Source organism: Bubalus bubalis, chromosome 12, assembly GCF_019923935.1.
Source record: "Bubalus bubalis isolate 160015118507 breed Murrah chromosome 12, NDDB_SH_1, whole genome shotgun sequence".
In the NCBI taxonomy this organism is placed as follows: Eukaryota; Metazoa; Chordata; class Mammalia; order Artiodactyla; family Bovidae; genus Bubalus; species Bubalus bubalis.
In genome coordinates this window covers 50627552-50693595 of record NC_059168.1, presented here as the reverse complement: position 1 = coordinate 50693595, position 66044 = coordinate 50627552, and the positions used below count along the sequence as shown (strand labels likewise).

At 38.8% G+C, this 66044-nt stretch overlaps 1 pseudogene; it reads right to left on the bottom strand.

The window, feature by feature from the left end:
* Positions 1-25919: 25919 nt before the first annotated feature.
* On the bottom strand, positions 25920-26721 carry LOC102397498 (annotated as a pseudogene).
* Between the last annotated feature and the right edge of the window lie 39323 nt (positions 26722-66044).

Sequence of the window (66044 nt, the reverse complement as noted above, 5' to 3'; positions counted from 1 at the left end):
ATTAAAAGACACTTACTCCTTGGAAGAAAAGCTATGACAAACCTAGACAGTGTATTAAAAAGCAGCCACATTACTTTGCTAACAAAGGCCTGTATAGTCAAAGCTATGTCTTTTCCAGTAATCATGTATGGATATGAGAGTTGGACCATAAGGAAGGCTGAGCACTGAAGAAATAATGCTTTTGAATTGTGGTGTTGGAGAAAACTCTTGAGAGTTCCATGGACTGCAAGGAGATCAAACCAGTTAATCCTAAAGGAAATCATTCCTGAATATTCACCGGAGGGACCAGTGCTGAAACTGAAGCTCCAATACTTTTGCTACCTGTTGCAAAGAGCCAACCCATTTGAAAAGACCCTGATGCTGGAAAAGATTGAAGGCGTGAAAAGAAGAGGATGACAGAGGACAAGATGGTTGGATGGCATCACCAACTCAATTGACATGAGTTTGAGCAAGCTCCAGGAGATGGTGAAGAACAGGGAGGCCTAGCATGCTTCAGTCCATGGGGTCACAAGGAGTCAGACACAACTGAGGGACTGAACAGCAAATTCTAGAATTTGGGGTTTGGTTGGATGATTTGGTGAAGGGTCTAAGGAAATAGGGTACCTCAGTAGTTTAGAAGCTGTCAGAATACAAGGGTTATCCTATGATTGGATAATTTTTAAAAATCCTGTCTACTACAAAGACAAAACTGTTGCGGTAAAGAAACACAAGTCACATTTTGGTATTGGATGTTTTGAGTGTCACAGTAACCTTGTATTTTGAGTTTACGCAAAATAAGGAAGTGGCCTTGTTTTCACTCATTTTATCATGGTTTCTAAGTAAACTTCTCTGGGGTAGAGGCTATTTCCCAAGATTATGTTAACAGATAAATTATTTAGATGTGAAAATGGTTTTCAAATGGACTATATGATGTGCTATCCTGATGTATAATAAGAAATTTCTATTTGGTATTTGCCCCTATTTCTGGTACAGAGATCCTAAAACCCTTGGAAGTTCCTAAGTAAGAGAGTAATAAGGCATCTTTTGTTATGTTAATGAGATGGCATTTGAACCTCACCTAATGTGGTTTCAGGGAGAAACAATCAGTTGATTAAAATTTTAGTTCCGGTTTCCCCAACTCCCACTTCCAACCTCCTGGACAAGTAAGAGGATCTGGATATTGAGTTCAATACAGAGTTCTAGGAGCTTCCAGGTTCCTGAACATGTGGAGATGTTGGTGTTTCAGGGAAAAGCCAATTCTGACTCCATGTTGGAGCTGTTTCTTTGACTTGCGTTCCATTGTTTTTGTTATTATGGTGCATCTGTGCCCTGTCATGTCTGACTCTTTCTGATTCCATGGACTGCAGGCTCCTCTATCCATGGAATTTTCCAGGCAAGAAAACTGGAGTGGGTTGCTATTTTCTACTCCAGGGTGTCGTTCCAACTGAGGGATCGAACTAGCGTCTCTTGTGTCTCCAGCAGACAGACTCTTTAACACTGAGCCACCTAGGAAGCCCTTTTATTTTTATAATCGTAAATAATGGCCTGCCTCAGGAAATCTTGCCCCTCTGCCTGATTTTTAAACTAAATTGCCTTTGTTCAGAACCCTGTCCACCTATAGATGGCAGGAAGTAATTAATATACTGAGGCTTACCATTCTAGAAGTAATTTGCAAGATTAATGGTCTTACTTTGTTTCTTTACACTCCCCCTATCTCTGATGTATCATAAAAGCTGGCATCCAGACCCCCAAAAGATGGTTATTTTGAGACATTAGTCCGCCATTTCTTGGTCAGCTGGCTCTCCAAATAAAGTTCTTGCCTTAGCACTTTGTAACCCATTCATTGGCCTCTTTTGCTACAGGAAGAGTGAGCTTGGACTAGGTAACACTGAGAGAGTGTTGAACTTCAAGAGGACATGGACATGTTCCACACCCCTTTCCCTTTCCATTTTACAATAAAATGGTAATCTAATAAATAAAATATCTCTCTGAGTTCTGTGTACCTCCTATAACAAATTAATCAGATCCAAGGAGGAGGTTATGGGAACCTCTGATTTACAGCCAGTGAGTCAGAAGCACATGTAACAACCTGGGCTTGACTGGCATCTGAAGTTTGGGTAGTTATCACATTGTTATGTGGTGTAGTTATCACATTGTTATGCGGTGCTAACTGAAATGAAACATACTATGGTTAAAGTGCATGCTAAGCCACTTTAGTCGTGTCCAACTCTTTGAGACCCCATGGACTGTAGCCTGCCAGGCTCCTCTGTCCATGGGATTTTCCAGGCAAGAATACTAGAGTAGGTTGCCTGCCCTAATCCAGAAGATCTTCCTGACCCAGAGATCAAACCCATATCTCCTGTGGTTCCAGCAATGTAGGCAGATTCTTGACCACTGAGCTATCGGGAAAGCACTATGGCTAAAATATTAGAACAACAACAAAAAAGTCTTTCCTCTCAGAATCTTGATTATTTCATAAAGATAAAATTCTATAAGTAAAATTATTAAAATTATATATATATATATATATGTCTTTGATATATACTGCCAATTGCTCTTTGGGAAAATGTATATACACTAATGACCCCATAAGCAACAGCATCTTACTATAAAATTATTAGTATTCAATATGGATACTTAATATACAACCATTTCTAAGACAATTAGTAAAAAGATTATACATTCTTGCTTCAGCAATGTAAACATATGATATTTTATTCATATTTTTTAATTAGAAAGTTTTGTCATTGATTTTTTTAGATCACTTCATAAGAATATCAACTTTACATCATCCTTGTTTGCTACAAACTCTAAATGTTGTGATGTTTGCATGAAGACATTTTGTGTTTTTTACTGTCAAATCTATCAATCTTTCATTTACTAATAGCTTATCAAATCCTTTATTTTTTTGTTAAATTAAATATAATATCCATTTTATTTTATATCATACATAGCAAATAATATATTAATTCAAAATCTTGACACTTTAATATACCTGAATTTTTTTCCAGTTAATTATGTGCAATAATTTGCTGACTATTCTTTCATTTCCATAGTTTGTGAGGTTTCTGAAACCCTGTTAGATCCTTATGTAAACTGTGTCTCCCCATTATTCATCACCAAATTTCCCTGTGCATATCACCCATATGCTGACATATCTCTTTATCTTAAAATATTCTTAGGTAATCCACAGGGTATTCCCCATGTCTTTCCCCACCCCCACCCTGGCAGTATTTTTCCCTCAAACAGATTCTATACATTTACTGGTTAAGGTCTTTCTTTCTGGGCACTTTATGATATTTTTTGTTTGTTAATGAATTACCTTCTTTCATAAACTTCTAAGAGAAAGTTATTTTTTTATTACATATGTAGTAATTTTACTGATAATCCTTTGGTAAGTTTAGTGGTTTTCAATTTATTTTCTTGGGATTTCTAGGTATGTAATAATATTTGTGAGTGTTCTTACCACAATAGGATAAAAACAAAAAGCAATACTTTTTTCTAAAGATTATAGCTCTTATTTTTTGTCATATATTATTATGTTGATCAAAAATATAGAATAAGCTTCCTTTGTGCTTGCTCAGTCTCAACTCTGTGACTACTTAGTCTGTAGTCTACCAGGCTCCTCTGTCCTTGGATTCCAGGCAAGAATACTGGGCTGGGTTGCCATTTCCTACCCCAGGGGATTTTTCCAACCCAGAGATCTAAACTTCATCTCTTGCATTTTTTAAATTTATTTATTTTAATTAGAGGCTAATTACTTTACAATATTGTATTGGTTTTGCCATACATCAACATGAATCTGTCACGGGAGTACACGTGTTCCCAATCCTGAACCCTCCTCCCACCTCCCTCCTCATACCATCCCTCTGGGTCATCCCAATGCACCAGCCCCAATGCCTTTTTTATATTGACAAGAGGATTCTTGACCAACTACACCACCTGGGAAGCCCTGAGTAAACTTAAAAGTATCAAAATTAATAAGGAACATACTTTATTTTAAATTAAATGTGACTACCTCTAATCTTCACTATTTCAATTGAGGTTTTAAAAGTTTGGTGTGAAAAATAAAACAGAGCAAATCCTAAAGGAAAGGAGAAATATTTCAACATGCTTCATATTCTCTGCTCCAGTCACTGGTATACAATTGACTGGTTTCCAAAAGGAGGACATGTTTGATAACAGACACTCTGCATGAAGACTCTGCTTTTGTTCCATTAATCTGCCTTCCTGATTTCCATGCTTAAGTATGTCTAAGAATTACTGTTCTGGCCATAGTCAAATGTACAGTAAACCTTACACGAACAATTTAAGAACTATTCAGAATTAATGATGACTGATGATTTGCACTTTTTATACTTTTATAACATAGCACAGCTCTTTTAAAATATAAATGAATGTCTCTAAACTTATACTCTTTCATACTGCTTCATACTGCTTTGCATTGATATTTACTGTTATTAAATGATTATTTACCATACTACCAGGTTCTAAATTCTATTAAGACAGGATTCATGCTTTTATTTATCCACTGCCATACCTATACTAGTGTTCTATTGCTGGTATAACACATTAACACACAGGTACTGGCACAAAATGACACAAATAGGTTATATTACAAGTCTTTAGGTCAGATGTCTGATATTGGCCACATGGTACTAAAATTAAGATGTCAGTAAGAACTGTGTTCCCTGGGGGCTCAAACAGTAAAGATTCTGCCTGTAATGCAGGAGGCCCAGTTTCAATCCTTGGGTCAAGATGATCCCCTGGAGAAGGGCATGGCAACCCACTCCAGGATTCTTTGTTGGAGAATCCCATGAACAGAGTCGCCTGGTGGGCTACAGTCCCTAGGGTTGCAAAGAGACTGACACGAGGAAGCGAATAACACTTTCACTTTCAGTGAAAAACTGATTTCCTTATCTTTTCAACCTTCAAAAGAACTTGTAGGTCAAGAAGCAACAGATAGAACCGGACATGGGACAATGGACTGGTTCCAAATTGGGAAAGGAGTACATGAAGGCTATATATTGTCATCCTGCTTGTTTATCTTATATAGAGTCTGGATGAGGCACAAGCTCAAATTAGGATTGCTGGGAGAAGCATCAATAACCTCAGATATGCAGATGACACCACCCTTATGGCAGAAAATAAAGAACTAAGGAGCATCTTCATGAAAGTGAAAAAGGAGAGTGAAAAAGTTGGCTTAAAATTCAACATTCAGATAACTAACTTCATGGCATCCGGTCCCATCACTTCATGGCAAATAGAAGGGGAAACAGTGGAAAGAGTGGCAGACTTTATTTTTGGGTGCTCCAAAGTAACTGCAGATGGTGACTGCAGCCATGAAATAAGAGAGATGCTTACTCCTTGGAAGGAAACTTATGACCAACTTAGATAGCATATTTAAAAGCAGAGACATTACTTTGCCAACAAAGGTCCGTCTAGTCAAGGCCGTGGTTTTCCAGTGGTCATATATGGATGTAAGAGTTGTGCTGTGAAGAAAGCTGAGTGCTGAAGAATTGATGCTTTTGAACTGTGGTGTTGGAGAAGACTCTTAAGAGTCCCTTGGACTGTAAGGAGATCCAACCAGTCCATCGTAAAGGAAATCAGTCCTGGGTGTTCATTGGAAGGACTGATGTTGAAGCTGAAACTCCAATACTTTGGCAACCTCATGTGAAGAGTTGACTAATTGGAAAAAACCCTGATGCTGGGAAGGATTGGGGGCAGGAGAAGAAGGGGATGACAGAGGATGAGATGGTTGGATGGTATCACCGACTCGATGGACATGAGTTTGAGTGAACTTCAGGAGTTGGTGATGGACAAGGAGTCCTGGCGTGCTGCAATTCACGGGGTCGCAAAGAGTTGGACACAACTGAGCTACTGAACTGAACTGAAATATCTGTTGTATAAATGAATGAATGAAAGCTACAGAGCAGATATGTTCTTTAAATAATCAGAAAGTTTTCCAGTATTTCTAATTCTTTAAAACTTTTAAACAACAATGGCATTTTTTGTAATGTCCATATGTTTATTACATGGTATTAAACATTTTGTTCAGGAAAAAACACTGATATATACATAATCCCAAAACTTCAATCTCTGTCTAAACTAAACATCAAGAACTAGTAATACAGTGGCTTCCCTGGTGGCTCAGCGGAAAAGAATCTGTGTTCAATGCGGGAGACCTGGGTTAAATCCCTGGGTGGGGGAGATCCTCTGAAGAAGAGAATGGCAATCGGTTTCAGTATTCTTGCCTGGAGAATTTCATGGACAGCGGAGCTTGAAGAGCTGGAGTCCATGGGATCACAAAGAGTCAGACAAGACTGAGGGACTAACACTTTCAGTTACACAGTAATCAAACCAAAAAAAAAATATATATATATATATATATATATGGTCAGAAATTTACAAACAAATTCACTATTAATAACTCCAAAAATCTGGTAAGCAATATACTTAGGTATACAACATTTTTAATTCAGTGACATATTATCTTTTCTGTCCTTAGAATATTTAGACTTCAATGGAAAACAAAGCCTTATCCAATTGTACCCTTTTATAGGTGGGGAATATATTCCAAGACCCCCATGGATGCCTGAAATCCCGGATACTACCAAACTTTATATATACTAAATAACAATGGTTTTTGAAAGCCATTTCGAAAGTTATTGTTATATTAAAGAAAAATACATTTTAAGTATCTAACCATATTATATATATAGATATAGATATAGATATGTATTTTCCTTATGGAGTCTAATAATGATCTAATAGATTGACTACAAAGCCATGCACAACCTTGCTTACTCACAGTCTGATAAGTCTGGTTGGTCATTTCTTAACTATATTGTGCATTGATGAGACAAGTTATGTAGAATTTTAGTGTCAGAGTCCATTCACTTAACATAAAAATGATATGTGATAAATTTCTATTACCTGCCTCATACTGGGATAAATTATAAGTATTTACTGACGCTGTGCTGGGGCTTCCCAGGTAGCTCAGTGGTAAAGAATCTGCCTGAAGTGCAGGAGATGCAGGTTTGATTCCTGGGTTTGAAAAATCCCCTGGAGGAAGGCATGGCAACCCATTCTAATATTCTTGTCTGGAGAATCACATGGACAGAGGAGCCTGGCAAACTGTGGTCCATGCTGTCTCAAAGAGTCAGACATGTAAGCATGCACTTTCCCAAAATGTTCAATTTATGTAAAATCTGTTAATCAATCCTCAAAACAATTTTATTTAGTATAAATTTTGTGTGTTCATTTTATAAATAAGTTAAATTAATTATAGAGAGGGTATTTGCATATTTACCTCTCATAATTGTAGATGCAAACTACCAGCTTTGGTTTTTTTGTTTCAGTTCAGTTCACTTCAGTCACTTAGTCATGCCCAACTCTTTGCAGCCCCACGGACTACAGCACACCAGGCCTCCCTGCCCATCACCAACTCATGGAGTTTACCCAAACTCATGTCCATCAAGTCAGTGATGCCATCCAACCAACTCATCCTCTGTCATCCTCTTCTCCTCCTGCCTTCAATCTTTCCCAGCATCAGGGATTTTTCCCATGAGTCAGTTCTTCGCATCAGGTGGCCAAGTATTGGAGTTTCAGCTTTAGCATCAGTCCTTCCAATGAATATTCAGGACTGATTTCCTTTAGGATGGACTGGTTGAATCTCCTTGCAGTCCAAGGGACTCTCAAGAGTCTTCTCCAACACCACAGTTCAAATGCCTGAATTCTTCAGTGCTCAGCTTTCTTTATAGTCCAATCCTCACATCCATGCAAGACTACTAGAAAAACCATAGTTTGACTAGACAGATCTTTGTTGGCCAAGTAATGTCTCTGCTTTTTAATATGCTGTCTAGGTTTGTCGTAACTTTTCTTCCAAGGAGCAAGCATCTTTTAATTTCATGGCTGCAGTTACCATCTGAAGTAATTTTGGAGCCCAAGAAAATAAAGTCTGCCACTACTTCCATTGTTTCCCCCTCTATTTGCCATGAAGTGAAGGGACCAAATGCCATGATCTTAGTTTTCTGAATGTTGAGTTTTAGCCAACATTTTCACTCTCTTCTTTCACTTTCATCAAGAAGCTCTTTAGTTCCTCTTCACTTTCTGCCATAAGGGTGGTATCATCTGCATATCTGAGGTTATTGTTATTTTTCCCGGCAATCTTGATTCCAGCTTGTGCTTCTTCCAGACCAGCATTGCTCATGATGTAGTACTCTGCATATAAGTTAAATAACCTGTGTGACAATATACAGCCTTGACGTATTCCTTTCCTGATTTGGAACCAGTCTGTTGTTCCATGTCCGGTTATAACTGTTGCTTCCTGACCTGCATACAGATTTCTCAAGAGGCAGGTCAGGTGGTCTGGTATTCCCATCTCTTAAAGAATTTTCCACAGTTAGTTATGATCCACACTATCATGATCCAAACTAATAACCACAAAATTCCATCAACTGGTTCATTTTCCATGACGCTCTTTGTTCTGGAATAGGCTAGATAACAACATTTCTAGAAAATTTGAAAATGTGTATCTTTAAAGCCTGGATTTATAGGTCTTTCTGAGACCAAATTCTATTATAACTTTTTCATTGACTTTTGTTTTTTTCCTTAGTCAACTTGGACTCCTCTCATAGCCTCCTGTTTATTGGTTCATTATATCATTCAACAAATTTTAGCAGTTACTTTTTGCCAACAAATCAGTTATATGGTATACTGTAACACTCTTTCTGGATCTATGTCCTACTGTGTAAGTATATGGGGCTTTCCAAGTAGTGCAGTGGTAAACAATTTGCCTGCCAATGCAGAAGACTCAAGAGTTGTGAGTTTAATCCTTGGGTCAAGAAGATCCCCTGGCCTAGGAAATGGCAACACATTCAAGTATTCTTGCCTGGAAAATTCCATGTATAGAGGAGCCTGGCAGGCCACAGTCCATGGGGTCACAAAGAGTCAGACATGACTGCCTATGTAGACAAAGAAAAAGAATACGGAAAAAAGCCCATTTTTTCTATCCTCTAGAGACTGTCAGTGGTTTTCTGATATTTTCTTTTAGTTGAGGAAATAAATTAAGTATATTATCTTGCTCTCCATCTTAGTCATCTATGGATAAAAAACTCCATTCACCTCTTTTGCAATTGTTTTTCCTTGTTGGAATTCCTATTTGTTCATTTTCAAATGAGCAAAAACTTATCTAAATTCTATTTTTACCAGGAGATGAGAAGTGTACATTTTTCTTAGTCTTACTCTCTGCCAATTCAGGATTAGGTCATAATATACCCTCACTAGTAATGTAAATGTGGCCTGTGAAAATAACCAACTTCAGTAAACCTTCCACCAGTTTAGATATTAAAAGATCTTTTCATAGAACTCATCTTTACATACACGGTTTCAAACATACATGTCACAATTTTTTCTCTAATATCAGACTTTAAGAAGGTGTTTTACAGAATTATGTTGTCCTCTTCGTAGAGAGAGAAGTAAAGAATAACACTATTTAACTTTGCTCTTATCAGAGTTTGGATAATAGAGCTGAGCCTTGCCTCTCATCAGTTTTTCTTTTCCTTTTAATTCTCACTGAGTGACTAATAAAGCCAGCCACAGTGAAGTGCTTGGCTGTTAGTCTTAGATGGCAGCTATTGATATAGCCAGTTCAGTCAATCCAGGATGTGTATTGGAAAGGTGAACATCATTAAACACAGTTCCTAATGGATTTGGTTCATCTTAAACTATCAATATTGGTATAGTATTGAAGAACCACAAGTCAGAGTAATAAAGCAGCATTGTAATAAACATCATGCAACATATTTCTCTCAGAAATAAATCACATGTCAGAATATAAATACAATATATAAGAATGTCTAAGTTGCTTTGGCCAAATGATGGGAGTGTCTATTTCTATAAGTAAATGTGCTATCATGCTGCCTTTGAATGCCCATCCCAAATTTTAGAAATGCAAATAGTCAAAGGGACTAGAAGTTCATTATGGTAACTCTGAAATCCAACAGCAGGGAAATCATTTTAAAAAAATTATAAGAAAGGCACAAGCACCAAGAAAAGTAATTACATACCACTCAAACCATCATATCCTGGATCATTATAAGCAAACTGGAGCAATTGGAAGGGAAATCTAATTGATTTTATATGGAACGCTCATTTGTGACTGAAATGAACAGTGACTGAATTATTTTTCAGAAGTAGAAGGTTCTAACTACTTAGTCACTTCTGAAATCCTAAAATATCCACCTGCCATAAATATACCACTTCAGTTCAGTTCAGTCCTTCAGTTGTGTCTGACTCTTTGCGACCCCATGAATCGCAGCACGCCAGGCCTCCCTGTGCATCACCAACTCCCAGAGTTCACTCAAACTCATGTCCATCAAGTCGGTAATGCCATCCAGCCATCTCATCCTCTGTCGTCCCCTTCTCCTCCTGCTCCCAATCCCTCCCAGCATCAGAGTCTTTTCCAATGAGTCAACTCTTCGCATGAGGTGGCCAAAGTATTGGAGCTTCAGCTTCAGCATCAGTCTGTCCAATGAACACCCAGGACTGATCTCCTCTAGGATGGACTGGTTGGATCTCCTTGAAGTCCAAGGGACTCTCAAGAGTCTTCTCCAACACCACAGTTCAAAAGCATCAATTCTTCGGCGCTCAGCTTTCTTTACAGTCCAACTCTCACATCCATACATGACCACTGGAAAAACCATAGCCTTGACTAGAGGGACCTTTGTTGGCAAATTAATATCTCTGCTTTTCAATATGCTATCTAAGTTGGTCATAACTTTCCTTCCAAGGAGTAAGTGTCTTTTAATTTCATGGCTGCAATCACCATCTGCCGTGATTTTAGAGCTCAAAAAAATAAAGTCTGCCACTGTTTCCACCGTTTCCCCATCTATTTCCCATGAAGTTACCAACATCCCTTCAAGTAAATTATGGCAAAATACTATTACATAATTGATTTTGCACAGTAATAGTACAGGACAAAGAATAATACAACATATGCACATACCTTACTGGATATCTAGAGCATCAGTTCCCTCCTTTGTAAAAGGAGAATAAATGCATGTGTGCTCAGTCATGTCCCACTCTTTGCAATCCCATGGACTGTAATCTGCCAGGCTCCTCTATCCACGGGGTTTCCCAAGAAAGAATATTGGACTTGGTTGCCATTTACTTCCTCAGGGGATCTTCCCAACCCAGGGATCAAACCCTTGCCTCCTGTGTCTCCTGGACTGGCAGGCAGATTCTTTACCACCGAGCCACCTGGAAAGAGCTTGTAAAAGGAGGAGTGATGCCCATTCAACAAAAATGTTATTCAGCTAAAATGAAATGATGCAGGTAAAAGCTAAGCATAAATTCGAGCCCATTGGAGATGCTCAGGAAATGTTAATCTAGTAGTAAGTTATCTGAAAAAAGAAACTCTTAAGAGAGTAAAACACAAGCCACAGACTGGTAAAAAAAATATTTGCAAAACAAATACTGAACTAGAAGATAACTGAGAAACGCAGCCAAAGAAACCATTAGATACATGATGAGTAAGGCTTAACCAGGCATGGCATTACTGGGGATAGATGTCAGACTGTAGATATAAATCCTTTAAGTCCAAGGGCTCAATACATCTTTGCTTCTCCCACTGTGACCAATAAAGTGTTATGACATTGTTAGTATGTGTTTAATATGGACTGATTGATTTCATAAAATAAAACTATGCATCCTAGTAAATAAAGCCACCTTTATTGATGACTACCGTGAACCACTATTTTTTTCTTAAAAAGGCGAATATATTTAAGATACATTACAACACTTAAGTGGAATTCCCAGGTGGCCCTAGTGGTAAAGAACCTAGCTGCCAATGCAGGAGACGTAAAAGAGGTGGTTTCAATCACTGGGTCAAGAAGATCCTCTGATGGAGGGTATGGCTACCCACTCCAGTATTCTTGCCTGGAGAATCCCATGGACAGAAAAGTCTGCTGGGCTACAGTCCATAAGGTTACAAAGAGTTGGACATGACTGAAGTGACTTAGTACACACCTATGGAACTAAATTTTTTTTTTTTGGTATGTTACAGATCACATACTAAACAGCTGAAAAGTAATGTATTTTGTAACCAGGAACCAGTGTTCCACTCTACAATACTTGCATTTCAAAAATTATCCAGAAAACAGTGTTGTTGTATGAGAAAGAAAAATATCCCTGTGAAAATTCTCAAGTCTGTTGCTCACTAAAGTCTGAAGTGTTAAAATGAGGCTCTACTCTCACAGGAAATAAATAAAGCAGTGTTCCTGTCCCTGGTCTATATTACTACTGTGAGTTTGAGAAACAAATCATCTACAAACAAATGGCTTTCTTAAAGTTAAAGGACAGTTTATAAGGGAGATAGGGCCAGAGAAAATGCAAAGTCTTTAAGGGCAACTTTCTCTCTCTCTTTCTCTCTCATCCTGCCACTGCTTTTCTAAAGGTCTGAGAAATAAGTCTGGAGGTTTGGAGATTAAAGCATACTGCGTTTGACATACCTTGTTAATTTTTTTTTTTTAAAGCATCTTATAGCCATTTTTATGTTCTGAGAAATCCAAATATCTGGTCCCAGTTCTTACTTGTATGTACATTTTTAAAACTTATGTTGTTATTTAGAACTAAGAAAATATTTCCCAAAGTTTTAAGCTATATAAGATATTCTTAAACAACAGAAGATCATGGTGGGTAAATACATGGCTTTGAAGTCAAAAAAGTGGTCTCATTTTTGTGTTCATGGGTGCTCAGTCGCTTCTCCAGGACATCTTCACAACCCAAGGATAACCCACGTCTCCTGCATTGCAGGCACATTCTTTACCGCTAAGCTACCAGGGAGGCCCCAGACTCACTATTAGAGAGTCTGGGGCAGAATAACGGTCTCTTAAAGAAATCCAGACAATTATCCCTGAAATCTGTGATAAATATGTTACTCTGCATGGCTAAAGGGACACCAAGACATGATCTAAAGCAAGGATCTTGAAATTAATGAAATTAAAAGATGCCTGCTCCTTGGAAGGAAAGCTATGACAAACCTATAGCATATTCAAAAAAAGAGACATCACTTAGTCAGCAAAAGTCTGTACAGTCAAAGTTATGGTTTTTCCAGTAGTCATGTAAGGATGTGAGAGTTGGGCCATAAAGAAGGCTGAGCACTGAAGAACCAATGCTTTTGAACTGTAGTGTTGGAGAAGATTCTTGAGAGTGACTTGGGCAGCAAGGAGATAAAACCAGTCACTCCTATATGAAACGAGCCACCAGTCCAGGTTCGATGCACGATACTGGATGCTTGGGGCTGGTGCACTGGGGTGACCCAGAGGGATGGTACGGGGAGGGAGGAGGGAGGAGAGTTCAGTATGGGGAACACATGTATAGCTGTGGCGGATTCATGTTGATATATGGCAAAACCAATACAATATTGTAAAGTTAAAAAATAAAATTAAAAATTAAAAAAAAAACTCTGAATATTCATTGGAAGGACTGATGTCCCAAGTAAAGCTCCAATACTTTAGCTACCTGATAGCAAAAAGAGAAGAGGATGGTACCACCCTTATGGCAGAAAGTGAAGAGGAACTGAAAAGCCTCTTGATGAAAATGAAAGGACAGTGAAAAAGTTGGCTTAAAAATCAACATTCAGAAAACTAAGATCATGGTACCTTGTCCCACCACTTCATGGCAAATAGATGGGGAAACAATGGAAACAGTGACAGACTTTATTTTGGGGGGGGGGCTCCAAAAATCACTGCAGATAGTGACTGCAGCCATGAAATTAAAAGACACTTGCTCCTTGGAAGAAAAGCTATGACCAACCTAGATAGCATATTAAAAAGCAGAGACATTATTTTGCCAATAAAGTCCATCTAGTCAAAGCTACTGGTTTTTCCAGTAGTCATGTATGGATGATGAGATTTGGACAATAAAGAAAGCTGAGTGCTATAGAATTGATGCTTCTGAACTGTGGTGTTGGAAAAGTCTCTTGAGAATCAGTCCCTTGGACTGTGAGGAGATAAAACCAGTAAATCCTAAAGGAAATCAGTCATGAATATTCATTGGAAGGACTGATGCTGAAGCTTAAACTCCAATACTTTGGCCACTTGATGAGAAGAACTGACTCATTTGAAAAGACCCTGATGCTAGGAAAGATTGAAGGCGGGAGGAGAAGGGGATGACAAAGGATGAGATGGTTGGATGGCATCACCAACTCAATGGGCATGAGTTTGAACAAGCTCCAGGAGTTGGTAATGGACAGGGAAGCCTGATGTGCTGCAGTCCATGGGATCACAAAGAGTTGGACACGACTGAGCAACGGAACTGAACTGAACTGAACTGAACTGAACTGATGTCAAGAGCCAACTCATTGGAAAAGATCCTGATTCTGGGAAAGATTGAAAGCAGGAGGAGAAGGGAATGATGGAGGATGAGATGATTGGATGGCATCACTGACTCAATGGGCATGAGTTTGAGCAAACTCCAAGAGACAGTGAAAGACAGAGAAGCCTGGTGTGCTGCAGTCTATGGTGTTGAAAAGAGTCAGACTTAGGCAACTTAGACAACTTAGTGACTGAACAACAACAACAGTAACAGGGCAGATCTCAGATAGTTATGCAAGTGAAATTACAAAGTATATAAAACACTTCATATAATGTTCAACATATAGTAAAACCTTAATTAATATTCATATAAATGTTACTTCATGGAATCATCATTAAAAAGCATAGTTAAAACATCCTCAGTAGTCAATAAAGTCTGAGAATTACTGATAAGTTCATTATTGCAGGACTTTTCAGAGCACTTAATACATACACATGAATTTTGAATCTCCAAGAGGACATATGCTCTGCAGTGTTGCCCAAAAGTTTTGAGTAGAAAATCTAGATATTCAAAGAATAATTTTGTATCCTTTGTAGCATGCTTCAGGAAAATAATGGACTAAATTTTGAGAAAATATAAAAAAGACAAACATATTCTGGAAGGGACAATATATTGAGGTGCTATTTATTATTAATGTTGTTAGTATAAGAATATAAAACTTTAATAAATTATAAGTAGTAAAACTATATAAGTTATATTTATAATCTACATTGATAGAAGAGCTTTTCTGGAATTTCCTTTAACGGGCTGATAGTGGTGATTATTAAAACATTAATCATTAAACTAAGTGAAAAAAGTCTTTCTGGCAAGACATCATGAGTCAGGGGAGTCTAGAGATTACCGTGTGTTCAATTCAGAAATGAATATATAAAGAAAATTTTATCTCCAAGATTATCTAAGACTCAAGGAATCAGATGATAGCCCACTGTCCAAAATGTTCTCTCTCAAAGTACATTGATGATATAACGTATACACAGGTTTGGAAGAAGCCAAAAAAAGATTTTGGGTGCTTCATTAGCAAAAGGCAGTTATTTTAGATCCATACACTAAACATTCTTTTCAATTTTCAGACTTTTTCTCTTCTTGTTTTTTTTGTTTGTTTGTTTTGTTTCCCAGTAAATGCTTTAGATAATGGGCTATTGTTAGCTTTGGGGATCATGTCAATGAAGATGGCCAACATTTTAACTAGCAACAAAATGCACACGGTCCTTGCGATGATTCGTTTTATGTGTAAACTTGACTGAACTCAGGTGTATTCAGACGTTTGGTCTAACATTAGTCCAGCTGTATTTTGCAGGGGGTGGAGTCGGGGGGGGGCATGGGGGGAGGGTTGTTTCTGAAAGACATTAGCATTTGAATGAGTAGACTGAGTAAAGCACATTATCCTCCCTAATGTGGGTGGGCCTCATTCAATCAACTGATCTAAAATGTGTATAGAACTATTGTGGATACAAGAAGAACATCTTTTTAATCTTCTATGTCTTACATGGTAAAGAATTTGCTGGCAGTGTGGGAGACCTGGGTTCAATCCTTGGGTTGGAAAGATCCCCTGAAGACACAAATACTATAGAACAAATTCTGAATTAAAAGGAATTCCTCCACCTCATTATTTGAGCTGGGACATCAGTATTCTGTTGTTTTCAGACTCAAGGTGAAACGAGCTCCTCTTGAGTCATAAGCCTGCCAACCTTCAGATTAGATCTATTTTAGATAGATAGATGTGTATACATGTATGCTAAATAGTATCTGACTCTTTGGGACCCCATGGACTGTAGCCCACCAGGCTCCTCTGTCCATGGGATTCTCCAGACAAGAATACCGGAGCGGGTAACCTTTCCCTTCTCCAGAAGATGTTTCCCATCCAGGAATCAATCACAGGTCTGCAGCAATGCAGGCAGATTCTTTACTGTCTAAGCCACCAGGTGGCGCAAGTAGTAGTGAACCTGCTTGCCAATACAGGAGACAACAGACGCAGGTTAGAAGCCTCGGTAGGGAAGATCGCCTTGAGAAGGGAATGGCAACCCTCTCCAGTATTCTTGCCTGGAGAATCCCATGGAAAGAAGAGCCTGGTGGGTTGCAGTCCATAGGGTGGCAAAGAGTTGGACACGACTGAAGCGACTTAGCATAGTTAGAAAGATAAATAGACAGGCAGATAAATAACTTCTGAAGAGATAATGTCCGTGAACTTTCCAGAATAGATGCATTGGCAGTGGGGATTAAATGAATGAAGAAAGTTTATGGTGGTCCCTCAGCTATTAAGTAGCAATATTCTAAAGAGAATAACAGAAATGCATCAACTATGTAAATGGAATTGCTGAAGATGATTTAGAGATTCAGTCTGAGTCATTTGAAAAATGAGGACTGCAATAATGAAACATTGAAATCAGGAGAGGAAACAGGGTTAAGCTCAGATTGATTTCTTTTTTAATTTTTCAATGGGATACAAGGAGAGGAGGAGAGGAAAGGACAAACAACTCTTTCAACTTTGTGCATAGTGAGTCTGAGTTATATCAAACAGTTAACATTTGCCAATAATAACAGGGGGCATGAGGCAAAAAAAAACAAATTTAGGCCAGGTAAAAATGTATTAAAGCATTCTTGACAGGTAATATATGTAATATTTACATATTTTTTATGAAAGTGAAAGTGTTAATCTCTCAGTCGTGTCCGACTCTTTGTGACCCCATGGACAGCAGGCCACCAGAATCCTCTGTCCATGGAATTCTCCAGGCAAGAATACTGGAGTGGGTTTCCATTCCCTTCTCCAGGGGATCTTCCCAACCCAGGGATCAAACCTGGGTCTCCTGCATTGCAGGCAGATTCTTTATGGTCTGAGCCACCAGGGTTGCTGCTAAGTCACTTCAGTCGTGTCCGAGTCTGTGCGACCCCATAGACAGAAGCCCACCAGGCTTCTCCATTCCTGGGATTCTCCAGGCAAGAACACTGGAGTGGGTTGCCATTTCCTTCTCCAATGCATGAAAGTGAAAAGTGAAAGGGAAGTCGCTCAGTGGTATCAGACTCTTAGCAACCCCATGGACTGCAGCCTGCCAGGCTCCTCCATCCATGGGATTTTCCAGGCAAGAGTACTGGAGTGGGGTGCCATTGCCTTCTCCAGGCCCGTGTATTTTTATACGCACACATAAATACAGCCAAGGACAGACATCAGGGGTAATCTGTTGTTATCCTTTGTGTACTCCCACAGCCTGGAACATTCTGTCTTGGACATAGACTTCTCTTAGTAAGTGATATTTTACTGATCTAAAATGTGTATAGAACTATTGTGGATACAAGAATACCTTCTATACTTGTCTCACATGGTAAAGAATCTGCCTGCAGTGTGGGAGACTGGGTTCAACCCTTGGGTTGGGAAGATCCCCTGGAGAAGGGAATGGCAACCCACTCTAGTATTCTTGCTTGGAGAATTCCATGGACAGAGGAGCCTGACAGGAGCCCTACAGTCCATAGGGTTGCAAAGAGTGGAAAACACACATACTTGTCTCAGAATCATTCCACTGAATTATTTTCTCTCTTCTTTTCTCTTATCTCTTTGTCAGACTGTATTTTTTTAAATATTATATTCTCAGATAAAGCCATTATTTAAGACACAAGATCACATATCATATTATTACATTAAAGTGCATCTCATAATTAGGTGCTAAGATGTGATTTAGTATCTCCATATGGACTTTTATTAAGAAAATTAAATTTAATGCTTGGACAATATGACTTTTAACTGAATTGAAAATTGGCACATCAAAGGAAACTATTAGCAAGGTGAAAAGACAGCCTTCAGAATGGGAGAAGATAATAGCAAATGAAGCAACTGACAAACAACTAATCTCGAGAATATACAAGCAACTCCTACAGCTCAACTCCAGAAAAATAAATGACCCAGTCAAAAAATGGGCCAAAGAACTAAATAGACATTTCACCAAAGAAGACATACAGATGGCTAACAAACACATGAAAAGATGTTCAACATCACTCATTATCAGAGAAATGCAAATCAAAACCACTATGAGGTACCATTTCACACCAGTCAGAATGGCTGCGATCCAAAAGTCTACAAGTAATAAATGCTGGAGAGGATGTGGAGAAAAGGGAACCCTCTTGCACTGTTGGTGGGAATGCAAACTAGTACAGCCACGATGGAGAACAGTGTGGAGATTCCTTAAAAAACTGGAAATAGACATGCCTTATGATCCAGCAATCCCACTGCTGGGCATACACACTGAGGAAACCAGAAGGGAAAGAGACACGTGTACCCCAATGTTCATCGCAGCACTGTTTATAATAGCCAGGACATGGAAGCAGCCTAGATGTCCATCAGCAGATGAATGGATAAGAAAGCAGTGGTACATATACACAATGGAGTATTACTCAGCCATTAAAAAGAATACATTTGAATCAGTTCTAATGAGGTGGATGAAACTGGAGCCTATTATTCAAAGTGAAGTAAGCCAGAAAGAAAAACACCAATACAGTATACTAATGCATATATATGGTATTTAGAAAGATGATAACAATAACCCTGTGTACGAGACAGCAAAAGAGACACTGATGTATAGAACAGTCTTATGGACTCTGTGGGAGAGGGAGAGGGTGGGAAGATTTGGGAGAATGGCATTGAAACATATAAAATATCATGTATGAAATGAGTTGCCAGTCCAGGTTCGATGCACAAGACTGGATGCTTGGGGCTGGTGCACTGGGACGACCCAGAGGGATGGTATGGGGAGGGAGGAGGGAGGAGGGTTCAGGATGGGGAACACATGTATACCTGTGGCGGATTCATTTTGATATTTGGCAAAACTAATACAATTATGTAAAATTTAAAAATAAAATAAAATTTAAAAAAAGAAAATTGGCTGCTAAATTTTCAGCAGAGAAATAAAAACCTTTATAAAAGCTGTTACCACAGGTCTACTGGATCTCAGAAAAATGACATGGTACAAGCTATGATTACAGAGACATTCCAAACACAACAGTTAGTTATCCAGAAAGGAAATAGACTAAGATTTGGTGCAAATTTAGCTGCAATATTAAAACATAGTGAAAAAATCAATCAAACCAATGAAGATAAAATGTTAGCTAATGTTCAACTTACCCAGATAAGAAAACTATGAGCAAGCCTATAGACTTTTAATTGATTCCTACATCCTTTTCTTTTTCCTAATTTTAAGTAAAAGTACTTAAGTAATCCTGATGCCATGTGATGTCCATTTTTGTGAACACCATTTATTAGCTTGAAGGAATATCTTTCTAGTCCTGGTATGTTGTGTGTGCTTATCTTGATAATGTTCGATGCTTTTCAAAATTTTTTTTGCTATACTTATTGAAATGATCATGTTTTTTCCTTTACTCTTTTAATACAGTGTATCACTTCCCTAGTGTTATTACAGTAAATATTTACAAACATGGAATTGGCTTTAGATTTGGGTAATGGGAGAAAGCTAGAAGAATTTTGAGAAATATGATAGAAAAAAGCTACATTGACAATAGAAATATGGATGTGAAAGACTTTGCCCATGAGAGCTCAGAAAGAAGTCAAGGGCTCAGCAGATATAATGTGTATCATCTTACAGCAGGGGTTGCCAAGTGGGCTACTCAGGAGGAGGTAAGTGGTGGGTGAGCAAGCGAAACCTCATCTGTATTTACAGCCACTCCCTATTACTCACATAACCACCTGAGCTCCACATCCTATGAGATCAGTGATTGCATTAGGTACTCATAGGAGCATGAACCCTGCTATGCTTGAATCACCCTGAAACCATTACCCGCTCTGGTCTGCAGAAAAATTGTTTTCCATGAAACCAGGCTCTTCTGTGAAAAGGTTGGGGACCACCACTCTCTTAAAGTATATTTAATGTGTTAGTCACTCAGTCCTGATGATTCTTTGTGAGGTCATGGACTGTAGTCCACTAGGCTCCTTTTTCTAGGGAATTATTCAGGCAAGAATCCTGGATCCATTTTTCCAGGGAATCTTCCCAACCTAGGGATCAAACCCAAGTCCCCCACACTGCAGGCAGATTCTTTACCATCTGCACCACCAGGGAATTCCAAGAGTATATTTAAATTATCATAAACTGTTGGTAAAAATATGGACGTTAAACAAGTTGCTGGTAAGGACTCAGAAGGAAATGAGCAATATATTATTGGAAACTAGAGGAAAGAAGATCTTTATTATATAGAGGAAGAAAATCTAGCTGAATTGTGTTGTATAACATAATAAATAAATTTGGATTATAGCTAAGGAAGTTCTCCAGCAAACTGGTGAAGATGTGGCCTGGTTTCCTCTTGCATCTTAGAGTAAAATGTAACCAGTAAGAGGTAAATTGAGGGAATAACTTTTAAGTAAAAGGAACCAAGACTTTATGAACTGAGAAATTCTCAACCTGTCTGGATACCAAAAGATGCTACAAATAGGATGTGGAAATGTTCATCATCAAGAATGCATGTTCTTGAGAAGAAGAAGTGCCTGGACAACCTTTTCTTAGTTCCTTAGAAGAACCAAAAGTTCAGACTATTCATCTCAACAGAAGCCAAGAATAGAGATAAGATGATTCAGGGGAGATTTGTGAAAGAGGCTTTGTTTTAACTGAGTGAATCCTTGTGGGGTGCATGGAAGATCCACAGATGGAACATTTGAGAATATTCTACCAGCAGAAATACTGTAAGCTTCAAATAAAAGGGACAGAAGGAGGAAGAAATAAAAAAGGGCTATCAGACACCTCAAATTCTACAAGTATGAAACAGACTGATAGGATTACTCAGAGGCCAGCAGGCACTGTCCTTCCTGAAAAATAAGAATGACTCAGAGTATAGAACTTTGAGTCACAGATTGTTTCCATGCATTACAACCTAATGGAATTTACTGTGTGTGTGTGTGTGTTCAGTTGTGTCCAACTCTTTGTGACCCCATGGACTGTACCCTGCCAGGCTCCTTTGTCCATGGAATTTTCCAGGCTAGAATGCTGGAGGGCTGCCATTTCCTACTCCAGTGGATCTTCCCTGTCCAGCCACTGCATCTCTTGTGCCTTGTACATTGGCTGCCTGCCTTTTTTTTTTTTTTCTTTTTCTTTTTACTACTGCACCACCTGGAAATTCAATGGAATTTACCATACTTGATTTCAAAATTGCTTTAGAATCAGTGACAAGTTTCTTACTTCTATTTTTAACCTTGGAATAGAAATGTCATAACTGTTATCTATGCCTGTCTTACCACTATATTCTGGCAGCAGATAACTTCTTGTCTTATTTAACAGGTTCACAGATGGAGAAGAATCTTTCCCTGGACTGGATCATATAGAGAATGTGACCCTTATCTGGTTATTTAGAAAGAAAGATTTTGAACTTTGGAGTTCATGATATTTAAACAATAGAATTTTGAACTTTGAGTGAGTGTTGTAATGATTTGAGACCTTTGGGAATGAGATGAATGTAGTTTCAATAACAGATAAGTGTAAATCTTTGACATTCAGCAGGTATACTATAATTAAGAGAACAAGGGTCATTAAAATACATCCAGGGGGCTTCCCTAGCAGCTCAGTGATAAAGAATCTGCCTGCCAATGCAGGAGATATGGGTTATTATCCTTGGGTTGGGAGGATTCCCTGGAGAAGTAAATGACAACCCACTCCAGTATTCTTGCCTGGGAAATGCCATGGACAGAGAAGCCTGATGGGCTACAGTTCATGGGGTCTCAAAGACTCAGACATGAGTTAGCAACTAAAAACAGCAACAGCAAATATGTTCAGACCTGTGAATATGTTATCTCACATGGTAAAAATAACTTTGCAGATGTTATTAAGTTAAAGATATTACGGTGAGAAAGTTATCCTAGATTTTCTAGGCAACTCCAATGCAATCACAGGGGTCCTTATGATAAAGAAGCAAGAATATCAAAGACAGCAAGTAATGTGACAATGGACACAAAGAATAAAAAGCAGTGTGATCTGAGTCCATGAGCCAAGGAATGAATACAGCCTCTAGAAACTTGCCTTTTCCAGGAAAGAAAATATATATATATATTCCCTAGAACCTCCGTAAGGAAACACTTTGACATTAGCCCCATGTAATACTGATTATGGACTCCTGACCTCCAGAACTACCTCCAGGATCTGTGGTAATTTGTTACAGCAGCAATAGGAAACCAGTATACATGATGTGCTACATTGACAAAAAGCTGTTCACGATTTGAATGAGGAGGAGGGAATGGCAAATCACTCCAGTATTCTTGCCGCAAGAACCCCAAGAATAGTATGAAAGGGCAGAAAGATATAACACTGGAAGATGAGCCCAACAGGTCAGAAGGTGTCCAATATGCTGCTGGGAAAGAAGAGATGGCAATTACTAACAGCTCCAAAAAGAAGGAAGCTGCTGGTCCAAAGATGAAATGATGCCCAGTTGTGGATATGTCTGGTGGTGAAAGTAAAGTCTGATGCTGTAAAGAACAATATTGGATAGGAACCTGGAATATAAGGTCCATGAGTAGATTGGATGTTGTCAGGCAGGAGATGGCAAGAGTAAACATTGACATCTTAGGAATCAGTGAGCTAAAATGGACTGGAATGGGTGAATTTAATTCAGATGACCATTATATCTACTACTATGGTTAACAATCACTTAAAAGAAATGGAGAAGTCCTCATAATCAAGAAAAGAGTCAGAAATGCAGTACTTGGTTGCAGTCCAAAAAATAACAGTATGATCTTCGTTTCTTAACAAGCCAAACTATTCAACATCACAGTAATCCAAGTCTATGCCCCAATCACTAATGCTGAAGAAGCTTAAGTTGACCAGTATTATGAAGATGTACAAGATCTTCTAGGACTAATACTGAAAAAAAGATGTCCTTTTCATCATAGGAGACTGAAATGCAAAAATAGGAAGTCAAGAGATACCTGGAGTAACAGCAAGTTTGGCCTTGGAGTACAAAATGAAGTAGGGCAAAGGCTAGCAGAGTTTTGTCAAGAGAACATGCTGCTCAGAGCAAAAACCCTTTTCTAATAACACAAGAGATGACTCTATACATGGACATCACCAGATGGTCAATACCAAAATCAGACTGATTTTATTTGCAGCCAAAGATAAAGATGCTCTCTATAGTCAGCAAAAAGGAGACCTGGAGCTGACTATGACTCAGATCATTAGCTCCTTATTACAAAATTCCAGCTTAAAGTGAAGAAAGCAGGGAAAACCACTAGACCATTTGGGTATGATCTAAACCAAATCTCTTATGATTACACAGTGGTGGTGATGAATAGATTCAAAGGATTATATCTGATAGAGTCCTAAAGAACTGTCAATGGAGACTCAAAACATCATATAGGAGGCAGTCACCAAAGCCAAACCAAAGAATACAATAAGCTGAAGTGGTTCTCTGAGGAGGCACCCTACTCCAGTCCTCTTGCCTGGAAAATCCCATGGACATAGGAGCCTGGTGGGCTGCAGTCCATGGGGTCGCTAAGAGTCGGACATGACTGAGCGACTTCACTTTGACTTTTTCACTTTCATGCATTGGAGAAGGAAATGGCAACTCACTCCAGTGTTCTTGCCTAGAGAATCCTAGGAATGGGGGAGCCTGGTGGGCTGCCGTCTATGGGGTCACACAGAGTCGGACACGACTGAGGTGACTTAGCAGCAAGAAAAGAGGAAAAGTGAAAGGCAAAGGAATAAAGGTTAAGATATACCTGACTGACTGCAAAGTTCCAGAGAATAGCAAGGAGAGATAAAGTCTTAAATGAACAATGCAAAGAAATAGAGGAAAAAATAGGATGGGAAAGACTAGAGATCTCTTCAAGGAAACTGGAGATACCAGTTTCCAAGGAAATAGTTCATGCAAAGATGGGCACAATAAAGGACAGAAATGGTATCAGTTCAGTTCAGTTCAGTCACGCAGTCATGTCCAACTCTTTGTGACCCCATGAATCACAGCACACCAGGTCTCCCTGTCCATCACCAACTCCCAGAGTTCACTCAGACTCATATCCATCAAGCCGGTGACGTCATCTAGCCATCTCATTCTCTGTCGTCCCCTTCTCCTCTTGCCCCCAATCCCTCCCAGCATCAGAGTCTTTTCCAATGAGTCAACTCTTCACATGAGGTGGCCAAAGTATTGGAGTTTCAGCTTCAGCATCAGTCCTTCCAATGAACACCCAGGACTGATCTCCTTTAGAATGGACTGGTTGGATCTCCTTGCAGTCCAAGGGACTCTCAAGAGTCTTCTCCAACACCACAGTTCAAAAGCATCAATTCTTCAATGCTCAGCTTTCTTCACAGTCCAACTCTCACATCCATACATGACCACTGGCAAAACCATAGCCTTGAGTAGATGGACCTTTGTTGGCAAAGTAATATCTCTGCTTTTCAATATGCTATCTAGGTTGGTCAAAACTTTCCTTCCAAGGAGTAAGCATCTTTTAATTTCATGGCTGCCGTCACCATCTGCAATGATTTTGGAGCCCCAAAAAATAAAGACTTCATGGTCTTTATGGACCACTTCATGATCCCATGAAATGATGGAACCAGATGCCATGATCTTCGTTTTCTGAATGTTGAGCTTTAAGCCAACCTTTTCACTCTCCTCTTTCACTTTCATCAAGAGGCTTTTTAGAAATGGTATGGACCTAACCAAAGTAGAAATATTAAGAATAAGTGGCAAGAATACACAGAAAAAAAACTGTACAAAAAAGATCTTAATGACCCAGATAACCACTAAGGTGTGACCACCTACCAAGAGCCAGACATCGTGGAATAAGAAATCAAGTGGGCCTTAGGAAGCATCACTACAAAGCTACTGGAGATGGTGGAATTCCAGCTGAGCTTCTTCAAATGCTAAAAGATGAGACAGTTAACGTGCTGCACTCAATATGCCAGCAAATTTGGAAAATTCAGCAGGGGCCACGGGACTGGAAAAGGTCAATTTTGATTCCAATCCCAAGGAAAAGCAATGCCAAAGAATGTTCAAACTACTTCACAATTGCACTTATTTCACAGGATAGCAAAGTAATGCTCAAAATTCTTTAAGCTAGGCTTTAACAGAATGCAAACCTAGAAATTCCAGATGTTCAAGCTGGATTTAGAAAAGGCAGAGGAACTAGAGATCAAATTGCCAACATCCATTGGATTATCGAAAAAGCAAGAGAGTTCCAGAAAAACATCTACTTCTGCTGCATTGACTATGCTAAAGCCCTTGACTGTGAGTGTGTTAGTCTGTCAGTCATGTCTGACTCTTTGCAACCCTATGGACTATAGCCCACCAGGCACCTCTGCCGATGGCATTCTCAAGTCAAGAATACTGGAGTGGGTTGCCATTCCCTACTCCAGGAGATCTTTCCAATGCAGGGATCGAACCTAGGTCTCCTGCATTGCAGGCAGATTCTTTACCATCTGACCACCAGGGAAGCCAGCTAGAGTAAAATAAAAGGGTTCAATACTAAAGTAACTGAATGGTAAAATATTAGAAATCATACAAATGATAGTTCACTATCACAAAGTCTAGTGGGGAGATGGAGAAAATATTTTCAATTACATGACTAAAGCAATTTGTGTTTTTTCTTCTTAAAAGTCTTTATCTGCCCTCTGGTGTTTAAGAGGTGGATCTTCATGATTGTCTTGATTTATAGTCTGGTTCTTGTAAAGTATAGCAGCAGGAATCTGAAAAGTGATGTATAGCATTTCCTTGTTAGGGACTACATTTCTTACTAGGTGAACTGAACTGCATGCCTCCAAGAAGATGCCTAATACAGGTCCAGCTCATTGCTGAATGTCCCTTGCTGGATTAGCACCTTTGGAAAAGCTGTAACAATGCACAATGGGAAGTTCACTGTCAGATGGCTGTCCATCTAAGAGTGCTTTGAAAGAGCTGAGAAACTCAATAGCCTTTTCTGGCAAATTCATCAAATTCATGACAATGTGCACAGAGTATTTTATTTCTTTTGACCATGATCCCAGCTGCTGCATTAACTCTTCTCTGACTGGTCCTTGCAGGAAGTCTTTCCCATCCAAGTTAAAGGCTTTTACCTTTTTGTCCACTTTATTTAATTTACAGTTGTGCAGTAGCCATTTATGAGATTCAGGATTGAGATTATTAACAAACACAGTGCAGTTTTTCTTTGCTGCTGGAATGGCAAGGGCCCAACCCACCCCAGGAAAAACATCAAATAGGACATTCCCCAGATTGGAGAAGTTCTGTGACATGGCTGTGTTCTGTGGGGAGATGAGGATTCCAACAGACTTTTGAAAAATCAAATTCACAGGTGTAATTGCTTTCTCAAACATTGATCATCATATTTTCCTCTCCAGATAGTACTTCCAGTTGGAAATTTTGGTAGATATTATCAATATTATTGATTTGTGAGGATCAAAACAAACTGTGGAAAATTCTTCAAGAGATGGGAATACCAGATCTTACCTACTTCTGAGAAGTATGCACGTTAAGAAGCAACAGTTAGAACCAGATGTGGAACAATGGACTGGTTCCAAATTGGGAAAGGAATACATCAAGACTGTATATTGTCACTCTACTTATTTAACTTATATGTAGAATACATCATGAGAAATACCAGGCTGGGTGAAGCACAAGCTGGAATCAAGATTGCTGGGAGAAATATCAATAACCTCAGATATGCAGATGACACCACCCTTATGGCAGAAAGTGAAGAAGAACTAAAGAGTCTGTAGATCAAAGTGAAAGAGGAGAATGAAAAGCCTAGCTTAAAACTCAACATTCAAGAAACAAAGATTACGGCATCCAGTCCCATCACTTCATGGCAAATAGATGGGGAAACGATGAAAACATTGGAAGACTTTATTTTCTTGGACTCCAAAATCACTGCAGATGGTGACTGCAGCCATGAAATTAAAAGACACTTGTTCCTTGGAAGAAAAGCTATGACCAACCTAAACAGCATATTACAAAGCAGACACATTATTTTGCCAGCAATGGTCCTTCTAGCCAAAGCTATGGTTTTTCCCATAGTCATATATGGATGTGAGAGCTGGACCATAAAGAAAGCTGAGTGCTAAAGAATTGATGCTTTTGAACTGTAGTGTTGAGGAAGACTCTTGAGAGTCCCTTGGACTGCAAGGACATCAAACCAGTCAATCCTAAAGGAAAACAACCCTGAATATTCATTGGAAGGATTGATGTTGAAGCTGAAGATCCAATACTTTGGCCCCCTGATGCAAAGAACTGACTGATTAGAAAAGACCCTGATGCTGGGAAAATTGAAGGCAGTAGAAGGGGACGATAGAGGATAAGATGGTAGAATGGCACCACCAACTTGATCGATATGAGTTTGAGCAAGCTCCAGTAGTTGGTGAAGGACAGAGAAGGCTGGCATGCTGCAATCCATGGGGTCACAAAGAGTCAGACACATCTGAGTGACTGAGCTGAATTGAAGGCAAGGTTTATCCTAGAGAATTGTCCATGTTAGCAGAATGACTATTGAGAAGAATTCATATTCTGATGTTGGAGGGAGTATTCTGTAAATATTTGTCTATAAAGAAGGCTGGGCACTGAAGAATTGATGCCATTGAATTGTGGTGCTTGAGAAGACTCTTAAGAGTTTCTTGGACTGCAAGATCAAATCAGTCAATCCTAAAATAAATCAACACTGAATAGAAGGACCAATGCTAAAGCTTAAGCTCCAATACTTTGGCTACCTGATACGAAGAGCTGACACATTGTAAGGGACTGTGATGTAGGGAAAGATTGAGGGCATGTGGAGAAGCAGGTGACAGAAGATGAGATGGTTGGATGGCATCATTGACTCAATGGACATGAGTTTGAGCAAACTCCAAGAGATAGTGAAGGACAGGAAAGTTTGGCATGCTGCAGTTCATGGAGTCGCAGAGTCAGACACGACTTAGTGACTTAACAATTTGGTTTATAATATTGCTCACATATTCTATTTCTCTGCTGAACTGCTGTATTGTTGTTTTATCTGTTATCAAAAATTAAGTATTAAAGCTTCAGATTTTTATTATTGGATTATCTATTTCTCCCTTTAACTGTGTTAGTTTTTGCTTCATGTGTTTTGGGGCTGTGTTGATAGGTGTATATATGTTTATAATGGTCATATTTTTCTAATTATAAATTAACCCTCAATAAGAATAAAATGTTTCTGTGCATGTATGCATGCTCAGTCATATTCAACTTTTTGTGACCCCATGGTCTGTAGCCCACAAGGCTCCTCTGCCCTTGGAATTTTCCAGGCAAGAATACTGGAATGGGTTGTCATTTTCTATGCTAGTGTTTCTATTTCTCCTGTAATTATTTTCATCTCCGAGTATATTTTGCCTGATTTTAGTACAACTAGTTCATCTCTCTTTGACTATCATTTTCATGTAAATATTTCCATCGTTTTCTTTTTAATCTATTTATGTCTTTGAATAAAAGTATGCATCCTGTAGCTAGTATATTTATTCTACCAACATCTGTCTTTTGATTGAGGTGTTTAATGCACTTGGATTTAATGTAATTACTGATAAGGCAGGGTTTATATTTGTCCTTTTGCTGTTGGTTTCCTTGTGTCTTGTGCTTTTTTTCTTTTTCCTTGTTCCTTGATTTCTATCTTTTATTTTTGTTAAATATATATTCTCTTGTGTTAGTCACTCAGTTGTGTCTGACTCTTTGCAACCCCATGGACTATAGCCAACCAAGCTACTCTGTCCATGAAATTTTCTAGGCAGAAATACTGGAATGGGTTGCCATTCCCTTCTCTAGGGGATTCTTCCCAACTCAGGGATCTAACCTGGGTCTGCTGCATTGTAGACAGATTCTTTACCATCTGAGCTATAGGAAAGCCCACATGTTCTCTAGTGTATCTTTTTAATTTCATTGTTGTTTGTCTCACTATATTTACTTCAGTTATTTTTGTAGTGTTTACTCTGAAAATTACAATTAGCACCTTAATGTGAAATAATCTAGTCGATGCATGCCAATTTAATTTCAATACTGTGCAAAAACTTCTGTCTAAATACCCCTATTTCCTCTTCCTCCTTTGCAAAAATGTACATCTGTATAAATGATAGGCCCATTAATGCAGCTTTATATTTATTGATATTCAGTTGTCTTTGAAAACAGATTGGAGAGAAAAAGAATTACAAAATAATGCATGTATATTGCCTTTCATAATGGCTACACAGTTACCATCACCAATAGTATTTTCACACTTCCTTTCATTCTTTATACATGATTCCCTGTACTTCTTTGAATTTATTTACCAGAGCTTATTTAAAATCTTTTTCTGCTAAGTCCAAAATCTGGTGCCCCTGAGGGCCTTTTTCTATTAGCTGTTTTTTCCCCCAGTGTATGTGGACTTACCTTCCTGTTTCTTCTAATGCCTTGTATTTTGTTACTGTTGTTGTTGTTACAAACAAATAGACTTGTTTGTAATAACTCTGGTATTAGATCCATCCACTTCCCACTGAGCTAAGCTCTGAATCATTCAAATAGCCATCTATTTCCCAGGGAGCTGAAAGTTCAGACAAAATATTGACTCTGTACTGGGGATGATGCTTTAACAGAGCTCCACAAGCAGTTCAGTCCTTTCCTTCTCTGCAATGGCTGCTGGGTTTTACCTCCTACACCTCTAAGATGAGGAGGGAATGAAAGGAGAGGAGATTAGCCCTAAATTCAAATATGACAGATCCCACCATCTTACCAAAGTTCAGCAGCCTCTCTTGTATAGAAAATTTTTAGTTTGTTCTGTGGCTTTGGCTAATTGACAGACTTCTGAAAAGATTGGCTTTAGTTGTTTTGCTTATATTTTATTGTTTTAAAAGGAAAGTGAGTTCATCAAAGTCCTTTCCCTGCCAAAGAGGTTGATTCTCCCAGGTTAACATCTATTTTAAAGCGTATATCTCTAAGTATACCTCAGTCATGGTGCAAAGTCTGAACACTAGAAAACACAGTTAAATGAGATGCTGACATTTTCAGAAAGCCTGTGATTATTCAGAATAAAGAAAATCTGCACAGCTAAGTAATATAGTTAACAAGGAAAAACAAAGATACATAGATGAATTTCTTCACTTTTATTGGCATTCAGTTCAAGTCCATAAAAAAAGAAATGAAAGAGGTCTTAAAAGGGATATTACATACTAATCCCAAGTAAGATTTATCAGATGGGGGAGCCAGCAGCCACTTTGGTATCTTAACTTATTTTCCAATTTTACAATTCATAAAATACTCACCAAGGCATGACACAAGTTTGGAGTTCAAGCACGGTGCATTTTATGTTCCAAGATCCATTAAAAGCAATAATTTGTAAGATCTTCAATAAGAAAGGTATGCATTTTTTTTTCAAATAATACTTCAAAGAGGGAAGCAGGACTCCTTAATCCAATTTTATGTGAAAAGTAATCTCTTTCTCATCTGTGGTCTTCTCTCTTCTGTGATTGTGATTGAAGCTGGAGGACTAGGACAGAATGAATGGCATCTCTTCATGGTAGTAGTTCTTTTCCACAGTATGAAATGACAATCTGGCTTTCCCTCAGGAGAAAGAAGTAAATCTCAAACTCTGGTCAGGATGACAGGACTTTGATCATGAACTCATTCTGCTCAGGATTACCTTCTCTGCCTAGTTTTTTCCTTCACTGTCTGAAGTCCAGAGTATGAACAGAGCAGTTTGACAAGATTCACTTATTTTGCATCATCAGCCTATTGACCTTCCCTCCTCTATGAAAAGTGGAATTCTAATGTACAAAGGCAGTGCCAGAAGGATGGAATGGAAATGTCCCAGCTGGTTACTAACCAGGTCTGTGAACTTCAGTTTTATTCTTCCTAAGCCTCACTCTCCTCATCCATAAACTGTTTGTTCCACCTGGTTTTATTAGATTATCAAATGAGATCATGCATACTTAAAACAACATTAAATACAACACTCAATAAAATGTTTTGACTGCTCATAGGATTAACACAATTCTGCTGGAAAAATCTTGAAAAAAAATCAATCTTTAATGTTTAATTCACTGTATTGCATCTATTCCAAACTTACTATAAGCAATGATCATTCTCTACCCTATTTGGCATTTTTAACACTTTTAATTATTGTTTATTTAAGACATTAAAACAAAATTACACTGAAATGATTAACACTGCTTTGTAGGAATTCCAGTATAAATCACCTGTAAGTTTCACAAAATCAGGCTGGCAACATGAGATCTGTGAGAGCAGGACATTTAACTAGATTCCACCTCCCCACAGCTTGTTTTGGGAGAAGAGACCTGTGGGTCATTTGATATAAATGATATTTGATGTAAATGGACTTTATTCACAGTTATTTTAGGAAAAAAAAACAGAAAGACTGTTTCAGTTTATAAATCAATGATAAGTAAAGAACTAGTCAAGACTCTGCTCAATATTATGCAACAACCTAAATGGGGGAAATTTTGAAAAAAGATACACATATACTGACTCACTTCAGTGTACACTTGAAACTATCACAGCATTGTTAATCAACTATACTCTAATGTAAAATAAAAAGTTAAAAAAATTGAAATAAAAATGCTATGCCCTGTACATATATATCAATTTTCTCTGTGACCCACTTCTGTTTGAGATCTTCAATCATCCTTCTGAGGAAAGATGTGTAAATTATAAGATTCTTATGTCATGAGATTTGTTTTTTAATCTTCAAATATGTACTGCATGTCTACAAAGGTCCATATAATCCACTCTTCAAGGTGGTGGTGGTGATGCAAAGCAAACTAGATGAGGTCTAGAAGAGTACCAAGGTGGTCAATAAAGGTATGGATTCTCAGTGCTATGTTTATCTTTCATTTTTGTTCTGTTCTTCAAAATATAAAACTGCCCATGCTACATTTGTTTATCTCTTTCAATACTTAAAAAGACTAAGGATATTTGAAATAAATCTGCATAAGTTCACAATATAGTAACAATATCATTAAAATCTCGCTCCTCCATGAAGGGTCCCTACTTTTCCACTCTATCCATTCCACCCTGCCCTAGGTCTCCATGCAGAAATTATGTCTCACCACCCCTGTCTTTTCTTAGTCTTTTTTATTGTATGTCTCTTACAATGTTTATCCTAGTCCTTTATCTTCTGTTAAAATATTGTATGAATCTGTTTTATCCTCCATGGTTTCTTATAATCCCCTGGAATGCAGAGTCCATATCTGATTCAATTTATTCAATCCCATGACTTCCAATATATACGTGAGTGATAAATATCAGAATAATTCTTCCCATGACACTTGGAACATTGCCTGGAACATAATAGGTGTTCAATAAATATTAAATCCAATGAATGATTGCATGATGTCGGACTAAATTGAAGGACAATCCATATATAAATGTAAGATGTACTTTTTAGTGCCCTTGGCAGTTTTGAAGACTGGAATAATGACTTTTGCCTTTTAAAATATCTATTTTTTCCAGACAAGAGACAAGAGAGAAATTAGTAAGTCTCCTTTTGGACTCCAGATGCATAGTGAATACAAGAAACCTATAATTAAAGTAATACGAGACAGCAAAAGAGACACTGATGTATAGAACAGTCTTATGGAATATGTGGGAGAGGGAGAGGGTGGGAAGATTTGGGAGAATGGCATTGAAACATGTAAAATATCATGTATGAAATGAGTTGCCAGTCCAGGTTCGATGCACGATACTGGATGCTTGGGGCTGGTGCACTGGGACGACCCAGAGGGATGGAATGGGGAGGGAGGAGGGAGAAGGGTTCAGGATGGGGAACACATGTATACCTGTGGCGGATTCATTTTGATATTTGGCAAAACTAATACAGTTATGTAAAGTTTAAAAATAAAATAAAATTAATAAATTAATAAATAAATAAAAATTAAAAAAAAAATAAAGTAATAAGATATTTGAAAAATCAATGTCCTTACCAGAAGCTTAGGTCATTTTGTAAAATTTAAGTCTATGGACAAAACCTGAGATTCTACAGCTATTATCTAGGTTTTGGGTCAAGTAAGAAAAATAGAAAGTTAAATAGAATTGCTTAGACCCCAATGACAGTCAAAAACACAAGCCAATTTAATGCAGTATTTTTTTTCACAGTTGCATTCAGAGAGAATGAAAGCTTCTCAATTCAGTACACACTTAACACTAGATTTTTTTTAATTCATTTCATTTTACTTTAAACATTTTTTGTGAAGTATAATTGATTTACAATATTTTATTAGTTTCAGGTATATAACATAGTGATTCCATATGTTTATGGATTATTTTCTATTTAGAGTTTTTTTCCTTTAAATTTATTTTATTTATTTATTTTTTAATTACTTATTTTATCTTCTCAGTGTGGAATGTTTTATAATGACTGTGAAGTTTCATAAAATGAAGTTATTATGTTATTGCTTGACTAGTTTGAGCTCCATGAAGCTAGTATGCTAGAAACGAATTAAAGTCTTAATGGAAACTTTTCTACTCAAATTTGTTTTCTTCTACTTATTAAATTAACAATCATCTGCAATTCTAATTTGAGAAGGCAATGGCACCCCACTCCAGTACTCTTGCCTGGAAAATCCCATGGGTGGAGGAGCCTGGATGGAGGAGCCTGGTGGGCTATAGTCCATGGGGTCGCTAAGAGTCGGACACAACTGAGCGACTTCACTTTCACTTTTCACTCTCATGCATTGGAGAAGGAAATGGCAACCCACTCCAGTGTTCTTGCCTGGAGAATCCCAGGGATGGGGGAGTCTTGGTGGGCTTCCGTCTATGGGGTTGCACAGAGTCGGACACAACTGAAGCGATTTAGCAGCAGTAGCAGCAATTCTAATGAGTCCTTCACTGCTCACTTGATTGTTGTTATTGTTTTTGAAAAAAAATTTTCATTTTAGTTTTCTTAAATAAATAGAAGACATTGACTTAGGGTTTGTTTGGTTATTATTTTAAAATTTAGGGTTCAGGTTTTTCCCCAGCCTGATTAAGATATAAAAATTGCAAATATTTAATAAGTTCAATGTGTCATTTTGATATAAGTAACCTTGGTGTGCTGATTATATCACAATCAGGCTAATTAACATAGTTAATTACCTCCCTTCATGTAGTTACCATGTATCTGTGTGTATGTGCATACACACTTAAAATCTACTCTTAGCAAATTTCAAGTATACAATATAGTATTATTAATTATATTTACCATGCTGTACATTAGATTTCTAGAGCTTATTCATCTTATAACTGAACATGTGTAACCTTTGACCAACATCTTCCCATCCTTACCATTTTCCAGCTCCTAGCAACCACTGTTCTACTATGTAGGTCTGACTATTTTAGATTCTTCATGTAAGTGTTATCACATAATATTTGTCTTTCTGTGTCTGACAGTTTAAAATAATATCTTCTAAATTCATCCATAATTTGGATGAATAATATTGTCTAAATTTATCCACAAATATTAAAATTTCCTTTTCTTTTAAGGCTGTATTATATTGAGACGGAAAAAGAGAGATAGAGATTTACCTATCTACCTATCCATCTATGTATCACAATTTCTTTATCCATTCACTCATCAACAGATACCAAGATCACTTCCATATTTCAGTCATGGTGAATACTGCTATAACAAAAATAGCATCTTTTAATAAGTGTGGAGTTTGTTGTTGTTGTTTTATTTTTGCTTCACAGACATCTTCTTCGTGTCCATCCCATTAAGGTCAAATGTCTTCTGTGTATGGTTACTGAAAGCTAAACACCCACCATCAGCTCTGCAGCGAGTCCAATGTCATCCATTTTTCAACCTAAATCTGAATAGATTATTGGTGGGAAGTGGATTCAATTACATACCAGAAAATATAGAAATTAATTTATATCTCCTATGATTTTGTTTTAGTTTTTCTTGACAGTATCTCATCTTTGTCACCAGGAAATAAAGAATATCTGAAGGAAACAGTAGGCCACAGCAGAGTCTACTGAGAAGGGTGTCCTTATGTTGGGATGACCCAATGTGGGTAACTGAGCCCAAGAAGTTGTTGTTTTTCAGTTGCTCAGCCGTGTCCAACTCTTTGCAACCCCAAGGACTGCAGCACACCAGGCTTTCCTGTCCATCACCAACTCCCAGAGCTTGCTCAAACTCATGTCCATCGAGTCATTGATGCCATCCAACCATCTCACCCTCTGTTGTCCCTTTCTCCTCCTGCCTTCTATCTTCCCTGGCATCAGGGTCTTCTCCAGTGAGTTGGTTCTTTGCATCAGGTGGCCAAAGTATTGGAGCTTCAGCTTCAGCATCAGTCCTTCCAATGAATATTCAGGGTTGATTTCCTGTAGAGTTAACTGGTTTGATCTTCTTGCAGTCCAAGGGACTCTCAAGAGTCTTCTCCAATACCACAGTTTATTTTTTTTTTCTTTTTAAAAATTTATTATTTATTATTTTTTTTTAATTTTATTTTATTTTTAAACTTTACATAATTGTATTAGTTTTGCCAAATATCAAAATGAATCCGCCACAGGTATACTTGGGGCTGGTGCACTGGGACGACCCAGAGGGAGGGAATGGCGAGGGAGGAGGGAGGAGGGTTCAGGATGGGGAACACATGAATACCACAGTTTAAAAGTATCAATTCTTCAGTGCTCAGCCGTCTTTATGGTCCAACTCTCACATCCATACATGACTACTGGAAAAACCATAGCATTCATTACATGGACCTTTGCTGGCAGAGTAATCTCTCTGCTTTTAATATGCTAAGTTTGTCATAGTTTTTCTTCCAAGGAACAAGCATCTTCCAAGGAAGCAGGTAAGGTGGTCTGACATTCCTGTCTCTTAATGAATTTTCCACAGTTTGTTGTGATCCACACAGTCAAAGGCTTTAGTGTAGTCAGTGAAGCAGAAGTAAATGTTTATTTCTGGAATTCTCTTGCTTTTTCTATAATACAGTGGAGCCCAAGCAGACTAAGGAGAAAATTCAGGCATGGAAGTTGCCTAGTATTAGTCCTCAAAAACACATAATGGGACTTCTAAGTGAGTCTCACATGGGATGTTAGAGTCCAAGCTAGATGAGGAGGGTATGTGTGGTGTTGGCCTTGTGTAGGGTTTTCTAACTCAACCAGAATGAGAAGGTATGGGAGTTCAGAGCCCCATTGGGAGGAGAATGGTGTCCCACGTGAGAGAGTGAGTGGCAACGGTGATGAGATTACATATATATTCGGGGTTGGTCAAATCAGCACTTTTTTTCTTGGTGCCCAGCTATGTGCTCTTTGTGACCCCATGGCCTGTTGCCTGCCAGGCTCCTCTGTCTGTGGAATTTTCCAGGCAAGAACTGGAGCAGGTTGCCATTTCCTACTCCAGGGGATCTTCCTGATCTAGTGATCAAACCTGCATCTCTTTTCTCCTGTATTGGCAGATGGATTCTTCACCACTAACACCACCTGGGAATTAGTACATAAACTAAGGAAAACAGAGCCAAGTTTCTCACTGTTGGAGAGAGGAGTCACACATATGGAAAGTGAGAAAATTAGTATGAATCCTGCAATGTTGGGTTGAAATTATTCTAAAGAAGGTGACGTCTTGATAGCAATGAGAAGATCAAGCACCCAGATTTTGTTTCTGAATGCCAGTCTCCACTTAAAAGGGATAAGGAATCTTTGAAGAAATAGCAGATTGCAAGACTGAAAAGGCAAGTATAAATTAAAATGTTGCACAAATTAAAATGCTGCACTTCCTAGTCAGATGTAATGCAATGTCATATTTGTGATATTTCTGCCAAAGATGTATAAATTGAATCAAATTGTGAGGAAACATCAAACAAATCCAATTTGAGAGGCATTCTACAAATTAATTGGTCCATACTGTTAAAAGTGACAAGATCTTGAAATTCAAGGAAACAGGAGCCTTTCCAGATGAAAAAGAATAAAGAATCATGACAACTAAATACAATATCTGCTTCCAAAATAGATCCTTTTACTAAAAGTTACATTATTGGGACAGTTGCATAAACTTGATTGAGATTGAAGGAATAGAGAGAAGTAATGGATGGATGTTAACTTCTCTGATTTTTATCACTGCACCATAGCAATGTAGGAAATATATACTTATTTGTAGGAAACCCACATACTAACATATTCAGTTCTTTGTACTGTATTGTACTAGTAGCTACTCTGTCAGTGTGGGACTGCTCCAAAATAAAAACAAATTAAATCAAAATCAAACTGAATGCACATATCCTTTGAGCAATCCTACTTCTAGAAATCTATGGAGATGCTCAGGTAGGAGTATCAGTGGTAATGGCATAAATATATTCATGCTAACATTGTTTATAATATGGAAAATTTGGAGATAGTCTAATCTTGAACAACAGAAGGAGTGTTAAATTGTGGTCAGGTCATGCCATACAATATCACAGAGCTATCAGGAAAGGGTTGATCTCTATGTATATATAGATGGGAAAATTGTTCAGGCCATACTGTTGAGTGAAAAAAATGCAAAATGCAAAACAACATATACAGTATAATTTAATTTTCATTGAAAAACAACTCTAAAACAACCAAAACTAAATGCAAATTACTTAAAGGTACATGATCAAATTAATTTGCAGTATATATAAGGTATATATCCACATATGCTTTAGTAATCCCAGATCATTCTTGTGTTTTATTTCACTGCCACTTACTGCATACACAGACTAAAATGGAAATTTACACAGCAAAAATAAGCTCAGGTTTTGACTGATGTTTTATTCAACTTTTCAGATCCAAATGCTTTTTTGTATCAGCATAAGCAGCAAATTCTACCTTGTCTTCAATCCCAAAAGCAAAAGCATATTCCTCTTTTCTATAAGATCAGGTTTTTCTTAGGAGGGAAACATCCATGTTGTTTCAGTCTAATGGTTTCTTGACATTGGAGTGGGAATGAATTTTCTGACCTACAAGGGTCCATTTTCTTTTTTTCCCCTTCTTTTTGTTCATTTTATCTTCATACAACAAATACCTTTTTGTGAGTTGATGCCCAGAATAAAACTACTGTTGGCATTTCTCTCTCTCTCTTTTTTTAACCCAGAATCACAGCCGGGACACAGCCCACTGATCTATTAATTCCACAGCTCAGTACCTTAGCCAAGAATCTATAAAACTTTTACGAGGGCAAAAATGATCCTCTTAGAATTTTATACAGAGATATTTGGTAAGCCTTTTTCAAACTCAGGATATCATCCCCAACTCAACTATTCTGAAGTGAAAGTGGAAGTGTTAGTCATTCAGTCATGTCCAACTCTTTACAACCCTATGGACTGTAGCTGGCCAGGCTTCTCTGTCCATGGAATTCTCCAGGCAAGAATACTGGAATGGGTAACCATTCGCTTTTCCAGGGAATCTTCTTGACCCAGGGACTGAACCCAGGTCTCCAGCATTGCAGGCAGATTCTTTACCATCTGAGCCTCTAGGGAAGCCCCAATTAGTCTTAATTCACTTCTTAAGGCAATTTCAGAAGGAGCATCACATCAGCTACTACTTCATAGAGGAAAAGCTGAAATATTTCAGAATACTTCAGTACTTTAAATACTTCAAAAGACCTAAAGGTATTCAGCCATGCTGTTGGTTTCCACCAGCATTCCATGTGGTTTTCCTTAGGGAGAGATAGGAAGGTATGATTTAAACCCAGTGATATCCCCAGCATGATAAAGAAGCCCTTCCTGCTCAACTTATTTTACTTCTTGTGATTTAGAATTCCCCCCTTAAGAACTAAATGCTTTGAGTATATGATTTTATCACCACAGCACTCCATAACCGGAGGTATTATCATTCACCTTTTACTGATAAGTAGACTGTACATAACTTGACCAAAATTTACTTCTAATACCTTCATATTTTTTAATTTTTTTTCTGTTTATCACCTAGGCAGCATTCATTCATTCATTCCACACATATATACTGAATATGTGCATATTTTAGGCATGGGGATATGATAGTGATTTAAGAGGAAAGAGTGTGCTAACATATTGATACATTCTACTTGATTATTCTTTAGCTCTTTCCTAATACTTGAAATGAAATATTTTCAATAAAGCCCATCTCTATACTATTATTATCAAAAAGATTGTATATTGAATTGTGATTATTTATTTAAATACCTGTCACCTCCACTGATCAGTTTTAAGCTTCCCTGAGGTCAGGGACAGCCATTTGGTACTAAACTCTTGGTTTCTGGCTTATTTGTTATGAACCCCTGAAGCCTGGTGTATATTTACGACATTTTGAATGAATGATTATCAGGTTCATTCCAATCAGGGAACTTATCATCACAGTTATGTTTTTTCTTTGCCAATCAAAATGTCTGCAGTCTAATCATTTTTGAGTTTTATTCATTATGCCTCATTGCCTTCCATATCCAGTCCATGTTAGAAAACAGGGTGTGATGCAGTGCCCAAGGGAAGAAAAAGCTTCACATTCAAGGTCACCATTTCTGTGACGAATACAGTTTGACTCTCATGTGAGTCTTGAAAGGTTGCATTTAGGGTATCCTTAGGTTGAGTAGCAGAGAAGGCGATGGCACCCCATTCCAGTACTCTTGCCTGGAAAATCCCATGGACAGAGGAGCCTGGTAGGCTGCAGTCCATGGGGTCACAAAGAGTCAGACAGGACTGAGTGACTTCACTTTCACTTTCCACTTTTGTGCATTGGAGAAGGAAATGGCAACCCACTCCAGTGTTCTTGTCTGGAGAATCCAAGGGACAGGGGAGCCTGGTGGGCTGCTGTCTATGGGGTCGCACAGAGTTGGACACGACTGAAGCGACTTAGCAGCAGCAGCAGCAGTAGGTTTAGTAGTGTTTCCCTATAAGAACCAGATGATGACAGATAAAGCAGGGCCTGGAGAGAGAGATGACCTGGTATGAGGGACCACTTGGCAGACACAGACTGATCCCTAGAAAAAAGGGGGGTTTCTATGAATTTCCAGAAATGATTGAGTGGATTCTTTTACATAAAACACAGAAGAACAACAACCAAAGTAATTATGTTCATTAATATAATTTCATTTATATCCATAAGCTGGAGACACCCTGAAGCATTACAGAAATTAAAGTACTGGGAACCAAGGAGCTGATATGACATCTTCATTTTTACACAAGAACAGCTGCTGCTGCTGCTGCTGCTGCTGCTGCTGCTACTGCTGCTAGGTCACGTAAGTTGTGTCCGACTCTGTGCGACCCCATAGACAGAAGCCCACCAGGCTGCTCTGTCCTTGGGATTCTCCAGGCGAGAATACTGGGGTGGGTTGCCATTTCCTTCTCCAATGGATAAAAGTGAAAAGTGAAAGTAAAGTCGCTCAGTCATGTCCACTCTTCAGGATCCCATGGACTGTAGCCTACCAGGCCCCTCACTCCATGGGATTTTCCAGGCAAGAGTACTGGAGTGGGTTGCCATGTCCTTCTCCACAAGAGCATAGCAGGGCTCAAAACTAGGTTTCCACACTCAACTTCAGCAGCTCTGACCATATTCCAATTCAACTGCTTTATTGAATCACAGTTCCCCTACTGAGAGGACATTTCATTTGTTTTCACTAATGTAAGCCCTACCCAGGCTTCAAAGTTCTGACAAAGCTCATCCTCTATCACATTTTATTGAATATTTGTTTGATGATAGGTGTCTGTGGGGCTTCCCTTGTGGCTTCGTGGTAAAGAATCCACCTGCAATGCAGGAGAAGCAGAAGGTGCGGGTTTGATTCCTGGGTTGGGAAGATCCCCTGAAGGAAAAAATGGCAACCTGCTCCAGTATTCTTACTAGGAAAATCCCATGGATAGGTGGGCTACAGTCCTTGGGGTCGCAAAAAGTCAGACAAAACTGAGCATGCAGCAAGCAAGGTATCTATAGATGCCTTAAATCTGTACACGTATTTTGGTAATAAATTATGTCATTTCAATACTTCTAAAGAACATAACAAATCAGTGCAATATCAGCCATACAAGAAATATATTAAATAGACATGCACTGATCACCTTGTTTATGCCAGAAACAATTCTAGTACAACATTACCCACATACAGAAGGAAAGGAAAACATGAATTGAGCACCTGCTGCTGCTGCTGCTAAGTCACTTCAATCATGTTCGACTCTGTGCGACCCCATAGATGGCAGCCCACCAGGCTCCCCGTCCCTGGGATTCTCCAGACAAGAACACTGGAGTGGGTTGCCATTTCCTTCTCCAATGCATGAAAGTGAAAAGTGAAAGTGAAGTTGCTGAGTCTTGTCCAACTCTTAGCGACACCATGGACTGCAGCCTACCAGGCGCCTCCGTCCATGGGATTTTCCAGGCAAGAGTACTGGAGTGGGGTGCCATTGCCTAGTATATGTCAAATGTTATTCTAATAGGACATTATTCACAGGCGGAGGATGGAATTATCAGGAATGAGCATAGATTGAGGCACAATCTTTAATGCATTACTCCTAAAGAAACGAGCATGCATTTACTGACTACCATGCACCAGGTAGTACCCTAGCTGACATTATTCGTAACATAGGGGAAGGGGGCATGCCTTGAGCACACACTATATATCATACACTATTCCTGTACAACCTTACTCACAGAGGAAAATAAAATAAGCAGTCATTAAGTGCACAATATATCACAGATGCTATTCTACTACAGACTTAGTCATGCAGAAGTGAAAAGTAAAACTTTGCACTAAGCACCTAGTATATGCCAAGCATTAGTCTAGTATATTAAACACACATTAATGGAAGAAAAAAGGCATTCATTGAGTGCCTAGTATATACCCTACAATAATAGTCTTTCTTATAAGTAGCTGGGGTGGGGAAAAAAAAAAGTATACATAGTGAATTGACTATAAGGCAGATATGTGTGTGCATGCTAAGTCACTTCAGTCATGTCTTATTTTTTGCAACCCTATGGACCATAGCCAGCCAGGCTCCTGTGTCCATGGGATTCTCCAGGCAAGAATACTGGAGTGGGTTGTCCTGCCCTCTTTCAGGGGATTTTCTCAACCCAAGGATCAAACCCACGCCTCATTATGTTTCCTGCATTGGCAGGTGGGTTCTTTACCCTAGTACCACCTGGGAAGCCCCATAAGGCAGGTACTATTCTGAAACTATATTACTCACACATAGCTCAGGGAACAAGAAGGCATTGATCACCTGTCATTACCAGGCACTATTTTAGAACAACATTATCACATGTAGGTGGAAAGAAACATGTAGAAATTTGTACCATGTATAATCTAAGCAGTACTCTCGCCCCAACATTTGCACACCTAGGAGAGCCAACAATGCATGGAGCATCTACTGTGTGTTAAATATTACTCTAATAACACATTACTAAAGTGAAAAAAAGCATTTTTTGTGCCTTTACTGTTGCCCAATTTTCCTATTGCTGCAAAGAAAACAGCATGCATTTCAGCCTTCTCCAATTTGCATAAATATGAGCTGCAGCTACTCCAAAAATCATATCTGAGTGTGAATTATAAGGGCTCAAAGGCTTTGACTGAGTTACCACTTTCTTTAACTCACACATAGTTTGCCATTGTTAAAGCCCACTTTCAAATGTGCCCTTCTTTGTGGGGAGTTTGTTGATAGGGGCTAGCACTATTCCCAGATGTGAAATATGTGTTCTTCAAAAATCAAATAACCTGGCTGGTTGCTATGCTTCTTGATTAGTTCCACAGGTAAGCAATGCAAGAAATTGATTTTGAGTTGCTTGGGAAATTTCACAGCTGGCTCCTGCCCTGTTTATTATGAAAAAGTTCAGTGTTTGGGGGTACCCTCAGATCTTTGCTGAATTTATTAACCAGCCTCCATGAGTCATACATGTCATCATTGTATTTGTCACTTGTAAATCACTTTTCAGTTTCTAATATTATCAAAATATTGTCAATGTAGTGTATTATTACATTTGGGACCTGCATCAAGTTCAAGTTTCCTCCAATCAAATATTGATAGCAGATAAATTCAAATAACCCTGTAATAATGCAGTAAATGTTACTTACAAAAAGCATTGGCAAGACCAACTACTGAGTATCAGTCTCCTTTAGTGTTTTTTTTTCCCCCACTGTTCAAACTATCTCAGAGTGTTCTGATGCTATAGGTGGAATTATTTTATTCAATCCTGGACAGCCTACTGTTAGTCTCCATAAACCATCTGCCTTTTTCATCATCAAAGTTAGCTACTGTGTGTGAAGTTTTTGGTACCAACACTCCAGTTACTAATTTGAATGGCAATTTATTTTTCTCCCACGCGTTATCTTACACTGTTTCAAAATAACACTCTATCACTGTCTGCAGTTCCTGATTTTGGAGCCCAAGAAAATAAAGTCTGTCACTGTTAACCTTGTTTCCCCATATAAATAGAGGTATGTTAATCTGTTTAATTATGTATATCTGAAACCATGGCTCAGTGGTACAGATGCTGCTGTGAGAGCGACATGTAGTATGTGTGAGACAGTCTATTCAGTCCTACCTGGTGTGAGTGGTAGTCTCTTCAGAGAAATGTATGTTCCTGTGTTTAGTGATATATGTGTGCAATATTGTGTTTGTTGGTGTGACCTCTATGGTGTTTAGTGATATATGTGTGCAAAATATTATTTAGAGTGCCTGTTTGTGTAATACATTAGTTAGTGATATATTTGTGAGCTACTGTGTTAATAGCACTTACTGTCTGTGCTAGTGTTTTAATGATACACATGTGAGACCGTGTTTAGTGGTGCCTGGTGTGTGAGTTATTAGCTTGGTTATATAGGAGCAAAACACCATGGAAATAGCCTGGTTACTGTGTTGAGAGAACTGTGTGAAGCACTATGTTAACAGCGCCTGGATGTTTGCTACTTTGTTTAGTGATATATGTGAGAGACATTCACATTTAGGGATTCCAGGTGTGTTTCCTACTGTGCTTAGTAATATTGTTTGAGATACTGTGTTTACTGATGCTTCATGCTGTGCCACTTCACATAGTAAATCACGGGCAAAGGCTTGAATTCAGTGTTCTGTGTGTGCTATTACATTCAGTGATATATGTGTAAGACACTGTGTTTCATGCTGCTAGTGTATTTGCTACTCTGTTTAGGATTATATGTGTTAGCGATTACACTTAGCCGTAGCTAGATGTGGACGGGCTTCCCTAGTGGCTCAGCAGTAAAGAATTTTCCTGCAGTTCAGAAGACTACCTGCAATGCAGGAGACAGGCTTTGATCCCTGGTCAGGAAGATCCCCACCCACTCCAGTGTTCTTGCCTGGAGAATCCCAGGGATGGGGGAGCCTGGTGGGCTGCCATCTATGGGGTCAAACAGAATTGGACATGACTGAAGTGACTTAGCAGCAGCAGCAGCAGGAAGATCCCCTGAAAGAGCAAATAGCAACCCACTCCAATATTCTTGCCTGGGAAATCCCATGGTCAGAGGAACCTGATGGGCTACAGTCCATGGGTTCTCAAGAGTTGGACACGATTTAGAGATTAAACCACCACCAGGGTGTGCACTACTCTGTTTAGTGATGTATGTGTGAGACGCTATTTCCAGGTGAAAGGTATGTGTATCATTTTCTTTAGTAATATTTGCAGAAGACATTTTTTGGTGGAGCCTGATGTGTATGCTTATTTGTTTACTGATCTATGAGTGAGATACTTTCAGCAGTCTGCAGATGTTTTTGTTGTACTTAGAGATATATGTGTGTTACGTTGTGTTTAATGTGATGTCTATTAGATTATGTTCAATTATTTCTGTGTGAAATACTTGGTTTGTGTTATATGGGATGTGTGATAATGCATTTAGTGGTGTGTGTAGCAAGAGTTCTTATTAGTAATATGTGGATGTGAAACATAGAGCTTAAAGGTATGTGGTGTATGAGACAGTGTAAATCTGTCTGCAATACGGGAAACCCAGGTTCGATCCCTTGGTCAGGAAGTTTCCCTGGAGAAGGGCACATAAACCCACTCCAGTATTCTTGCCTGGAGAATCCCATGGACAGAGGAGCCTGGCAGGTTAAAGTCCATGCAGTTGCAGAATCGGACACAACTGAGTGAATAATACTTTTCTTCTTCTACTTCAGTTCAGTTCAGTTTAGTCGCTCAGTCGTATCCGACTCTTTGTGACCCCATGAATTGCAGCACGCCAGGCCTCCCTGTCCATCACCAACTCCTGGAGTTCACTCAAACTCATGTCCATCGAGTCGGTGATGCCATCCAGCCATCTCATCCTCTGTCATCCCCTTCTCCTCCCGCCCCCAATCCCTCCCAGCATCAGAGTCTTTTCCAATGAGTCAACTCTTCCCATGAGGTGGCCAAAGTACTGGAGTTTCAGCTTTAGTATCATTCCTTCCAAAGAACACCCAGGACTGATCTCCTTCAGAATGGACTGGTTGGATCTCCTTGCAGTCCAAGGGACTCTCAAGAGTTTTCTCCAATACCACAGTTCAAAAGCATCAATTCTTCAGCGCTCAGCTTTCTTCACAGTCCAACTCTCACATCCATACATGACTACTAGAAAAATCATATGGTATGTATTTGAAGAAAAAAGTTTTATATTGTATGAATTATATTTAAAGCTTTGTGGTATTTTTGGAACTCTTTGCATTAATATAAGGGTAAGACACATACATGAGACACTGGGTCCAGTGCTGAATGTGTGCTACTATGCTTACTGACATGTGTGAAACACAGTGTTTGGTGTTGCCTATTGTGAGTGTTACTATGTTGATGACACACTTGTGAGATATCATACTTATTGAAGTCTGGTGCATGGGCTACCCTGGTGATATATGTTTGAGGAACTACGTTTAGTTGTGCTTGATGTGTGTGCTACTGTGTTTAGAGTTACATGTCAGGAGCTTATGTTTGTTTAGTGATATAAAGTTTCTTTAGTGGTGCACAAGTTGTGTATGGTACAGTATTTAATGACGTATGACACTGTGTTCAGTTGTGTGTGGCACCGTGTTTCATGATATACGTGAAAAACACTGGGCTCAGCAGTGCATGGTATGTGCACTAACCATTTAGTCTTGTATTGTGACATACTGTGTTACTAGGGCTAGGTCACCATGTATAGTGATACTTGAGGGAAACAGGGTGTTTAGTGGTCTGTGTGAAGTACTTTGTCAGCGATGTATGTTGAAACTCAGTTTAATAGTGTTAGTGTATGAATTACTGGTTGGTTTCCCTGGTAGCTTAGCTGGTAAAGAATCTGCCTGCAGTACAGGAGACCCTGGTTTGATTCCTGGGTCAGGAAGAGCCCCTGGAGAAGGGTTAGGCTACCATTCCAGTATTCTTGGGCTTCCCTGGTGGCTCAGCTAGCAAAGAATCTGCCTACAATGCAGAAGATCTGGGTTTGATCCCTGGGTTGGGAAGATCCTCTGGATGAAGCATGGCAACTCATTCCAGTATTCTTGCCTGGAGAATCCCATGGACAGAGGAGCCTGGTGGACTACAGTCCATGGGGTTGCAAAGAGTCGGACATAACTGAGCGACTAAGCATAGTGCAGCATGTGAGTTATTGGTACAGAGATGCATGTGTGTACCATTTAATTTAGCAGTGCATGGCACTTACACTTCTCTTAGTGATACATATTTAAATTCTGTTTAATAGTTCATGTGTGTGTTACTACACAAGGTGATACATGTATGAGTATGTAGCTACTTAGCAGCAGGGCTATATTTACTTTTTTAGTGAATTGTGTTTGGCACTTTGTTACACTGTAGTATTTTGGTTGGTGATATATGTGAATTATGTTGAAAACCTGTGCTTCACAGTGGCTTGTGTGTGTTTGCGTATATTTGTTACTATACATAATGATATATGTATGAACCAGGATGTATATATATATATACACATAATGATATGTATGTATATATATATACATAATGATATATGTATGAACCAGGATGTTTAACAATACTTGGTACACATACCACCTCATTTTGTAATTGAAGACAAGTTCATGTGCCTGACACACATTGAGGCCAAACAATACCAAAGCATTGGATTTTGGAGCAGAGAAACGTTTATTGCAGGGCCATTCAAGGAGGTCTCTTGGCTCATACCCTCCTAAAACCCCAAACTCCCCAAAGGGATTCAGCAAAGCGTTTTTAAGAGCGGAGTGTACACCCGTGGTGGATTCATGTTGATGTATGGCAAAACCAATTCAATATTGTAAAGTAATTAGCCTCCAATTAAAACAAATAAATTTAAATTAAAAAAAATAAAAGCGAGGTGATGGAGGGGCACAATTCGGTTGTTGCAAATTTCTTGGTGACAGAATCCATCATTCTTACAACGGTCCAGGTAGGTCAGGTTAGAATGTTCCTATAAATCTCCAGCAAGACAAATGTTATTCTCTGTTTTACAACTTTTTTTTTTCTGTCTATAAATGGAAAATCATTATACCCTTATAGTTCAGAGCCTTGAGAATGCACTATTCATATGTTTCAAGCTAAAGGCAACACTCTTAACTCAAAACAAAAGCAATAGAATACAAAGTTTAAAGTAAAAGAAATAGATCTAATATGGAGTCAGATTTGTCCTTCCCTATTAGAGCCTCATTATGTATGTGACCCACTGTATTTATTAGTGCTAGTAGATGTGTAACCACATATTGTCATATGCGTGTGAAATACTGTGTTTAGCACTGAATAGTACACGTTTAAGTTTGTTTAGTAACATATATTGATATTCTGAGTTTAATAGTGTTAAGTGCATGTTTTTAACACATCTAAACAAACACTGTGCCTCTCGCACATATCATTAAACACATTATCACCAACAAAAACCACCACTAACACTGTGCCTCAGACATACACATAAGCAGGCACAATGTCTCACACTTGTTTCACTAAAATCACTAAGACACATGCACAACGTACCACTAACCCAGTGTCTAACATTGGGCCTTACACAAGCATCACTAAACACCTTATCACAAACAACACACCCTGATCATGGTGTCTCACACACAAATTATTAAATATATACAATACACGCACACTCATCAAACTACAAGCAGTGTGACACACATACATAATTAAACAAAGTGTCTCACACAAACCTTAATAAACACAATATCTCAAACACACATCATTAGAAACAGTACCACTAATACAGCACAATACTAAACCCAGTGTCTGTACACAAGGTCTTCACAGAATCTACGCACATCACACATCATTAAACTCAGAGATTCACACACACACACACACACACATCACTTAAAAATTACCAATTAAAATATTTTATTAGTATTTCACACTTTACTAAAGCAATGCCTTGCACACTGTATGTGATCACACCAAACCATGTAGTCTCATAATTAATCATAATAGTATTATTCCAGCCACATATCAATAAAAATATATCTCACACACATTTGATAACACATTTCTTCACATATATGTCACTAAACCCAGTGTCACATACACACTGCAGGAAAGTAAATGCAGTGTCTGTTACATACTTCACTAAACACAGTGACTCAAACTTATCATTAAACATTGTCATACAAACCAAATACCATTAACTACACACACACACACTACCAAATTACTTTACATGCATCACTAAATACAGAGCACATCACTGTCATTAACACGACTCACAACTTTAAAAATAGTGACCCAAACTTATCATGAAACACATTCCCATACATCACACACCACTACACAGAGTGTCTCATACACACATTATTAACACAGTATGCTACATACACAATATTAAACACAATATCACACAAGATAAACTAGACGCAGTATGTCACACACTTCGCTAAACCACCATTGCATACACCACACACCACTAACACACACTTCACATACATCACTAATCACAGTATGACACACAATCCATACCACCAAACACAGGGTCTCACATATGCATCACTAGCTACATATCACGTATACCAAACAAAATGTTTCAACATAAACCAGGAAACACAGTATCGCACCTTCTTGTTACCACAATGGAAGAAGCTCTCATGCTTGAATACGTGGTATGTGCCAGGTACTCTTCCAATATAACATTATTCTCTCAAGGGAAAGGAAGTTCCAATACATGCCAGGATAATTTCTAGTATAATAACTGTTCACACGTGCATAGAAATGAGTGAGCATGCATTAAATGCCTAATAAATTCCAGGTGCTCTTCTAGTACAAAATTCCCTATAGTAGAGTAGAACAGCTAATACCTGCCTGGCATTATTCTAGTACAAAATTACTGACACATGGAATGGAGGAGACAGGCAGGCACTGATTTTCTGGTGTATGCCAGGTACAATTTCTGTTTCAACATTACTCACCCATAGGGGAAACAAACATGCATACATTAAATTTTATATGCTCCAAATATTCTATTACTACAGTACTCACATAGAGTGGGAGGAAGCAAGATCCAACAGCTATGATACCCAAGGCTCAGTTCTAATACACAGTTACTCAGTCACAGAGAGAAAATGACAATGAATGGGACACCTAGTTTGTACCAGGAACTATTCTAGTACATATTTACTAGCACACAGGGTAAGGGAAGGAGCATGAATTTTACACACAGCAAAAACCAATCTAGTGAAAACCACATACATACAAGGAAAAGGTGGGGAGGGGAATAAGACTGTGTCAAGCATCTAGTACATGCTAGGCATCATTATAGTATAACATTATTCACACAAAGGAAGAAAGATGGAAGTCACATTAATTGCCTCCTATATGTCAGGTGCATGCATGCATGCTAAGCCTCTTCAGTCATGTCCAACTCTTTGTGACACTATGAACTATACCTGTCCAGTCTTCTCTGTCCATGGGATTCTCCAGGCAAGAATACTGGAGTGGGTCGCCATGCCCTCTTCCAGGAGATCTTCCCAACCCAGGGATTGAACCCAAGTCTCTTAAATCTCCTGCATTGGTAGGTAGGTTCTTTACTGCTAGCACCACCTGGGAAGCCCAATGTGTTAGGTACTGTTCTATTACACAATTATACATAGGGTAAAGGGTCTGCCCACAATGCAGCAGAAGGGGTTCGATCCCTGAGTCAGGAAGATCCCCTGAAGAAGGAAATGGCAACCCACTCCAGTATTCTTGCCTGGAAAATCCCATTGATAGAGGAGCCTGGTAGGCTACAGTCCATGGGGTCACAGAGTCAGACACGACTGAGCAACTTCACTTTCATTTTTCGTATGTAGTGAAGAAAAGAAACATGCATTCACAGCCCAGGGCATGCCCCTGCACTATTTTATAATGTTGCTCACACATAAGGGAAGGGAATGAGCTTGCATTCAGAGCTTAGTAGAGTAAGACACTACCCTAGTTTAATGGTACTCTTAATTAAGAGGAAGGAAGGAAGATTACATTGAGTATCTAGCATATTGAGACATACTCCACTACAATGTTACTCACATATAGAGGAAAGGAAACAAGCATGAATCAATCAACCAATATAATATATGGCAAGCACTTTTCAGTATAATCTTATTATCATATAGGGGAAGAAAACATGCATGGCTGAATTACCTAGTATAACAGGCACTATTCTATCTAGTATGCCATTACTCATACACAGAGAAAAGAAATGGACACACAAAGAGCCCACAGTATATAAGCTGGCACTATCTTAGCATAAGTCATATATTGTAGAAAGGGTCAACTAGGTATTAACGCCAAATATATGACAGGCACTCTTCCAAGGAATATTATCCTCACATAAAGGAAAGAAAGGAGACTACATTTAGTAACTTGTTAATGCCAGGCATTATGATTACCCACCATTACTCATGTAAAAGGGGGAAGGAAAAACAATGCATTAAGCGCTTAGTGTTTACAAGATCATCTTCTAACATGAATTGAATAAGAAGGGGAGAAAATAAAGATGCAGGAAGCACCTAATGTATACCAGGCAGTGTTTCAGTAAAACAAAACTTGTGTAGAAGAGACTCGCATATATTAAATGCCTACTGTATGCCAAGAATTATTCTAGCAAACATCACTCACTTATGAAAGAATTGAGGAACCACTGAAAAAATAATCAGATTACATGAGCGGTTTTAGAATTTAAAAACATCATCTTGTACAATATAGAGACCACCATTAATAATACTATATTATATATTTGAAAATAGTAACTATGTGTACTAATGGATGTTAACCAGACTTACTGTGGTGATCATATAGCAGTATATACAAATACTGAATCATTAGGTTGTACACCTGAAGCTAATATAATGTTATATGTAAATTATACATTAATAAAAAATCTTGAATATAGAAAAAAAAAAAAAGAATGAAACAAAGATTGCTAAGCATCTAGTATGTCACATGCCCCTGGAGAAGGGAATGGCAACCCACTGCAGTATTCTTGCCTGGGGAATCCCATGGATGGAGCCTGGCAAGCTGTACAGAACATGGGGTCGCAAAGAGTCAGACATGACTGAGTGACTAACACTTTCATTATGTGACAGGCACTAACTAATTTGGCATTACACATAGGTGGAAGATATAATCATACTTTGATCATCTAGTAAATGTAAGGAACAAATGTTCAAGCACATCATTACTCACAGATAGGGGAAGGAAATAAGACATTGATTTAAGCAAGATGTACTCTCACACAATCTTACTAAAAGGAGAAAGATGAGCATTCCTGGCACTTCTAGTACTACCTCTAGACCATTAAAATAACTATCAGCTATTAGAAGAATAGTAGTAAATATGCTTTATGTGCCCTATTTCTGCCAGTCAGTACTCTAATACAATATTACTTTTATATAAGACAAAGATCACAAACATATATTGAGTACAAAAAATAAACCAGGCATTGTTCTAGTACATTATTTACATTCACAAAGAAGGAAACAATATTTCATACAGTGCCTGAAATGTACAAAGTTCAACATGACTCACAATACAGTGAAAGAAGTAATGATCAATGCAAAGAAATAGAGGAAAACAATAGAATGGGAAGACTAGATATCTCTTCAAGGAAATTAGAGACCAAGGGAACATTTCATGCAAAGATGGGTACAATAAAGGACATAAATGAACCTAAGAAGTGGAAAATATTAAGAAGAGGTGGCAAGAATACACAGAAAAACTATACAAAAAAGATCATCATGACCCAGATAACCATGATGGTGTGATCACTCACCTAGAGCCAGATATCCAGGAATACAAAGTTAAGTGGACCTTAGGAGCATCACTATGAACAAAACTAGTGGAGGTGATGGAAATTCAGTTGAGCTATTTCAAATCCTAAAAGATTATGCTGTGAAAGTGCTGCACAGAAAATTTGGAAAATTCAGCAATGGTCACAGGACTGGAAAAGGTCAGTTTTTATTCAAATCCCAAAGAAAGACAATGCCAAAGAATGTTCAAACTACCACACAATTGCAGTCATCTCACACGCTAGAAAAGTAATGCTCAAAATCCTCCAAGCCAGGCTTCAACAGTACGTAAGGTATGAACTTCCAGATGTTCAAGCTGGATTTAGAAAAGGCAGAGGAACCAGAGGTCAAATTGCCAACATCTGTTGGATCATTGAAAAAGCAAAAGAGTTCCAGGAAAACATCTACTTCTGCTTTAATGACTACACTAAAGTCTTTGATTGACTGTGTGGATCACAACAAACTGTGGAAAATTCTTAAAGAGATGGGAACACCAGACCACCTTATCTGCCTCCTGAGAAATCCGTATGCAGATCAAGAAGCAACAGCTAGAACTGGACATGGAACAACAGACTGAATCCAAATCAGGAAAGGAGTACGTAAAGACAGTATATTGTCACCCTGTTTATTTAACTGATATGCAGAGTACATCATGTGAAATGCTGGGCTGGATGAAGCACAAGCTGGAATCAAGATTGCTGGGAGAAGTATCAATAACTTCAGATATGTAGATGACACCTGAAAGCAAAGAACTAAAGAGCCTCTTGATGAAAGTGAAAGAGGAGAGTGAAAAATTTGGCTTAAAACTCAACATTCAGAAAACAAAGATCATGGCATCTGGTCCCATCACTTCATGGGAAATAGGTGTGGGAACAATGGAAAAAGTGACAGACTTTATTTTGGGGGGCTCCCAAATCACTGCAGATGGTGATTGCAGCCATGAAATTAAGAGACATTTGCTCCTTGGAAGAAAATCTATGACCAACCTAGACAGCATATTAAAAAGCAGACACATTATTTTGCCAACAAAGGTCCATCTAGTCAAAGCTATAGTTTTTCCAATAGTCATGTATGGATGTGAGAGTTGGACTATAAAGAAAGCTAAGCACCAAAGAATTGACGCTTTTGAACTGTGATGTTGGAGAAGACTCTTGAGAGTCCCTTGGACTGCAAGGAGTTCCAACCAGTCCATCCTAAAGCAAATCAGTCTGGAAAATTCATTGGAAGGACTGATGCTGAAGCTGAAGCTCCAATACTTTGGCCACTTGATGGGAAGAACTGACTCATCGGAAAAGAACCTGATGCTGGGAAAAATTGAAGGCAGGAAGAGAAGGGGACGACAGAGGATGAGATAGTCAGATGGCATCACTGACTCGATGGACATGAGTTTGAGTAAGCTCTAGGAGTTGGGGATGGACAGGGAAGCCTGGTGTGCTGCAGTCCATGAGGTCACAAAGAGTCCAACATGACTGAGTGACTGAACTTTTTATAGGGCTGGTAATATTTTGGTACAAATTTGCTCACATTATGGAGAAGGAAACAGTCATGAATGGAGAATGTTGTATATGCTTGACATTACTATGGTGTAATACAACTCACACATTGATATAACAAAGTAAATATCCATTGATTTCCTAATAGGTGACAAATGCTAGTCTAGTATTGAGTATTATTTGAATACTAACACAGAGGAAAAAGTAAACCCTAGCATACATGGAGTATCCAGTATAAACAAGGCAATATTTTAATAAAGAGTTATTCACACATAGAAAAAGTCAGCATGCATCTATTGGGTGCCTAGAGTATGCCAGGTTCTATACTAGCATAATGTGCTTAAGATATGAAATAGGCATACATTAAGTGACAAATGTATGCCAGAAAATATCAATATATTTTTAATTTATTTCTTTTTAATTTGAGAATAATTGCTCCACAATATTGTGTTGATCTCTGCCATACATCAACAAGAATCAGCCACAAGTATACACGTGCCCCGCCCCATTGTCTGCTGAACCTCCCTCCCACATCCCAACCCACCCCACCCCTCTTGGTTGTCACAGAGCATCAGGTTTGAGCTCCCTGCATCATACAGCAAATTCCCATTGCCTATCTACTTTACATATGGTAATGTACGTGTTGGGCTTCCCTGGTAGCTCAGCTGGTAAAAAATCCACCTGAAATGCAGGAGACCCCAGTTCAATTCCCAGGGTGGGAAGATCCCCTGGAAAAACCATAGCCTTGACTAGACGGACCTTTGTTGGCAAAGTAATATCTCTGCTTTTCAATATGCTATCTAGGTTGGTCATAACTTTCCTTCCAAGGAGTAAACGTCTTTTAATTTCATGGCTGCAGTCACCATCTGCAGTGATTTTGGAGCCCAAAGCATAGTAAATACCTAATATTTGTCAGATCCTATCCTAGTACAATCTTCCTCACATACAGAAAAAGGAAACAAGCACTTAGTATTGCCAGGCACTATTCTAGTACAATATCACTCAAACATAGTAGAGAAAACAGGATGCACTGAGCTATAGTATTATATACATGCATGCTAAGTCGCTTCAGTTGTGGTTGACTTTTTGCAACTCTATAGACTGTAGCCCTCCAGGCTTCTCTGTCCATGGGATTTTCCAGGCAAGAGTACTGAAGTGGGTTTCTATTTTCTCCTCCAGGGGATCTCCAAACCCAGGGATCAAACCTGAGTCTCTTACTCTTCCTGCATTAGCAGGTGGGTCCTTTACTACTAGCACTACCTGGGAAGCCCCATATTTGTATAGAACTATTCTATCACAGTTTTATCCACACACAGATGGGGAATGAATGCAGTGAGTATCTAGTTTATGTCAAGCACTTACAAAATTCAAACATAGGGAACAAGAAGCAAAATGTATTGAGTGCTTACTGTATGCCAGGTCCTATTCTAGCACAACCTTACTCACACTTAGTGGAAGGAAACAAGACCACACTTGGTATTGAATATATGCCAGACACTATTCCAGTATGTTACTCACACACAGGCTTATTTTCTTTCTTAGTTTGACAGTAGGATTGTACCAGAATAGTACCTGAGAATATCCTAGTACCATATTATTCACACACAGTAGGAGCAAAGCAATTGCACACTGAAACACTTGCATAAGACAGGTATTATTCTAGTACAGCATAAATCACATCTAGGGAGAAAAAAAAATGCATTCAGCATCTCCTAATATATGCCAAGTTTTATTCCGTTAGAACATTATTCACATATGAGTAAAAAAAAAAAAACAGAAATATGAACTGATCACATAAAATCATCCAGGAAACATTCTAGGACATTATTACTTATCGACAAGAAAAGAAAATGAGCTTGTATAGTTTAGTAAGTACAGGCCAGCAATTATTCAAGAATAGCACTGTTCACACATAGTGGAATTAAGAGAAAATGCATTGAGTTCTAGTATATGTAAGGCGCTATTAATTACAAACTTACTCACTCATTGAAGAATGAAATGAGGATATAATAGGCACCTAGGAAGTGCCAGACCCTATTATATGCAACATTACACACATAACTAAAGAAAACAAGGATGTATGGAGGAAATAGTGCTACATGAAAGCACAATTCTAGCCCAGCATTATTCATAGAGAAGCCGCAGAGAACAAGTGTAAGTGAACAACTTGTTCATGCCAGGCACAATTCTAGTAATACATTCCCCATATAGAGAAACAAATAAACAGATATTAAGGACCTATAATATGTCAAGCATGATTACAATAAATTATTACTCACACATCATGTGAAAGAAAAAAAATGCATTGAGCCCGCAGCCTAGGCCAAATACTTTTGTATTACAACATCACTCATATATATGGACAAACATTCATGCACTTAGTGTCTATTATATGCTAGACAGTATGCAAACACATCATTACTCTCATTGTGAAATACTATGAGCATACATTAAGTGCAAATTATATGCCAGGATTACTTCTGCACAACATTACATGCACCTTGGATAAAAGGAAAGACATATACATCAATTGACTATCATATGCTAGGAATTATTCCAGTCAAATGTTATTCTAGCATAAATGGAATGAAATAAACCCACATTAGATACCTTGTATATACCAGACAAGTACATGCAAGCTCAGTCTCTCAGTCGTGTCCAACTCTGTGACCTCATGGACTGGCCCACCAGGCTCCTCTGTCCATGGGATTTTCCAAGCAATACTACTAGAGCAGGTTGCCATTTCCTTCTCCAGGGTATCTTTCCAACCCAGAGATCAGATACGTGTCTCCTGTATTGACAGATGGATTCTTTACCACTGAGTCACCAGGGAAGCGCCATGTAACAGGCAATCTTCCAGTAAAAACATCGCTTACATGAGTAGACATCAAGTATTCATTAAAGAAATGACAACCCACTCCAGTACTGTTGCCTGGAGAATTCCATGGACAGAGGAGCCAGGCAGACTACAGTCTATGGGATTACAAAGAATCAGACATGACTGAGTGACGAACTTTCACTTTCACTTTCACTTTTTATATCCATTAAGTATGTGGCACATACCATACACTGCTGCTGCTAAGTCACTTCAGTCCTGTCCGACTCTGTGCGACCCCAGAGATGGCAGCCCACCAGGCTCCCCCATCCCTGGGATTCTCCAGGCAAGAACACTGGAGTGGGTTGCCATTTCCTCCTCCAATGCATGAAAGTGAAAAGTGAAAGTGAAAAGTGAAAGTGAAGTTGCTCAGCCGTATCCAACTCTTCGCAACCCTATGGACCGCAGCCTACCAGGCTCCTCCATCCATGGGATTTGCCAGGCAAAAGTACTGGACTGGGGTGCCATTGCCTTCGATATGCATATACTACTCTAATATATTATTCATACTTAGGATACAAAGGAAATCATGCATGACATTGCTAGTAATTTCAAGCACTGTTTAAGTGCAACATTACTCACACGTGAGGAAAGGAAATTAACATGGACTGAGCCCTTAGGATATGTCCTAGTCTGCATGCCTGTGTGCTAAGTCATTTCAGTCATTGTCCAACTCTTTGTGACCCCATGGACAGTAACCAGCTGGCTCCTTTGTCCATGGGATTCTCCAGGCAAGAATACAGGAGAGGGCTGCCATTTCCCTCTCCAGGGGATCTTCCTGACCCAGGGAATTAAACCTGCATCTCTTTTATCTACTGCATTGGCAGATGGGTTCTTTACCACGAGTGCCATGTGGGAAGCCCAAGCAAATAAAGAGAAAACTTAGTGTATAAATGGGACAATTCTAGCACAGCTTTGTATATGACTCAATGACTGAAAAAAAACAACAAATAGGAAGAAAATGAATGTCCAGGTCTATGCCAAGCAATCAATATTCAAGTGCATCATTACTCCAAGATATATGGAAGGAAGGTGGCATATAGTTAGCATGCAGTGTATTCCATATATACAAACAAGCATGTATATATAAATAGATGCATATCATATGTGTGTATAAGGTACATATGTATATGTATACGTATATGTATATGTATATGTATATGTACTGGATCTTTTTCTATGGAAAACCCTGACTGATACAAGTGCCTATTACATACCTGTTATTATTTGGTACAATGCGCTCACTCTTAGGGAAAGAAAATAAGCCTGCCTGGAGTAACTAGCATATGCCAAAATTTAGGCTAGAATAAACACCATTATTCCCACAATGACAGCTTAGTAAGCATGCACTGAGCACTTAGTATACGCCAAGCAGTATTCTGCACAATGTTACCCATGTATCAGTGAAGGACATAAAGATCTTTTTCTTTAGTGCCTGGTACACAACAGGTATTGTAGTACAAGCTTGCTCTCATGTAAGCAAAAGGAAATATGCATGCATTGAATCTCTTATATATGCCTGGGACTATTCTAACTCAAGATTACTTAAATTAAGGGGGAGGAACTGAGCAGACAGAGTATTTAACTGAGGTGGTTAGATAGCATCACTGACTCAATGGACATGAACTTGAGCAAACTTTGGGAGATAGTGGAGGACAGTGAAGATAGTGGGAGATAGTGAGGAACAGGGAAGCCTGGCATGCTGTAGTCCATGGGGTCTCAAAGAGTTGGATATGAGTTAGCCACTGAAAAATAACAACAGGAAGAGTACTTAGCACATCCCAAGCACTTGTTGTTGCTCAGTCGCTAAGTCATGTCTGACTTTTTGCAATCCCATGGACTGCAGCACACCAGGCTTCCCTGTCCTTCACTATCTCTTGGAGTTTGCTTAAACTCATGTCCATTTAGTCAGTGATGCCATCCAACCATCTCCTCCTCTGTTGTCCCCTTCTCCTGTTTCCCTCAACCTTTCCCAACATCAGGGCTTTTTCTAATGAATTGACTCTCTGCATCTGGTAACCAAAGTATTGGAGATTCAGCTTCAGCATCAGTCCTTGCAATGAATATTCAGGGTTAATCCCAAGCACTATTCCTAGACAATCATATTCAAAGGGACAAGATACAAGCTTGCATTGAGTGTCTAGTGTATGTAGGGTTCTGGTCTAGAAAACATTACTCACTCATAGGAAAAGAAAATAAGATTGAATTGAAGACGGAGTATATGTCAAGAACAATTCTTAGGGAAAAAGGAGCCATCATCATTGAGCATCTATGTCAGCTGCCCTTCCAGTACCAATGTGCTCACAGGTAGAAAGAAGCATAAATGCCCACCTAAGGAATGTCATGTACTCCTCTGGTACAATGCTGCTGCTGCTAAGTCACTTCAGTCGTGTCCGACTCTGTGCGACCCCATAGATGTCAGCCCACCAGGCTCCCCTGCCACTGGGATTCTCCAGGCAAGAACACTGGAGTGGGTACAATTACATACACACATATAGGCAAAAGGAGTAAGTGTGGATTAAAATCTTGCTCTATGGCGCATTCTGGTCTCGCACAACTTTACTCACACAGAGTGACCAGAAAACAAACATACATTGAGCACTTAGCACATGACAGGCAAACTTACACACATAAGAAGGAAATGAGCATGATGCAGCCAGGTATTCTTCAAGTACATGTCTCACGTAAAGGGAGAAACAAGCAAGCGTGCATCCAATGCTTATGCCAAGTATTATTCTTGCAGTGTTACCCCCACAAGTGGGAAGGAAGCAGTTATGCATTGAACCATCAGGATGTTCAGTGGTTTATTCTATCATAACTTTATTCATGAATAGGAAGAAGAAACATGCCTGCAATGAATACCTGATATATTGCTAGTACTATTCTAGTAAATGTTTACTTTCTCACCAGGAAAGGAAATGAATATATGTTAAGTGCCAAGTACATGCCATGTATTTTTCTAGTGCAACATCACTTACAAATCAATGCAATAATATGGGTGTTATTAAGTACCTACTATTTGTCAGGCACTATTCTGGTACAATTTACTCACTCATAGGGGAAGAAAACAGGCACGTAGGGAGTAGCTGATATTGTCAATCATTATTTTAATACAATATAACCCAAAATTAAAAGAAAGGGAGCGTGCATGTGTTAACTGCTTGTGTGTGTCAGTTTTCCATTCAACCTTTCTGTTATATAGAATAAAGAATTTTTTCAAACATTTTACACACAGGTTAAGCCAAGCCAAGCACTGGACTCCGGATACATGCCAGATACTAATCTAACATTACTTACTCATAGGGAAGAGAAAGCATGCATGCATTAGCACCTAATATATAACTGATACTGCTCAAGTACAACACACCCACAAATAGGGAAAGAAAAGAAGCCTGCATGAAGCACCTAGTATATGCCAAACTATATGTCAGAATAATTTTACTCACACATTGGAGAAATAAGTAAACATGCATGAAGCACTAGTATATGTCTGACAATTCTAATATAGCCTTACCCAACACATCAGTGAAAGATACAATTTCTTGAGTACTTATGTTGACTTGAAATTTCAGGAGATTCCTGGGTGAAATTTGACCCTGGCCGCATATAGGGAAGGAAAGGAGAGAGCAGACCAAAGAAAAGAGCAGACCACTCCAGATTGGCAGGTGGTGGTTTCATAAATGAGTGAACTTACACAAGAAACTTGCCTTGGATATTGTTGTTCAATTGCAAAGTCATGTCAGACTCTTTGCAACCCCATGGACTACAGCACACCAGGCTTCCCTGTCCTCCACTGTCTCCTAGAATTTGCTCAAATTCATGTCTGTTGAATCGGTGATATCATCCAACCATCTCATCCTGTGCTGCACCCTTCTTCTTTAGTCTTCAATCTTTCCCAGCATCAAGGTCTCTTCTAAGGAGTCAGCTGTTTGCATCAGGTGGCCAAAGTGTTGGAGCTTCAGCTTCAGCATCAGTCCCACCCATGAGAATCTTAAAAGTCTGTATAGAAGTCTTAATGGGGTTCAGTCACCTATACCATCCAGATGTTGTCAAGCACACCTTACTCTCTCAAAGTTGTATCCTTGAATCAGATCCCATGATAGAAATCATGGATGAAATGTGCATTCCAATGAGAGGGGAGGGGATAAGGAGTTTCCCATTCCCCAGGTCTAGCTTGCATGTTAGTAGGCAGTCACTTCCTCTTGATGACCTCATCTAACACCTGACACCTTGTGAGCAGCTCATACAATTTTACATGCTTCCTCCACCTCTTACCACAATGTGCCATGAGAGGTTAGCAAGGGGTTTCATTAGCATGGAGGTGGCTCCTTGGGCGGCTCTCTGGATACACAGGAGACAGATGCTACAGCAACAATATAGATGGGCACATATAAGAGAAAACACAGACTAGAATAAAGATTCTCAAAATAAATAATAATCTATTGCTTGTAGACTTTTGGATCGCAGCCATTCTGACTGGCGTGAGATGGTACCTCATTGTGGTTTTGATTTGCATTTCTCTGATAATGAGTGATGTTGAGCATGTTTTCATGTGTTTGTTGGCCATCAGTATGTCTTTGGAGAAATGTCTATTTAGTTCTTTGGCCCATTTTTTTATTGGGTCTTTATTTTTCTGGAATTGAGCTGCAGGAGTTGCTTGTATATTTTTGAGATGAGTTGTTTGTCAGTTGGAGAGGGAGGGGGCACATGATTTGGGAGAATGGCATTGAAACATGTATAATATCACATAAGAAATGAATTGCCAGTCCAGGTTCGATGCGGGATACAGGAAACTTGGGGCTGGTGCACTGGGATGACCCAGAGGGATGGTATGGGGAGGGAAGTTGGAGGGGGGTTCAGGACTGGGAACACGTGTACACCCGTGGTGGATTCATGTTGATGTATGACAAAACCAATACAATAATGTAAAGTAAAAAATAAATAAATAAATAAAATAAATAATAAATAATAATCTTTTCATCAAGAGACCCATGATCTAAATCACTGATTTTTTTAAAATCCCCTAGGTTGAGGGTCAGGTCACTCAGGACATAAACTTGTGTTGTCATGCAACTTCGTAAAGATGACATATTAGCAGACTTATCAGGTATAGATACAACATTCTGCTTAGATAAGAGCACAGGTGCCTCCTTGCAAGGCTGTAATAATCTCCAAGGCCATCCTATTTTGAAAGACAGCTCTCCTCATTAGAGACATCTCAGTGTTCAGTAAAGGCTACCATTTAAGGCTTGTTGGGTGAATTCAATAAGGACTCCTATGTGCTGTATCATCTTCCAGGCCAATGGAGGGAACAAAGACAGCAGCAACCAAAGGATTAGACCCAAATTACACCTTGGGGAGAGAGAGGTTGGCAGCCTTACAAACTTGACCTGATTGTGCACACCATACATGTTTGCTGTACAGGGCATGGGATATGCCAGACCAGGATTCCCACCTTCCCCTCTCCTTCAGTGATGTGTCTATCAGTCCACCGATAGCATTTCAGTAGGTTCACCTCAAAGCAGGACAACAGGACCCTGTGAAGACTAAAATCAAATTCTATCTGCCTGTAATTCTTCTGAACAACAGTGAGAAACACTAGTTTGCACACATAAAATGTACTTTTCTCTAAGTTTTATTGCATATGCTATATTCACATGCAATCCTTTATATCTGAATAAATCCAGATATCCAGTTATGATTTAACCATGTTTCTAAATTAATTCAGATCCTGGATATTTGTGATGAATTCCCTCTCTCAGCTTCTCTTTTCTTCTGCTTTCCTTGCTCTGGTTTTTAGCTACTCTGACTGTATTTCTGTGTCTTGTAAATAGTCTCTGGAGACTTTTAATATAATATGATGGTCGTGTTCTTATTGACTCCCTCTATACTCTTCATCAACTTCACTAGTAGTTCAGCTGGTAAAGAACCTGCCTGCAATGCAGGAGACCCCGGTTTGATTCCTGGGTCAGGAAAATCCACTGGAGAAGGGATAGGCTACCCACTCCAGTATTCTTGGGCATCCCTGGTGGCTCAGCTGGTAAAGAAGCCGCCTGTAATGTGGGAGTTCAATCTCTGGGTTAGGAAGATCCCCTGGAGAAGGGAATGGCTACCTACTCCAGTATTCTGGCCTGGAGAATTCCATGGACTGTATAGTCCATGGGTTGCAAAGAGCTGGACACGACTGAGTGACTTTCACTTTCATACCCTTCATCTACGTTACTGATGTCTTTTCTTTCCCTTATTTCCTTGTTTCATCTCTGACACATTTGTTTCCTATGTAACATGCCTGTTTACTTAGCAGAAGCTAAATTCTCTCAACTATTTTTGTTTGGACCATTTGCCTCTGTTTTATTTTCTGTTCATTCTTATTGCTCCTTGAATCCATCTTCTTTATCTTCCCCACCTATTTCTGAAACCCCAGTTGACTATATTCTCACTTTTTTTTTTTAATTGTACCTGAGGATCTAATTACAGCACTTATTTCAACAGATCATTAGGCTGTCTTCAGCCTTTAATTCTTACATAAAGCAGGCAGATTCCTTTAAATGAATTTCATCCAGTTTCAGCAGGATGAGACCTAGCTATCACTGGTTTTACCCAGTCAGAAACAGTTTGATCTAAAAAGAAATTACCACTGATCAAAAAGTTCTAAGTTTATCTTACAGTTTCAGAAATATTTGAACCGAAGAAAACTTTATATTGCTTACTTGTTTCAAGTAATTTTGACAAATTTAAATAGCTATGGATAAGCCTGAATTAAACTAATGAGAACAAATGTGGGAAAGCCAGAACTGGTTTAATTTGCTCAGAACCTATATAAACATATCAAGCCATTTTTATAAAGCTCATGGGCATTTATGCAAGTTTCCCCCAGCTGTGACCAACCCAAATGATTGGAGCTGATTTAAACTTTGCAGAAAAGCTTAATTTTACATTAGAACCATTATTAACTGAATATGTAAGTTATTTGAGTTCACTTTGCTTCTGATAATTAACCAAAATATTTCAGCCTGGAAGGATAGGTCTTGACTTATTTAGCGAATCACCACAAAGTTTTCCTCTTAAATTTCTCCTTAAAATTGGCTTCTTTGTGCCTGATATGTATCTCCCAAATAAATCCAATTTCTGGATTGATCATGAGGTCTTGATCTCAGAAATCTGACTTAAAGCAAACATTTCTTGCTTTCATCCCAAATGAATTCATTTGTCCTGAATTCAACGTTGCAATTTCTAAAGTTGATCTCATTTCCTTCAAAGTGAATCTCCCTGCCCTTTAAGGGGAAGATGCTGAGGCAGGCAGTTGATGATTACTGAAGAACTGCTGAGAAGAAAATGCCAGAATAATCACTTTACATATATTATCTCATTCCATCCCCTCAAGAGCTCTATGAAGTGTCGGCAACACTGCCTCGGTTTCCAAGAAAATAATCACTCCTAAAAGATATAGGATGGAATTATTTTAGCCTCTTTACTCAGATATACATCCCCCAAAGGGACTTCTGTCATCCCACCGTTCTGACAATGCAGTTCTGTAGACCTGTAGCCACAGAGATCACTTTGTAATGAATGATTCTTCACATTGTCTAAGACTCCATGCAACCCTGGTTCTCTCCTTTAAGTTCATCTTCACATCAGGGATACTCTATTCATATAATTTTACAGGACATGTGACAGAGAAAAATGCCTAATCTGCACTTTTTTTAATAGCTCAATTTGAGTTCCAAAGTATTGCTGTTCTTGCTGATGATCTCTCAGGCTATGTTTCCCCACCTCTGTCAGGATGTATGAGCTTTCTTTCTCTAGAGAAGCCCGGTGTGCTGCAGTCCATGGGGTCACAAAATGTTGGACATGACTTAGTGACTAAAGAACACCACCATTAGAAGTACTGCAATGAAAGTGTTGGCTCACTCTGCATGGTCTCTGGATATTGCAAACATTCTTCTCTGATTAGATCTTACTTCTCTGTGTTTTTACATGTCTGGTCTGTTGTTAACCTTGTAGACCCTTAAGGAGTAAGCAGTGCTATATGAAAAAATGAAAGTGTTAGTCACTCAGTCTTGTCCAACTCTTTGCAGCCTCATGGACTGTAGCCTGCCAGGCTCCTCAGTCCATGGAGTTCTCCAGACCAGAATACTAGAGTGGGCAGCCATTGCCTTCTCCAGGGAATCTTCCCAACCCAGAGATCGAACCTGGGTCCCACGCATTGCAGGCAGAATTTTTACTATATTGTATGGTCTAATGGTTAAGTACATGTGCTTTGGAGTCAGGCTGCCTGTATTTAAGTTTCAGCTGTATTACTTAACACCTTTGTGATCTGAGTAGCTTATTTAACTTCCCCAAACTTTACTTATTCATCTGTTAATGAGGATAATTACAGGGACTTTTCCTTACCTCCTTAGAGTAGCTGCAAGGATTAAATGAAGGTGTCTATGTTTTAAAGTCCTTGGTCTTGCACAGAATAAGTGCCCAATAAATGTTAGCTAATACTGCTATGTCACTTTAGTCGTGTCTGACTCTGTGAGATCCCATAGACGGCAGCCCACCAGGCTTCCCGTCCCTGGGATTCTCCAGGCAAGAACACTGGAGTGGGTTGCCATATCCTTCTCCAGTGCATGAAAGTGAAAAGTCAAAGTGAAGTCATTCAGTTGTGTCTGACTCTAGCGGCCCCATGGACTGCAGCCTACCAGGCTCCTCCGTCCATGGGATTTTCTAGGCAAAAGTACTGGAGTGGGGTGCCATAGCTAATACTACAACCATACAAACAAGAACTCAAGGACTTTAGCTATTACTATTACTATGTTATGGACAATTATTCCTCAAATTCCAACAGTAAGTGTTGTTATTCTCTTTTATTGATAAGGAAGCAGATTCAAACAAGTCTACTAAGTTACTAAAGGTTACACAACACTATGGGATACCACCAGCATCAGTTCCTGCCTCTGAGTAGTCAAAAACTGATGTTCTTTCCCCATTTTTAATACTATATTCTCACTCCTTGGTATTCCTTAGGGTCCTTTCATGTGTTTTTGTTTTCTTTTTCCTCTTTCACTTTTTAGAGAAGAGAACCTAATGGTTAGCTTGCTTTCACTTTCCCCCTCTGAGTTTTTCCTAATTCCTCACTGTCTCCCTGCCTCTTTTCCTCATTTTTTCCTCCTAAGGCCTTCTTCTCAGGTATAACTGATGGTGATGACTCTCTCTAGCCCAGCTAGGAAAGAGGAAAGTTCAGTTCAGAGTTGGGATTCCAGAAAGGTCTGCTTTCCC